Genomic DNA, 71,460 nt, shown 5'->3' on the forward strand with positions numbered 1-71,460 from the left:
TTACACTTTCTCCTTCTTGTTGTTGAGTACAGGTGGTGATGAAAAATGCCACAAGATTGTGTTCAACCAAGCCCATTGTCACTGTAAATGGGAAGTTCCCAGGCCCCACCATCTATGCTAGGGAAGATGACACTGTTCTGATTAAGGTGGTTAACCATGTCAAATACAATGTCAGCATCCACTGGTGTGTGTTAGCTTCAGTCATTCAAATCTCAAATTTTTCTGCCATTTTCTTTTTCTTTTGTAAAACTGATTAAATGAATTTTGTATGAACAGGCATGGGGTCAGACAACTAAGAACTGGTTGGGCTGATGGGCCTGCATTCATAACCCAATGCCCAATTCAACCGGGCCAGGTCTATCTGTACAACTTCACCCTAACAGGCCAAAGAGGCACACTTTGGTGGCATGCACATATCTTGTGGCTTAGGGCCACTGTTCATGGGGCCATAGTCATCTTGCCCAAGCTTGGAGTTCCTTACCCTTTTCCCAAACCCCATATGGAGCAAGTTATCTTATTGAGTAAGTTCTCCTACCCTTTTCTTTACCTGCTAAACATTTATCTTTTATGAATTTTTAAGCTATGTTTGGATTCCTGTTAGCACCGATGCAAATGGACAATAGCACTCGCTTCAAGATTAAAAGTGAACGAGTTTTTCTTATGGATTGGGTTTAATGTCATAAAATTGCACTCAACTAATATCCAAACACACAAATAACCATGAATTAGGGGAAAGAACATTAATGTCTCCCTTGATTAGTCCAATAAAATAGAAAGCATAATTCATATAATTATATTTCATAATTCTCACTGTATTTTACTATGGTTCAGGTGAATGGTGGAAATCAGATACTGAGGCTGTGATAAATGAAGCTTTGAAATCTGGTTTGGCCCCAAATGTCTCTGATGCCCACACAATCAATGGCCATCCAGGGTCTGTCCAAGGCTGTACTTCACAAGGTGAAGTTCAAGAACAAAGCTCTATAGCTTTTTGCATAATTAGACCAAGCTCCATGTGACTCAAAACCTTAAAATTAACAAGTTTATCTTGGCACTTCAAGGCAAAAGTGGGAAAATGATTAGTTTTCAGTTAATTTCTCAAAATACTGAGATTGAGTAGAGTTTTCAATTTTCTCATCTTTCTTTTGTGTGCAGGAGGGTTTACACTTGATGTTCAGCCTGGAAACACCTACTTGCTAAGAATCATCAATGCTGCACTCAATGAAGAGCTCTTCTTCAAGATTGCCGGCCATCAACTAACTGTTGTAGAGGTTGATGCCGCCTACACAAAACCCTTCAAAACTGATACCGTTGTTATAGCACCAGGCCAGACCACAAATGTGCTTCTAACTGCCACACATGCAACTGGCAAATACTTGGTTGCAGCATCTCCTTTCATGGATGCTCCTATTACAGTTGACAACAGAACAGCCACTGCCGCATTACACTATTCGGGCACCCTTGGTTCCACCATCACCACCCTCACTACCTTGCCTCCTACAAATGCCACTCCAGTTGCTACTACCTTCACAGACTCTCTCAGAAGCTTAAACTCGAAAAGTTTCCCTGCAAGAGTCCCATTGAAGATTGACCATAACTTGCTCTTCACCGTTGGCCTTGGAATCAAACCGTGTGCTATTTGCGTGAATAATAGCCGCGTGGTCGCGGATATCAACAATGTGACCTTTGTGATGCCTAAGATTGCTCTTCTTCAAGCACATTTCTTCAAGATTAAGGGTGTTTTCACTGATGATTTTCCTGCAAACCCTCCTGTGGTGTATAACTTCACAGGGACACAACCAACAAATTTCAACACTATGAATGGGACAAGGCTTTATAGACTTGCTTACAACTCTACAGTTCAGTTGGTCTTGCAAGATACAGGAATGTTAACACCTGAGAACCATCCTATTCATCTCCATGGCTTCAATTTCTTTGTAGTTGGCAGGGGACAAGGGAATTTCAACCGCAAAAAGGATACCAAAAAATTCAATCTTGTAGATCCTGTGGAAAGAAACACAGTTGGTGTACCAGCTGGGGGGTGGACCGCTATCAGATTCAGAGCAGATAATCCAGGTAGAGTTATCAATTCATAGTCTGTTCGAATCAACTTTTCTTTCATGAGAAATCATTTATGAATCCCAGAAGCTACTCAGAAAAGCTTTTTGTGTACAATTTATTCTGGCTTCAGAATTGCAGAAGAGTTTTCAATTTCCAAACACGCACTAAATTGTATCTGCATTTTGAAAGTTTGATGCTAACATATATGTAGGAAGATAAAATGATTTTAAAGTCACACTTTTTTAGTATATATGTAATTAATTTATGGTGTTCTGTTTTGTTAGGGGTGTGGTTTATGCACTGCCATTTGGAGATTCATACAACATGGGGACTGAAGATGGCATTTGTGGTGGACAATGGTAAAGGACCAAATGAATCTATATTACCACCTCCAAGGGACCTTCCCAAGTGCTGAGGAAAGTGCTAATTAACATTCTATGCTCAATGAGGAAAGGCAAACATACAAAATTTAAGGAACTGTATATGTCAAAAGGAGGATCAATCAGTAGACTAATAACAAGATTTTCTTGGAGAAAGGAAAGGAAGAAAAATATGCTGAGAGGGGATAGAATCAATTGACAAGTCTTCATCTATTTTCTCCTTTTTCCATCTTTTTTATTTCATAGAATCATAGTTTGTGCTCATATTTGTCTTGTTGGAATGATATTTTTTGCTTTAATTATGAATACAAATGCTAATGAACTTTTAAGACCCCTTGCCTTATGTTACATCACAAGTTTGCTATTGGTTCCAGAACTGATTATGCAAATAGAATTAAAGCGCATGACTGTTATTGATTAAAACAATGCCATTAGATTTTATAGGAGCTTTGAAGTTGTTGGTAGAGTTACAAAGGAATTTTGCATGATAGAATAAGGAATGAAATGGTCTAATGTGCAAACAAAATTATATGTGGAATCTAAGTCAATGATCCGGGTAAATGAAGAAGAAGAGCTATAGTTCTGAAATAAAAAGATGGACAAAAGGTGGTGTCGTCTATTGCAAAGGAAGATCAAAGAATGGTGGAAATGAAGGATATGCTTAAAATTGCATCATATAGACTACATAGTAATTTTTTTTTTGAGGGAATAGTTGAGTAGACATTATTTCAATACTACTATTTAGCATTAGCTAAATAATTTTAGAAATAAATGAGTATCTGACAGCTCATTGTTAAACTCAATAAAATTGTCCTCGAATGATAGCTCAAGTGGTAAAAGTTAGGGGACATGTGCGTTGGATGAAGAAGGTCCATGGATCAATCATTTAGATGGTGCAATTTATCTTTCCAATCCACCAAAAATAAAACTCAACAAAATTATTTTCAGATGTACCTAAAAAAAATCAACAAAGTTAAATAATAAAAATAAAAAAACTAGCAAGTATTTTAAATCCTAGAAAATAATGATAAAAATATTAAAGAAAGAAAGTTATCTTTAAACTTACAAAATATGTATAAATTATTTATGGACATAAAAAAAATTGACATCTCCAGCTCCTACCATAAATCATAAATTTTTTGTGCTTCCTGATACGGTTCATGAGAGACAATTAATTCAAATTGAGAACATATATTCATATCATGATGAAACTAATTCTTTTAAAAAAAAAATTATTCACAAAACTCAAATCAAAACTACTTACAGTTAGGCTTGTATTATTTTGTGCTGATTCACTTCCACGTTATAACCCGCCATTGCTTTGGTAGCGTGGTGTTTATAAAATCACATTACTGGCGTGGTTGAGTGTCCTACAATATACAACAAGTAGAATAATAAGATCCTTGTTTGGCTGGATATCCACGCGCGTCACATGAGTAGAATCACGCACACAGTGTCTGACTTTTATGGAAAGCACAATGAGAGAGGGAATCTTTCCATTTATGGAAACAATTTGATGGCATATGATGCCCTCTGCCGAAACCCCATCTATTATTTTATTCATTCATCAATTCAAATTTTTTTTTCAAATGTCTTTCACTTTTCTCTTCAAGCATTGAATTTGTTTCATGCATATGGAATCACTTTTCATTGCAAACAATTGTGGTCCTTACATGGCTATCAAGGGACAGAGAAAACACACCCTTAGAGCATCTCCAATGCTCCCACCAATATCTATTATTATTGGAACATATTTTTAATTCCAACATGGCTAATGAGGATATATATGTGAGAGTAGATACTTAATTTAGTCCTGAAAAATGTGTTTATATTTATTATTGGTTAATATAAAATGTTTAAATAAAACTTGCAATTAATAAAATAATTTTTTTAAACCTTTTAAGAGTTGTTGAGTTGGAGTAAAAATTAATAAAATGATGTAGATGATGTGCATTATTGGGAGTTGTAAAAAATAAAATGTAAATACTTTAGTAAATATCATGGTTAAAGATGCTCTTAGATGACAAAACAAATCAATGCTACTTAACATCATACCATTAATTACTATGTGTTAATGGGCCCATTTCTCTATGATTATATTTTCAAGTATTAATCACTAAATAATTAATATAATCACTATGTGTGTTTGTGTTTCCTTTTGAAAAAATTAACTGATTATTCGATTAAAATAAATATAAATTTTTATTCAATTTTAAAATTGTTTTTTAAGTGGAAACAAACGGCCCAATATGTACTTTCAAATAAAACCATAATTTTATATTTTTATACAATGTTTTTTAAGTGGCATTTAATATAAGCTTAATTAAGTTTGTTACATGTACTTTCAAAAATATCTGATTTTGATCCATATAATTTCACAAGTTATCTCACTCATACTCGTATATATAGTTTTCAATTTATATAACAAGATTTTATTGGTGAAACTGAAAATTGCGACATCATTTAAAGAGATAAAACATTGATCTGAAAAATGCGAGGAACTGATCACACAGAAATGATGAATGACTATTTAAATTAAAGAAAAGTAGATGATGCTACGCAAGTACGCATGGTATTTTGCGTTTGTGATCAGAAGAATACCAGTTTTGTTGCAAATTGAGAACAAGTTGGGAAAGCATTTAACAACTTCTAAGCGACAATATATTTTGGTTTCTTTTGTTCCCCCAAGAAGTGAGTACATGCACTCTACAAAACCATGTGAACTATATTATATTACAGAGAACATGAATGTGACAAAAGCCACAGTTGTGTCTCTGATGCTGAAAAAAAAAATATAAACTATTCCCCATGAACAATTATAACAAGAATACATGTTTTATTAAATATAATTAATTAGAAACTTAAAATAACATAAAAACGATATTAATATCAATCTGGAAATTTTTATTATTTTATTATATACGGACACGCATCTATCACACGTGAGAATAATTACTTACACTTCATAAAAAACGAGTATTTTAGTCCATGCTTTTTTTTGGTAAGTCAGAAAATTAACGGCAAAATTAAACGACAACCCAGTCCGCCAACAAGAGAGGCAGGACCGCTTGAGGAGGGGACTCCAACAAAGTTACATCACACTGTAATCTAGCTCCAATACCCACAAGACCTAAGACCCGGATAAATTAAGCGTTTAATTAAATATTTATTTAACGGCTTAAGAGCGATAAGCGCTATTAAGCTTAAGTTGATGTGTTCTTTGTACATTGTATGTTTATATAAATAAATTATTATTATTCTCTTCATAAAAAAAATTTAAAAAAGAAGGAAAGAAAGGTTTTAGTTCGAAGACAAAAAAAAACATAAGTCAGAGTAACTTAAATTGAAGAAAGTGAAAGAAACTTTTGTATATTATATAACTATATGTATGTGAGAAAATTTTATTAACACTACTACACTTGATCACTTAAATTTGCTCAAACTGATCTTAAATTATATCAGAGTCCCTAATAATTTTTAGGATATTGATTCATCTTCCTAATATTTTTCTATAACTCTATGAGTTAAATCCAATACAACTAGAATTAAAACTAACACTCTAAGTGTGCGTTTGGTTGCAGATCCAAAACGTGAATCTGAGTCCCAAAATTGGATCAAAGCCTTAAACGTGGATCTCCATGTCTCAAAACATGTTTGGGAAAGCTCAATTAGATCCACTTTGAGAGTAAAACTGGATCCTGGTGATGCTAGGAAAGGTAGCTTCTCCATCAACCAAACGTGGATCCAAGAAACCAAATCGAAACAAACACAATTTTACCCCTTTTCCCTTCTTCATTTGCATGATATATTTTTTTATAGGCAAATGTTAGTTGTTAGTAATGTTAGTAAATTAGTCATCCTCGGAGTTCGAACAGTGGACCATTCACCCTTCATCCCACCCAATTCTTATGTCTCAAACTCTTACCACTTGAATATATATATATATATATATATATATATATATATATATATTGTTTCATCATGAACATTGAGATGAGGTATAGTACCTAAGGTGTGAGGAACGTGATGTGAGATTCCTAGAGAGAATGGGAGCGTAACCACTTAGAGAGGGAGTGTAACTGAATTTCAAGTTTGTTATTTCTCAAATGAGCTAAGAGTCCGTTACATTTGGTATCCATCCCCTATTTATAGTTGGGGGAGTTGGGCTTAGTGCCTCTAAATCATTCTAATGGGCCAGTTGGGCCTCCGGGATGACGGCCCAAGTCCCTGGTCCGCTCCTCGCCTTAGGCCAGCGCTCCTAGGCGAGGGACCCCGGGGTCTCGCCTAGTCCACAAGACCACGAGCTCGAAGCATGAGAGCTAAGTGTGTCTTTAAACAAAAAGAAACAAGGCGATGGCCATAAGAAGATAACTAGTCCTAAAAAACAAGGTCTGAAAACAAAGAACAATTGCCAACATGACTTCGTGATTTAAAGCTTAAAAATCTACGAACAATTGTCAACATGGCTTGGTGATTTAAAGTTCATCTAAGAATTATTACCTTCATTTCAAACTTGTGCTACTACTTCTTCCTAAACATTACGTGGAGAATTACCGTGAAGAAAGGCCACGTGCCTGCTTTTTATTCAAGGAAAGAATGACTAAACAAGCCTATTACCTACCAACTTTTGACACCTTCACTCTATGCTCTGATGCACACAGCTTAATCATTCTGAATTTTTCCTCATGTATATCCTTTACTTCTGATTTCTCCTCCATAGATTCATTATATTCTAAGCATTTTTGAAGCCTATATATAAGGCATCGAGTGCATCGAGTTTTTTGGCTTACAGAAGGGTAACTATCTCTTCTTCATCTCCTTCCATTTCCATTACTCACTATATACAAAGCAATCCTTCTTTTCTTTCACGGCAACAGTAGTAACCATACTGCTACTCACATCTCACCATGTCATTGCCTTCTGTCTCTGTCCAAAAAAATTAATTAAGGATGTAAACACCACACCATGTCATGTGCTTGGATGATTTAAAGAACGAGAGCGAGAGCAAGCTACACTGTGTGAAACTGGACAGAATACAGGTGAGGGAACTTCGTTTCGGCTATTAATATTATTGAATATATGCTATACGCTTGTTGTGAGGGCTATTCTCTTAGGCTATATATATCATTGAATATATGCTATATGATTGTTGTGAGAGCACTTTGATGCTTGCTATTTGATATAATGGTTTGTTGTGATGATGTTTGTACTTTCATTGTGATATTTGATTATCTAGTGACGGCCTATCGCTTGTGTAACCGGAGGATTTTTTCGAGTGTCGGTTAGAGGAGACTCTAACTATGCTTTAGATCTACTGTGAATTTGGATCAAGAAGTTTTTCTCAAAAAGAGTTATATAGGGCTGGACTTTTATTTAACTTTCCAACGTTTTCGAAAAAGAACAAACTTAGCCATGATTTACTTATAAACTTCATCTAAAATAAATAATCAAAGTGTACACATATTTTGTAAATTAAAAGTGAGTTTATTTTCATTGCAAAACTCTTAAAGAATGAGAATGATATTTTCAAAGGGGACTTCAATCCTTTTTAGAAAAGAGAATTTCAAAGGGGGACTTTATTTGATGACTTAGAGGAAAGAAAAACGAGACTCGACGACACGGTTACTTGGAGTGGAGTGACCTGTCGTAGAGTAAACTTCGGTCACTTGGAGCGGAGTGCAACCGTTGGTTATGGACCCAGATTGGTATCCTAGTTTGACTATTTTCTTAGCAGTAAACACGAACACTGGAGAAGGCGTTCCTGTTTGTTTGGCTAACCATGATTCATATCATGCATGCATACATTTTGTCAGGATGGTGGAGTGGACATGTCTGTCTTCTGAGGACGATGGAGTGGTCGTACCTTCAGATGTTGATAATGCAGAGGTTATCAACTATGTTGATAATGGAGTGGTTATCAACTAAGTGGCATTCACTAGTAAGAGGTCGATACTGGAGTGGGTATCGGACCGACAAAGTGTTGTCTCGCCTACCTCATATGGAAATGGCGTTTATATCCTGATCATTTGATGTGCCTGTGTGGCATTGCATTTGCACGAGCATATAGACCAACCTTAGGGTTGTCGATTGAGCTTGGTGATGAGGTGATATGTGCTATGAGTTTTGATATGCTTGAGATAAGCTAAATGTGATTTAATTGTTATGTGTGTGGGAGAGGTTTGTCATGGACAACCCTCATATTTTACGTAAGCCACGTGATCGATAGATCTGCGTGAGTGAGCGTGAAACGTACAAGTATGTGATTATGTGTATACTGTGTGACATATATATATATATATACACACACACACATATATTTAGAAGTTGACCCTCGCACGCCATTGTATGTATTGGTTGTGTTTGGGCGGTCGGCGACTACCAGCCGATGGGCGACGACATGATCAAGTACCATGCTTTGGGGAAGTCGCAGTGATGCTGCTGATTTGGAGGATCCATGATGATCTGATGAAGTACCATGGCTTTGTATCAGAGTTCGGTGTGCACCGTGAGTCGTTCGTGGATTTGACTACATGTCTGCTGATACTAGAACCCTATTGCAGATCTTATCCGAGATCGATTGTTCGACCGTTGAGGAGAATCCCGCGGAGAGGAATATAGTCTTGTGTAAGGCTTGAGCCTTTTGGGTAGAAAGCTTACCGTTGTTGGTTGAAGCTTGTAGGATGATCATATGAGTTTGTATTCTTTCGGTTTTAGAGGAAGGGTAGGTTCCGATGTTTTGCTATTTTGTAGTCTACACAAGGAGCTTGTCGTGCATAAGAAGTCTTTTGATATTTCTTTTGAGGCTTATTAGCACTTTTGGTCCCCCAGGTTTTACAATTGTGCAAATAAGATCCCTAAACTTTAAAAATAGCATTTTGCATCCCCGACGTTAGTCTCCGTTAACAATTTTAGTCCCCCACCATAATTCCGTCCAAAAACTAACGTTTTTTGCTGATGTGGATTTTTTAAATGAGTTGGCCACAAATTAGGAGAGAGAATGGTAATTATGAGAGATAATCTAATTATTAAATTTATTCAATCTAATTTCTGATTTTCCAGAATCACGTGACTGAATCCATCCTTATTTCTCCTTTCTCCTTCAGCGTTCTTCTCCATCACCATCTCTTCTCCCCCAAATTCTCCCAAACCGGCAATTTAACCAGATTGATATGATCAAACTTTGGTCTTCTAAATGCCTAATGGACCTTATCTTATGAAACAACAAAATAGAAAATTTGTTTCTCCAACAATGCAGAGTGAGATTAAGGACAGATTGATATAGTGGCCAGCAATGTTCTTCCCTTTAATCATGATTGTAATATACGTTGCTCATCAATGATACAAGAAGAGAAGCATCTAAATCTTAGATTGATTCTAACAGCAAAAAGGATTCATATCTTCCACTTCATCTTCATCTTCAAAAGATCCCCATCTCCAATCTTCTTGAACCCAGAAAACCTTTCCCCCTAATCTAGTGAGAAACCTTGAAATCGAACCCCAAACCCAGAAACCCAAACCAAAAAATCAACCTAGAAACTGTTGAACCCCAAAACCCCAAATCCAGAGAAAGCCAAAACTCCAACCTAAAAACCCCCAATCCAGAGCAGTACTGAAGAAGGGTCTAAAGGGTCATTGATTTGGGGATTTTCCAAGAGAGAAGATGGATCGAGCATGGTAGAGGTGGTGGTTGGAGCAGGATTGAGCTCGGTGAGCATAGTTTGAACCCAGGAATGCAGATTGGCTGGGTGGTAGTGAACGGAGTCATAAGCTCCGCTGGAAACGCCATCGGCACCCATGGAGCTCCGTCGCCGCACCCCTCCACCGCATCCCTTCTTCTTCTTGCACTGTTCCGTTTTCCTGCAACTCTTCTTCATCTGTTGCATGAATTAGGGATTTAAGAGTTAATTGGGATTTAAGATTTTTTTAATGTTTATTTTTAATTAAATGATGTTATTTCATTTTAATTTTTTAATAATTAGACTCACTCTCCTAAATTACCTTTTTCTCTCCAAATTGGTGGCCAACTCATTTAAAAAAAAATCCACATCAGCCAAAAACGTTAGTTTTTGGACGGAATTATGGTGGGGGACCAAAAGTGTTAACAGAGACAAACGTCGGGATGCAAAATGCTATTTTTAAAGTTTAGGGACTCCATTTACACATATTTGAAACCTGGGGGACCAAAAGTGCTAATAAGCCTTCTTTTGAAAACTTATTTGTACGCATATTTATGGATATAAAGTTATCTATTATTGGGTAATTACTAAGCATTTGATAGAGCATGTTTTGGAAAAAAAAATATACTCGCATTTTTGGACTTCAAAAGTTTAGTCAGCATGTTTAATTTGGGTAAAGGTTACTAAGGTGACCCTCGAGAAATCGGGGCGTTACACATGACAAAAAGATATATCCCAGTTTCGCGAGAGAAGGAGGTGAATATCCATCAAAACACTTCCATACTGATGAAAATCAAATATATTCTTTCTGAGAGCATTCACCAACTCCAAGCAATCAACTCCACAAACCGCCTTCCTCCAATTCTTCCGCCAATGAAAACGTAAACCCAACAACAACGCCTGGATTTCAGCATACAATGGGTCACCACCCTGAGCACCAGCATAAAAGCCACCCAACCAAGTTCCTTCTGAATCGCGTACGAGACCTCCCATGCCCATGCGTTGCTGACCCTCATGATATGCACCATCAACCATCAGAGAAACACACCCAGGTTGAGGTGGTTGCCACCGCAAGCGATCGCGCGGCCTTGGGTCTTCCACCGTCCCCATCCCTAGCCAGCGATCATACTCAGCCAAATCGCGCCTAATCTCATTACACACATATTGGACAGACCACCGATTATCCCCCAACACCTGCTCATTGCGCCAACGCCAAAGACGCCACACCACCGCCACAAACAAAGAAACATGGGGCCCTTGCAGCTGAACTTGAACCCACGGCTGCACAATATTCGCGAAGAAACCCGGCCAAGCTAAAGCATTAAAGTATTTTAGTCCATGTAATAGAAGGGAAAATATTATTGAAATATTCGCATTTGAAATATAAATTTATAATAAAATATTTTTTTTAATATAATCTATATAGTAAAATTCAAATAAATAAATAAAAGGCTTAATTATACTTTGAGCCCCTGATGTTTCATAAATGTGCGATCTGCACCCCCGTGTATAAAACGTGCGGTCAAGGTCCCTGATGTTTCTAAAACGTGCGATTAACGCCCTTCCGTCCAAATCCGTTTGGTTCCTCGGTTGACCAAACGGAAAATGCTGACATGGCATTATTTAATTAATTAAAAATTCATTTTTCAAATAAAATTATTTCAACATTATTTCAAAACATAAAAATAAAAATTATTTCAAAGCAAAAATTTATCCAGAAGCTTCTCTTCATCTTAAACATCTAATTCATCTTCTTCAACTTCCCTAATCAAAACAAAAAACTCAAACCCAGATAAAATCGCAATCAACACCCAACCAACCTGCAACCTCCTCCCTCTCCCACCCACCTGCAATCACCACCCTAACCTCACCCCAATCAATTTGCAACCTCAACAAACCCGCCCCAACGCACCTGCAACCGCCACCCTTAACCCATACCTCACCTCAATCAACACCCAACCAACCTGCAACCTCAACAAACCCACCCCCACCCACCTGCAACCGCCACCCAACCAACCAGAGGAGAGACCTCTTTGATTTATCTCCGTCTTTCCATCAACAATCAATCTCTCTGGCCCTCCTCACAGGTCTGAATCTGTACTAATTCTATAACTTAAGAATCAACAGACAGATGAAAGAAATTAAATCTCTTCAAACGCCTTCCGTGATCATACTCTTACAATTCTCATACATCTCATCCACCTTGTTTTTTTATAAGGAATGATTCCATAACCCAATTACAAAAGAGTAACAAAGAAACTAAACCAATTACAAAAGAGTAACAAAGAAATTAAAATTACAGCAAACTTAGGCAAAAGATAAGGGAAGAAAAGAAAACAAATCAGAGCAGAACAGAGAAAAAACTTCACGAGTTTAAGCACAATTTGAAACATAGCCCTTCCTAATTAATTTGCACACATCAGCCTACTGCAATATTCCCACATTCATCCATTCCAAATCTAGTCCATACAAGACCAAAAAAAACGCAAGAAAAAGCTAGCAAAAATCCTTCTCTTTTGTAGAGAACCGGCTCAAGGATTTACACTGATCAAATTCCTTATGATGAGTCCAAGCCCTTCAGGATTCTTGTGCGACGAAGATGACGGCGGAGAGCTTCCACGGACGGATTCTTGTGCTCGAGCTCGAAGTCCTTCAGGAGGTTCTCCATGTCGGAATCGGAAGGCCAGATCTTGTGAATCAAACCCAGATCTGAAAATCTTCTTCCTCTGGACGAACCATCACCACTTTGGCTCTTCTTTCTCCTTCCACGCGAGCCCCCACCACTCACTACACCACCACAGTGCCTCCTCCTTCCTCTTGAACAACCACCACCGTCCCTCTTTCTCTCTCGGCCACAACCCGAGAGCCACCACCACGAACCCACAACAACCACACGAGCTCCTCTCCCATGGCTGCACCACCGCGAGTCAAGTTTTAATATTTTATTTTTTTTATTAGAAATTAAATAAATGCCACATCAGCATTCCGTTTGGTCAACAGACGGAACCTAACGGAAGGGCGTTAATCGCACGTTTTAAAAACGTCAGGGACCTTGACCGCACGTTTTATACATAGGGGGTGCAGATCGCACATTTATGAAACATCAGGGGCACAAAGTGGAATTAAACCTAAATAAAACTTGATATGTAGAAATTAAGAAACATATTATTAGTTTGAATTAAGAAACATATTATTAGTTCGAAACTCAATATTTAAAAGTATTTGAATTTAGTTTTCCGAAGGAGAAAAAAATATTTGAATTTTAGTTTTTTTTTTTTATTAATTTAAGAGATTCTGACTCAATCACCACAAACAAACTCCCCATTATCGAAGGGGAAACAACTGCTAGTAATGAAAAATTTATGATGAACTTTAGATGGTTAATTACATCACTCTTGGTATATCCTTTGCGGTAACTAGCTTTTACCACAAATTTCTTAAGAGTCCCGGATAAGTTGGCGGTATTTGTCGTCGATAACTTACTAACCGCCGATACGTTACCATGACAAAGATCTTCAATGATTTACTGACAAACTAGTAATAGTAGAGATTATCGACGATATTAATCGTCACAGTGACAACAAGAAGTTACTTACGGTCAATGTTGTAGGTACCTTTGCATTTCTATATATAATTATATATTTTTTCATTGTAAAAAAAATAAAATGGAAAAAGTATAAAGAATTATAATTAATAATAAGGGTTTAAATATGTCTTTAGTTCCAGAAAAATAAAGGTGAATTGGATTTGGTTCATCCAAAAAACGTTTCATAGCTTTTAATCTCCAACATTAATGAAATATGTGAAATTTAGTTTTTGTTGTTTATTGTGTGGTGGTTTTTGTGCATTTGTGACAGAAAACTGTCACAAATATACATTAGATTTAAACTGCCACAAAATGCACCACATGGACTGTTGAAAGATTTTTTACAACTTTACGTTTGAATCTCTCAAGACTCAATTGTAGTATAGTAAAGGGTTTTTTGTATCCACAGGGAGGTGTAATACTTATGTCGTTCAATAGCTAACACACTTAAATGAAGGTTTACAAAGAGATTGATTGTTTGCTTAAGAACATATAAACATAAATCAAGAAGATAAAAGAGTTGGATTCACCAAGGTAGATAGTTTTGCAGGGATTAGAGTTTCGTTGTCTAACATCTATGTAACATTGATTCACATGCAAATATTGTTTTATGAAATTGATTCCTCCCACCATTTCTTATCTTACTACCCAGTCCCCTGACGTAGAAGATTATCAACTCAGCTATGTTAACCCTCAATCCCTTGATCGATTAACAGTAGTGAGTAGCATTAAGCATAGATGTTTGAATAGACTAATGACCTAACCCTATCCCTATACCTTAGAATCATTAGATGATTATACATAGTTCAGATTTAAATAGTTAGATCCCACCATCCTATTAAATCTAAATTCATGTTCTAGATGATCAATCCAAAGCAAGCATGAAGCACACGGTAAAAATCATTGAATCATGGAAAAGAAACATATGATTAACTCTAGTTCAGAATCCAGAACGTGTGAGTTCCCCTACACAAGTTTGAATCAATCAAAATACCCAAGGGGATCAACCTAAGATATAGCATGAAGCAAAAGAGAAAACCATTGATTCTTTAGCATAGAAACATGAAATTTGCATGAAAGGAGATTAAATAGATTACATGAGCATCAAGACAACTAGTTCTAATCCCAACAATTGAGAAATTAGCTATCCATTTCCATGGATAGTTTTACAATTATAAAAGAGAAGAAGAACGATAAAAAACCAACTCCGTGACGGTTCCCCGGCGGTGAAATCAACTCCAAAGCCTTCTCTCTAGTATCCTAGGTCTCCCTTGATGATCTCCTTCGTTTTCTCTCTTTCCTTAAGTGGTGGGTTTCAGTTCTGGTCAAAGTAGTGGTTCAAAACATGATGGAACGCACTTTATATCAAAACAGGGCAGCAAGTTGGTGCTAAGCGCCACAATCTGGTGCTAAGCACCATGGAAAGTAGGCTGAAACCGCCTTAATGGCGCTAAGCGCCACTTTCTGGTGCTAAGCGCCAAGCTTTCTTCAGCTTTGGATTTCCTCTATGCCAAATGGTGCTAAGCACCCAGAAATGGTGCTAAGCGCCCAACACATCTAGAAACTTCATTTTTCAATCCAAAGCTTTGATTTCCTTGATCTTCTTCAAACTTTAAACCTACATCAAAATTAGGGGATTAAACATGATTTCTACACAGTATATATACTAAAACTAAGTGTTTAACAAATTAGTCATTTGAGGGATAAAATGATCAATAACTCAAGCATACACGTTAAATAAGTGCCGAACATTATATCCGAATATACGTAAAATTAGCACTTATCATGGACTAACTTTATCTAGCCATAAAATGCACCACAGTCCACACGAATTAACTTTACATGTTTCATTAATGTTGGGAACTAGAAAACTATGAAATTTTTTGGAGGGATCAAATCCAATTCAACCTTATTTTATCGTGACTAAAAACATATCTAACCCTAATAATAATATAGAGCAATGAATACCAAAATGTATAAATGAAAAAAATACATAATTAACCATGTCACTTGTTCAATGTCACTTTAGTTCCCTTTCAACCTCTCTCTAACCATTTCTCTCTCTACCTTCTTCCGGCCAGATCTAGGGTTTGACTGGAGCGGCCTCCGCGCCGCCTCCTTGCGCGGTGGCTACCCCCTCCCTTTTCTCTTTTTCTTTTCCCTTTATCCTTTATGTTCTCCTCCTGCGTTTGGCCTTCTGCGTTTCTCCCGTTTCGACGATGCTTTCCTCGTGGCGTTGGGGCTCTAGCCCTTTCCCCTGACTCGGTTGAGCATTCGGTGGTAGCGATTGCAGAGGATTAGAGGTCGTTTCTCTCCGGTTCGGCGTCGTCCCACCTTGCTCCTCCACTCAACGATCTCTGGTTCTCCAGCGCCCCATTTGCTCTTCTCCTCGGCCGCGTTCTGTTCAGGTTTTTCTGCCCAAATCTCCAGATTTGTGGTGGTTGGTGGGTTTTTTTGGTGGGTTCTTAGGTTTTTCTTCCTTGGAGGGAGTTGGGGTGGCTGTGGTGTGAGGTTCGTAGCTTGGTTGTGGGTGGGGTGCGTGTGGCTTCTGCGCTGGTGTTAGAGGCTTACTTCCTTGCGTTTTGTCGGTGTCTGCGGTCGTGTTTGGTGGTCTGTTTCCTCCTTCTCTGGGCGTTTCTTGGCTGGGTGATGTTGGGTGTGGATAGGTCTCTTTCCACCTCAATTTTGAAGTGGCCGAAGCCTTCGTGAGACAAGGTTCGTGGTTGGATGGGTCAGTGTTGCTGGGTTCGGTGGTGTTGCGGTTAGCGTCGCTCCTTTCTGCTCCTTTTGCCTCTATTCAGGTGAGGCAGGGTAGTTTCGAGTCGGCGTTGAGTCTGTTGGTGATAGGCGAGGCTAACGATTATGATCCGTCATTGTCACGTGTTTCATCCATTGAAAAGTTGGATGTGGATCCGTTTTGATCGATCGGGTCGCCAATTCTCCTTCCTCGTCAGAGGCCGCGGTTGGACTGGTTTTGTTTTTTTCTTTGGTCACTTTGTTATTATTTTAGGGTTTGCTCACAACTTTTGGGAGGGGTTTGTATGTGGTTTGGGTTCTGCAGGTGTTTGGGTGGGTTTTGGTAGGGTGTTTACTGGTTTTTAGAGGTTCTTGGGAAGGATTTTGCTGTGATAGTTGGTTTTTTTCAGCCTTTTGGTTGAACAGATTATTGTACCCATGTTGTTGAGAGGGGTTGTTTCTCAACATTCTCTATTATTATTTAAACTATTTCTCTTTTCGAAAAAAAAACTATGTCATTTGTTCACATCACACCCTCGTCCTCATCATCCCCCATATAGTCCTCCTGATCATAACCTTAACGAGAAAAAAAACTCCAAATGGAGCAGCTACCACTACCAGAAATTCGCTCTTTAGCGACAGATTTAATGACCGACATATTTTAGTCACATATAGAAACCTATGCGCGTGCCCGTCAACATTGCAAGCTATCATGAGAAGCTTGTGAACTTTGAAGACATCTCCTCGATCTGCACATCCTGCCAGGCCTTTAGTTATCAGACCACCTCATTCTCCGAATGTATCCTTTATAACATGTCCTTTTTACCTCAGCACTCCAATATTGTGGACCCTAAGTCGACGACCACGAGTCTCTCAACTCCTATGTCAAGTAATGGACATTACGTCTGTATCGCGCAGATATGTTCCTGACGCCAAAAAATTGAACTTCTGAATTCCTCCCGTTATGTCAATCCACAATTTAACATGGCTACATGAGTCTTACTAAAGCCGAGTATGAACAAATAAAATCCAATTTTAAAACCATATATAACATATTATAAGGTAATTAACGAATGATTATACTTAGATATGTCTTCTCAACCCTCTTGTCGAGTCAAACATTGTCTTTGTCCTTCTTCTAGGTGTGTGCATGTCGTAAGAGTTCGTCCTTATTGACCTCTCTTCCCCACTTTCTCGCATAGAATAATAATACAGATAATGTTATTATGTACAAATAATTAAGTTGGACCAATCGACGAACATGCTCAGCTATTGAAAATGATAGCATCAAGTGGCCAATATTGACAATATGTTACGCATATGAAATTAAAGGTTCCTAATTATGGTATATGTACTATTACCGGATATTTGTTATATATCAACGTATCTTCATCACATGAAATTTAAGCTTATGCTAAGTGAATAAAATCTTATTCACGATTAGGGCTGATGTATTGTGAAGGGAAACCTGAACAAGAGTTTACTAAATGAAATAAATTTATGAAGGAGAAAGTTCAGGAAAAAGTCCAAGGATTTCATCATGATCGATAAAAGTTATAGCACGATCGTTATACGCTTAAACCTAGGTCAGAAAACCCTAGTAAATAGCTACTTTTCACTTAAAGTCGCGATGGAAGTTAATTCCAAAAATCTTCAGAGAAATGTTAGAACTTCTCTTATTCCATATATAACAATCGTTTCGAGGCGAAACTCTAGGATCTACGAACGTCCGATTCCAATCATCGGAAGTTTGCCGAAACCAAAACCCTGGTAGTTCGAAAACCCTAGAATCAACCGACAATGAAGACTTTCTCTATTCAGAGCTTCAAATGAAGATTCTACACGCGTACACCCATTTCTCTTGATGTTCTCAATCTTTCTTCAGAAGGAAATTTTCTATTCCGACATCCGATGCAAAAAGCAACTTATCGGGTAAAATAGTTTTACACCGACTTTGCATTAGTTACCAAAAATACAAAGAGACCTCATTTTAGTTTTGGAATTCTTTCGCCAAAACCTACCTTAGAATTCACGGAGAATGAAGCCGGAAAAATCAGAATCGCGAAACTTTCATTTTACCGCGTTTTGTCAACCTCTATATATAGCAAGAAAAGGAGAAAAAATGGCAAAACTTCACCATTTTCTCTCCCAAATCCGCGAGCTCCATTGAAGAGGAAGGAAGAAGAGCTTTTGTTCATTTCTTGCTTGATCGTCGATTAAACAGTTGCTACTTCAAGGTGCCGAGGTATAGTCGCTAATCCTTACCTCTGATCGCTTTTTCTATAGCTTTTCTCTATGTCTTTCTGTGCTCATAGTTTTGAGGTTTTTGCAAAACTATCCTGAATACTTCATTTTTTATTCTAAACATCTTCCCTACATTCTTCTGAGTATGTTTAGCTAATAATACTCCGCCGATTCTCGAAAAACTACCGTCGAGTTTCAATTCTGGTGAAAATACCCATTTTGGGGCAAAGCTTCGTCCTTTGGGCTGAAAACTATCGCCTTAGCTTAGTGCTAGTAGGATTAGTTGTCATAAACATCGTTGGTGACGTCCCCATCCAATTTGTTTTTCGAAATTTCAGTTTTGAATTTCTGAGCTAAAAATCATGACCAAAATACCCCTGCGACAGTTTTTGATCCGATAATTTTTCCGAGTTTAGAATACCCTTAGTTACGGCTAATGGAAGCATAGGAGCCAAGTTTGATCGAAGAAAAATCGAACCCTACAATTACCAATAGTGGCCGAGCACTCTAAGGGGGGAGGAGGAAAATTCCTTTTTCGAAAACTTGTCCTTTCGCGATAGATTATCGTACCTCGGAGTATGTACTACTTCGTGTAACCTTAGTGAGTATTGATAGCTTAGTTTCCGATAGATTTTGATAGAATTCTGTGGTTTTACTTGAAAGGTTCATTTGAAGAGTTTCCCGAGGAACAAGGCTTTGCTTGTGAAGAAGAGTTAGAGGACAACCCTGGAGAATCTTCAGGTGAGGGCTTCTCACTGAATCCTTAGTTAATGCTTAGGCGTCGATATTTCGACTTGATTTACTGTTTCCGCACTTGTTTGTGTTTGATTGGAAGAATTTTTTCTGAGGCTTCGGCTGACAATGTAGATGATTCATCTACTGACTGTTTTTGAGATTGACTTACATACTATGTGCTATGTGGGTAATCTAGGATGTGTGGTGCATGCTTTATATGCTATGTGCTACGTGGTTATTGCGTAATATGTTGATATATGACATGTTGGTTGATTGTGCTGCGTTAATTATGCCTTGCAATGAAATCTGTGATTCTGAGTAGTGAGAATAGCGGGCAGGTCATGCCGATTTTATTTTGAGAGTTTTGAGAAAGTTTGATAGGACGAATGAGATTCGGGCCTTGTTATGGTGTTTCATGGATCGAGACATTCTCTGGTGTCATTTGGGGATTTGGAGATCCCGAGAACTTATAAGATTTGCGATAAGACTAAAAGGATATTATTTTGCTAAGAAATCTCATAAGACATTAAACAACCTCTAAATCTTCAAATAATGATAATACACTCGAAAGGAAGCTTAGGAGGCAAATCTTAGTTTTGGAAAGCGAGAAGTGTCGTCGGATCCCAAGTGTTGAGAATGTTAAGAAGTTTTGAGTATGTTGATTACTCTTGTGCTCTGGGAGCAGTTTGTTTAGCCATCCAAGGGATGAGCCGAGAAGCTTCACTAAGGCGTGAGACCTTGTGAATGCGTGATACTCCACTGAGGCGTGAGACCTTGTGGAAAGCATGGATCTTCACTGAGGCGTGAGACCTTGTGAATGCGGGATACTCCATTGAGGCGTGAGACCTTGTGGAAAGCATGGATCTTCACTGAGGCGTGAGACCTCGTGAATAGCATGGAACTTCACTGAAGCGTGAGACTTCGTGCAAGTGTGTAAATTCACTGGGGCGTGAGACGCCGTGAAAGCATAAAACTTCACTGAAGCGTGAGACTTTGTGAATGTGTGAGACTCCACTGAAGCGTGAGACTTCGTGAGAGCATTGATGACTCGAAGAGTTATCGTGAGTGGTTGCACTCATTTTACGATTAATTGTATTTTGTCGCAGAATCGACTTTTACCTTAGGGTAAGCTTTTAGAGACATTAATTTAGCTAGAACACGTGGCGACGTGTCGAGTGAGGTCGGAGACGTTGTTTGGCTAATCACATTGCATTCATGCATACATAGGAGGTTAATACACGGCGTGATACCGGACCTCGGTGAATTCCAAAATGTCGTCGGATTCCAAAATGGTCATAAGACCCGGATTTCCGTGTAAGAGCGTTTGTAGACGACTCTTGTAGCAGACTGAAATGGCAGACCTACGGGTTAAGGCTGATCTGACTACCGTTGTTGTTGGAGTAAGAGGCACGCGGGCGGAAATGGTCCCACCGTTGCTGGTGCTAGGATTGATCCGTTGATGTCCATCCCTTTCCGGAATGCATTTGGTTAACTGGGTTAACCGTCATTTCATTTCATGCAACATGCATACTGACTTAGTTGCTGAGTGTGATTGATAATTGTTAATCATATTTGATGCATGCTAATTCTTATTATCGTGTTTTATATTCATTGTGAAATATGCAACCCTAGGATGTTATCCCTAGCTATAAGCCTAAGTGGCTATTCTATTATCTGTATCTATCGGTGCTATTAATTACATAATTCTTTGGAGTTGACCCTCGCGTCTTCTGTGTGTGCTTTGGCGGACTACGCCCTTTGTCAGATGTCTTTGGCGGGCTGGTTCACGACGGTTCACCCTTCGGGGGGGACTAGGGTTGAGATGCTGGAACAGGAGCGCATCGCGGTAGCGAGAGGAGGACGGATGGTGTACATAGACTAGGTCGTTCTGGAATTCGAATTCGGACGACGATCATGCTAGCATGTAGGTTTTAGTGCTGGTGTGAGCTCCTCGAGATAGGATTAGTGTAGGAGTAGAGTCTTAGCTCTGACTGTCATTTGTTTCCTTTGGGACAGGGTAGTTTCCCACCTATAGCTTTTGTGTGGTTTCTTTACGGGAATCACAGAGAGTTGGTTGGACTTAGGAGGTCTTATTTTCAGGCCATTGGGTCAGCTTATTCTCAGTTTTGAAGGATGGTGTTGCGGACACTTCACCTTTATATTTGGTTTGTACATATTGCCTTCGGGCGTTACATCTTTCTCTTTTCCGTCACTGGAGGTTACTCGTGACGAGGTTGCTACTTACAGCGGGGGCTGTAATATATATTGTGTATTAGTTCTGTTGTCTTCGCATTTGCGTTTTATTTATTTCAGTCTTGTTTATATTATCAAAAAAAAATATATATTCACGTTTTTCCGCGTTAAGTTTCTTTTTGGTTACTAAAGTGACGCCATCGAAATCGGGGTGTTACAAGAAGCTTAGGAAAAGACTAAGTTCCACCCTTGGAACACTATAGGAATAATTCCAAAAATCTTCAAGAGGAACATAAGACTTTCTCTTATTCCTTTTTATAACAATCGTTTCAAGGCGAAACTCTAGGATGTACGAACGTCCGATTCCAATCATCGGAGGTTTGCCGAAACTAAAACCCTGATAGTTCAAAACCCTAAAATCAACCGACAATGAAGACTTTTTCTATTCGGAACTTCAGATGAAGATTCCACACGCGTACACCCATTTCTCTTGATGATCTCAATCTTTCTTCAGAATGAAGTTTTCTCTTCCGACATTCGATGCAAAAAGTAACTTATCGGGTAAAATAGTTTTACACCGACTTTGCATTAGTCGCCTAAAATACAAGGAAACCTCTTTTTAGTTTTGGATTTATGTCGCCAAAACCTATCTCAGAATTCACGGAGAATGAAGCCGGAAAAATCGGAATCGCGAAACTTTCATTTTCCCGCGTTTTTCCATCCTCTATATATAGCAAGAAAGGTGAGAAAAATCACAAAAACTCCACCATTTTCTCTCCAAGGCCGCGAGCTTCATTGAAGGAAGAGGAAGAAGAGATTTTCTTCATTTCTTGCTTGATCGTTGATTCGACAGTTGCTGCTTGAAGGTATCGAGGTATAGTCGCTAATCCTTACCTCTGATCGTCTTTTCCATAGCTTTTCTCTATGTCTTTCTGTGCTCATAGTTTTGAGGTTTTTGCAAAACTATCCTGAATACTTCATTTTTCTATCTAAACATCTTCCCTACGTGCCCAAGAGCATGTTTAGCTAATAATACTGCGCCGATTCTCGAAAAACTACCGTCGAGTTTCAATTCTGCTTAAAAAACCCATTTTGGGGCAAAGCTTCGTCCTTTTGGCTGAAAACTACCGCCTTAGCTTAGTGCTAGTAGGATTAGTTGTCATAAACGTCGTTGGTAACGTCCCCATCCAATTTGCTTTTCGAAATTTCAGTTTTGAAATTCTGAGCTAAAAATATTGACCAAAATACCCCTGCGACAGTTTTCGATCCGATAATTTTTCCGAGTTTAGAATACCCTTAGTTACGACTAATAATAACCTATGAACCAAGTTTGATCGAAGAAAAATCGACCCACCTAATTACCAATAGTGGCCGAGCACCCTAAGGGGGGAGGAAGAAAATTTCTTTTTTCAAAAACTTGTCCTTTCGCGCTAGATTATCGTACCTCGGAGTATATACTACTTCGTGTAACCTTAGTGGGTATTGATTACTGAGTTTCTGATAGTTTTTGATGGAATTCCGTGGTTTTACTCTAAAGGTGCTTTTGAGGATTTTCCTGAAGAGCAAGGCATTGATTGTGAAGGAACGCTAGACGGGAACCCTGGAGAATCTACAGGTGAGGGCTACTCACTGAATCCTTAGTTAATGCTTAGGGTCGATGCTTTCGACATTGGTTTACTGTTTATGCACTTGTTTGTGTTTGATTGGAAAAATGTTTTCTGAGGCTTCGGCTGACAATGTAGATGATTCTTCTACTGACTGATTTTGAGATTGAAATTACATGGTACGTGCTAAGTGGGTAATCTAGGATGTGTGATGCATGCTTTATATGCTAAGTGCTACGTGATTATTCTAGGATGTGTTGATATATGACATGTTTGTTGACTGTGCTGATTTGATTATGTCTTTTCACTGATATCTGTGATTCTGAGTAGTGAGAATAGCGGGCAGGTCATGCCGATTTTATTTTGAGATTTTGGGGAAAGTTTGATAGGACGAATGAGATTCGGCCCTTGTTATGGTTATAATGGATCGAGACATTCTCGGGGAGTTAATTGGGATTATGGGATGTTGAAAACTCATAAGATTTGCGATAAGACTAAAAGGATATTATTTTGTAAAGAAAACTCATAAGACATTAAACAACCTCTAAATCTTCAAATAATGATAATAAACTCGAAAGGAAGCTTAGGATGCAAATCTTAGTTTTGGAAAGCGAGAAGTGTCGTCGGATCCAAGTGTTGAGAATGTTAAGAAGTTTCGAGTATGTTGATACTCTTGTGCTCTGGGAGCAGTTGTGTTGTTGGGCTATCCGAGGGATAAGCCAGGAAACGGGTAGTTTCCGAGTATGTTGATACTCTTTGCTCGTTGAGCAGTTTTGACCATCGGATTGAGATGAGTCGGATGATTTGGAGATCATCATGAGTTACTATGTTGTTGTAAAGAAGTGTCTTTTGTCGCAGAATCGACTTTACCTTAGGGTCAGCTTTTAGAGACATTAATTTAGCTAGAACACGTGGCGACGTGTCGAGTGAGGTCGGAGACGTTGTTTGGCTAATCACTGCATTGCATGCACTCATTAAGTGGTTTAAACACGGTGAGATGCCGGACCACGGTGGATTCCAAAATGGTCATAAGACCCGGATTTCCGCGTAAGAGCGCTGTTAGGTGACTCTTAGTAGCAGACCGAAATGGCAGGCCTTCGGGTTTTATGCTGATCTGACTACCGTTGTTGTTGGTATAAGAGGCACGCGGGCTGAAATGGTCCCACCGTGGCTGGTGCTAGGGCTGATCCGTTGATGTCCATCCGTTCCGGAATGCATATTGGTTAACTGGGTTAACCGGCATCTGCATTTCATGCAACATGCATACTAACTTAGTTGCTGAGTGTGATTGATAATTGTTAATCCTATTTGATGCATGCTAATTGTTATTACTATCGTTTATATTCATTGTGGAATATGCAACCCTAGGATGCTATCCCTAGCTATAAGCCTAAGTGGCTAATCTCTTATCTGTATCTATTGGTGGTATTATTTACATAATTCTTTGGAGTTGACCCTCGTGTCTTCTGTGTGTGTTTTGGCGGATTACGCCCATTATAAGATGTCTTTAGCGGACTGGTTCACGATGGTCCACCCTTCGGGGGGGATTAGATACGAGATGATAGACCAGGATGACCCCGGTTCGTGGGTGGTCGACCCCTCTAACCATCGCGCGACGTACTCGGGAAGGATCATGGAGGATCGGGTAGACAGAGTAGGACACTTGATGGAAGGAGTGCTGAGGAGGTGCACTGTCAGTTTCAACTTGCCGCCTGGAGTACACTGCGGACCAGGATTAGGAGCACCGCCACCACCGTCATCTTCTGATGATGAGGACCCTTCAGAGGAGGAGCCTGTGGGAGTGCATTCTTCAGAGTCCAGCACACCCACCGTTGCTATCATTGATGATCATGGCTCGGGCCCTAAGCTCGTGAGTCCAGCATTGGAGCGCATCGCGGTTGCGAGAGGAGGACGGGTAGTGTACATAGACTTGGTCGTTCTGGATTCTGATTCAGACGATGATCATGCTAGCATGTAGGTTTTAGTGCTGGTGTGAGCTCCTCGAGATAGGATTAGTGTAGGAGTAGAGTCTTAGCTCTGACTGTCATTTGTTTCTTTGGGGACAGGGTAGTTTCCCACCTATAGCTTTTTGTGTGGTTTCTTTACGGGAATCACAGAGAGTTGGTTAGACTTAGGAGGTCTTGTTTTCAGGCCGATTGGGCTAACTTATTCTCGTTTTTGAGGTTTGTGTTGCGGACACTTCACCTTTACTTTGGTCTGTACATATTGCCTACGGGCGTTACACTTTTCTTCTTTCCGTCACTGGAGGTTACTCGTGACGAGGTTGCTACTTACAGCGGGGGCTGTAATATATATTGTATATTAGTTCTGTTGTCTTTCGCATTTGTGTTTTATTTATTTCAGTCTTGTTTATATTATCGACAAAAAAAAATATATTCACGTTTTTCCGCATTAAGTTTCTTTTTGGTTACTAAAGTGACGCCACCGAAATCGGGGTGTTACACTTTGGCCTTTAATAGGTGGAGAGCAACCATAACTAGCTGCGCATGTCTCCCACGCTCCGCTCATGTGGCATTTCAGAGGGGGCTCATGATGACCGGGATTTAGTCTTGTTTTTAGGGTCTTTTCGTTATTAATTTTGAGTCTTTTTGTTGAGTCTCATGTAGAGTTTCATGCATTCTCATGCGTTTTTATCTTTATTTGTGTTTTTGCTTCATTTAGGTAATTTCATAGTTTTATGAGGACTTTAGTTGCATTTTAGGTTAGTTTAAGAGGTTATTGAAAGTTCCACTTGTTTTGAGGGCCTTTGTGCAAAACTGGCCTTTAAGTTTCTAGATATTTTCCAAGCTTGTTCATCAAGGTTTCAGGTTGAATCAGCTAAAGAGGGAAGGTCTAGAGGCTTGGAGAATTGAAGGGAGGCTTGAAGAGGAGTAAAGAAGAAGATTAAAAGGTTTTCCAGCGTGCATAGAGCGCTTAGGCATGCTCCCTGGGCGCCAATTGTTCTGTTCCAGAGAATTAGAATTGGCGCCCAGGCATGCTTAATTGGCGCCTAGGCACCAATCACCTTCCAGAAGCCACTTTTTCACTTTGAATTGGCGCTCAGGCATGCTTTATTGCGCCTGAGCGCCCAGACTCGTGTTTTTTGCCTATAAATAAGGCTTTGGTCATTTTCTTTGTGACACTTAGTCATCCATTCCAGTTTTACATAAGTTTAGAAGGAGAGGAACACCTAGGAGAGTGAGAGAAGGCTTCCAAGCTTGTAATTCAGGTTCTTAGCTAATCTCTCTTCTTATGCTTTGGTTTTCATGTAAGACTTTTCATCTTAAGTTCTTTCCCACATGATCTTCTTCTTTCCTTGAATCCCATTTTCTGTATATCAATCTAAGCTTGTATGCATGCTTGATTTATGCTTTTCTATAATCAGAACGGGAGTTTGTTATGGATTAGGGAACCGATTTGGGATTACCCCTTCTATCTTGGCTATTAGGAATAGAGGAAGGGTTGGGGTTTGTTGGCCTGAACTTTATAATCTTTATGCTTCAAACAAATGTTTAAGTACACAAGGAATTGGACTTATCTTTTGGTTTGAAAGAATTATCTATGCGAGACATTGATAGGTAGTTGCTTACGCTAGAGCATCAAGGAGAGATTCATGAGAACATGTGTAAGATCAAGTTTTGATCGAGTAGTACAACTCTATGTTTTGATGATTACAAGTTAACATTTTAGTATGAACAATTATGGTACTCTAACGTGTTTTTCTGAGTGTGCTATTTACAGGCTCTGACCTCAATTCAATCTCACACAAATCAGAAGCATTGTGCATAAAGAGTGACCCAAGCAACGCTTTCGCAACATCTATGTTCACTCTGAACAGTAGAAAAGCTTCAGAAGATATGAAGTCAAACAAGCTCTGATATGGACTCAGTCACTTGAAGTTCTGAAGATCCAGACGTTCTGACAACCAAGAAACTCTGAAGGTTCAGAGGTTCTGATGGTGTAGAAGACTCTGAAGATCCAGAAGCTGAAAAGTGGAAACTCTGATGTCCAGAAGCAAGATGACTCTGAAGACCATGTACTTCCCTCTGAGTTCAGAATCAGAAGATACAACGGTCAGAGGATCTGTGCTTTCCCTCTGACTCTGATCAACTGGCTTCACAAGTTCCAACATGAAGCATTCCCCTGATCAGAAGTCTCCTAGGTTTAAAGGTCAAGTCACTATCCAAGTACAAAAGCAAATGTACTATCCTGACGACCTACCTAACATTCTAAGCCACAGCAGAAGCTGGAATTTCCAGAACTGCCCTCCAACGGTAGCATTTCCATGCAGCGTTCAAACCCTAATCCTTGGAGTATAAATAGAGGCTGAAGATTGAAAGATGCGGTTAGAAAGAATCACACACGCGCAAGCTATATTCAAAAACCTTCTAAGCATTCTTTCATCTGAAATTCATTGTGTTTACTATTAGCTTTTCAGAAGCAAATCCCTTGTAAACATTCTTTCTTAAACAGTTGCTTAATTACCTTTAAGAGATCAAGGTTGATCGGATCCTAGAGAAGACTAAGAGAGTGAATCTTAGTGTGAGCTAAGTCAGTGTATTGTTAGTCACTTGTAGGTTTCAAGTGCAGTTGTAACATATACCTGATTAGTGGATTGCCTTCAATCTAAGAAGGAAGAAATCACCTTAACGGGTGGACTGGATTAGCTTGAGGGATTTATCAAGTGAACCAGGATAAAATCCTTGTGTGCTTTTCTATCTCTTATCTTAAGCACTTTATTTGTCTCGAAAGATTTACCAAAATCTTTAAGGTGGAAGTTTTATCTTGAAAACGTTATTCAAACCCCCCCTTTCTACCGTTTTTCATACCTTCAACATGTGCATAGAATGATGTGCTTGAATTGACTAGTTGAGCAAGAGCCCAAAGCATTTTCTTTTCTGAATTTTTTTTTTATTTTCCTTTTTCCTTAATACTGCTTTGACATATGTTTATTTCAATAAAACAAACCTTCAAACTCAAGGCTTAAACCGAATTTAGTCACTCACAATCCCTGTGGTTCGATAATTAAAACCGGGTAAATTCGTACACTTGCGAATTTACCAACAGCTCACTCTTCTCACGCGCTTCTTCAAGAGCTCTCATGTGCCATGTTTTGTTCCACTTAAGAAATTCACACTCTTAATTTGCTTCTATCCAATTTCCACTCAAAACATTTTATTTAAATTTGTTGCAAAATGAGTTCAAGACTTTAAATATTTTATTTTTAATATCCATAAAATTAAAAGTATTACTTAGATTAATTTTTGTTCAGAATTAAAGGTCAGACTTCAAAAAAAATTACTACTCCTTCTGTTCTTAATTATAAGACCTAATACAAAAAATTACGCTTATTAAGGAAGCATTAAATGTGTCTAACTAGTGTATTGGTTTTAAAAAATGCATACATTCTTCGATATTTACCCTTTGTTATTTTCTCTCACTAATAATCATTGCATTAATGATAAGGGTAATTAAAATTTTGGGTAAATAGCCAAGTTGGTCCTTGAATGTGTCAGCCGCCTTCAAGTTGGTCCCTAAACTTTAAAAATCCATCACGCGATCCTTGAATGTGGCAAATGTCATTCAAATTAGTCCCTGAGGTTAAAACCATTGACGGACGTTAACGTAAACGCTGAGATGAATTTTTTTTCCATGTTGGAGTGTCCACGTGTAAAATGAAAGCTGGGTAAAAAAATTAACCTCCATTTAGTCCCTCATTAAATTAACATAATGCATCATCTTTCTTTCAACCAAACCCATCAAATCAAAACCCAATCCTGAGAAAATCAAACCCATCCCACAAAATCAAACCTTTCAAAACTCTACCGTGAGAAGCAGAGAAGCAGATTCAGATCAAAGAGGATGGAGGAGCAGGCATCTCATATTCAAATCTACGTACACATGACAGAGAGAAGAGAAGATGAAGCGGAAATGAGAAACGAACTGAGATGAAACGACGAACTGAGATGAAACGGCGGTAGTCTGGGTCGGAGGTTTGAATCAGGAAGGAGGTTGGTTGGTTCAGTTACGAAAAGTGGGTGTCGGTTACGAAAAGTGGGTGTGGCTACGGATGTTGGGTTTTCAGTGTTTGGTGAGAAAAGCTTCAGATCGGTGAGATTGATTTGGCTTGGAGATGAGGAAATGAGGAAAAGTTGTAAGCTTTACGGTTGTTTGTGGCTTGGATGGAAATCGTTTGGTTCCATTGCAGATCTGTGTATCTGGGCTACCCATGGAAGTGGTATATTATGGACAAGAAGATTCTCTTTGTGCCTGAATTGGGTCATGATGAAATTGAACATAAAGGACTTTTAGATTGGATCGGTGTGTGCGGTTTGTGTATTTGATTATGCAATTGGAAAAGGTAGATTGGATCAGCTGATATTCCTTGGCCTATAAAAAAAAGGTAAATTTCTGGGTTGAGAGGGAAGAATTTCTGGGTTTTTTTTTGTTTAGAGGGAAGAATTTTTTGGTTGAAACTGAATGAGGAGAAGGAGAAAGAGAATGAAGTTTTTAAATTTCTGGGTTTAAAAATGGTGAATTTTACATTGGGACTAATTTGCCACATTCAGGGACCAATTAGAGTCCAAATGTTTTACCAACACTTCAGTTCCACGTATGTAGTCCAACTAGGAATAAAAATTAAAAAACAAAGATTTTGTTAACGTCCCGTTACATTTTTTAACGTCAGGGATTAATTTGAATGACGTTTGCCACATTCAGGGACCGCGGGATGGATTTTTAAAGTTTAGGGACTTACTTGACAGCGCCTGACACTTTCAAGGACCAACTTGGCTATTTACCCTTAAAATTTTTGGAATTGAAAACACACAATTAATGTAAGGGGTATATATGAAAAATACAATATTTTTTACAGGATTATTGTAAAAGGTCCTATATCTAGGAATATGAAAAATCTAAAACTAGGTCTTATAATTAAGAACGGAGGGAGTACTAATTTATGTCACACTTTCGATACGATTTGATTATAAAATAAAAGTGGGAGAAAAGAAAGTGCACTATAAGACATTGGTGTAAGCTTTCTTGGAAGGAAAAAAGAAGTTACCTACGACTATTAAATTGGTGAGAAATTTTGGCGTGCAACTTAATGACAGCTTGTGTTGTTCATAAATGTTAAGTGTTATTTTTACGTATTTTTAAATATCTTTTTAGACACTTATCTGACGTATGTATACTTGCATTATCGATCATTTTAACCCCAAATAAATAAATAAGTACTTAAGAAGGTTTCAAGTCAAGAAAAAGTTGTTCTTAAGCAATTCACTTCTAAACAATTTTTTTGCAAGGAAGATGCATTTTTATAGAACACACTCAATACGCTGAGGGAATTGATGTGGTGGAAGAAAGTCTTTTGTGAAGTAATTTTTTTCTAAGCGCAAATAATTTTAGCTGAGCTAAATTGGGGTGACTAGAAAACGGAATTTTCCAGGATCCTTTCCATTTTTCCTCCCAAATCAAAGGCAATGGAGGTTGTACTTCATTCAAGGAGGGATCCCTGGGCTGAGCTACATTGGATTGGAGCTTCGAGACAGTACTGGTAGCCATGGGAGACAGTGACAACCTCCTGAAAGCCATGAAAATCTTGGAAGAGCTTCCATGACCGTGGTTACGTCTTCTCCTCTTGGGTTTCGTTTCATTCTCTCATATCCCTTGTATATGTTTCTTTTCTATTTTTGTATTAACGATTCATTCTCTCTTATGCATTAATAATTCATTCTCTCTTCTACTTTAAGTGAAAATAAGAAAATATAAATATATGACTTGCTTCTGAAAGAAAATAAGAAGCCACATTGTATTAAAATCTACATGAATTGCTTTTAAATTGCTTTAATTTAGTGTGACATATTTTTTTCTGGATAAATATTATTTTTTTATAGGCAAATGTTAGTTGTTAGTAATGTTAGTAAATCAGTCCTCCTTAGGGTTCGAACTCTGGACCCTTCACTCTTCATCTCACTCAACCCTTATATCTCTAGCTCTTACTACTTGAGTTATCATTCGAGAACTCTGGATAAATATTGTTAAGCAACCGAAATAAAGAAGCACTGTACCCCAATTTTCTAGGGACACATTACCTTACGTGGATCCGGCTCATTGGTTGTTTGTATGGAGTTGTCTCTATATAAAATACTCTCTCCGTTCCTATATAATTGACACTTTAAGGTTGTTGCACAAGTATTAACAAATAGCAATTAATGTTCTTGTTTTATTAAAATTACAATCTAACTTCCTACTATACCCTTTATCTCTTTTATTAATTCTAACTTTTCAATTTTCCTATCACCAATAAATGAATGGTACAATTGGTAAAGTATAATTAATGCTCTATTGAACTTTGTAAAGTGACAGATAATTAATTAGGAACAAAATTCAGCTAGAAATAGTGTCAGTTATTCTGAAACGGAGGGAGTAATTTCGAATGGTTCTAGTTTTAGAATAATTTTGTACTAAAAATTGAATATTTATTAATTCCAAGTTCCAACAAAGATTTAACATGTAGATTAACGGTTTAACCATTTTTTTATCTGATTTTAAAAATACTCAGAACAATAATAATATGAGATTGATTTAGAATTTACTTCCTCCGTTCCAAAACTATTGTAGTTTAAGGGTTATGCACAAAGTTTAAGAGTTCATTAATTGATGTTATAATTTGACTGAAAGACCCTTATTTAATATGAGTTATATGAAAGAGAGAGAATGAAAATCATTGGTCAACTAATTGGTGAGAATTGTGATTGGTGAAAATAAGAGGTGGTACTTGGAAGATACAATATTAAATGAGGGCATGAGTGGAAGAGAATGTGATAAAGTGCTTTGGATATGTAAAACAACAATGGTTTTGGAACAAAAGAAAAAATTACTAAAACTACAATAGTTTTGGAATGGAGTGGGTAAGAAGTGAGTGCTAGTCAGGCAGTATTATCCAATAAAAGAAGTACACGCGTTGAAGAAAAGGACCCATCCCCTCCTAGAGATCCTAAACTGACAATTATTTTGGGAGGGTGTGAGATAAGAAAAGGGTTTTTCCTGGGTCAAATAAGAAAGAATTGGGACCACTGCATCCACTTGCGGGGTGACATTTTTCCCATACATCTCCACCGTTGCTTTCTTTTGATTTAATTTAATTAATGTACTAAAATAATATTAGCACCCAAGTTATCTCAACTTTTTGTAATTAATAATTGTAACTTTAAATTTTGCTACTTTAGTTCAATCCTAGGTTATGTTATGTTGAATTCTATTCATGGAGTACATTGTTTCAATTTATTTTGAAAGTGGTCTTTTATTAAATTAAAAGCTAGAAGACATATGTCAATACTTTAGCGTCCATAAAGAGAATTGTCGCAAATTGAATTTCTTCTACCAAAGCTGAATTAGCGTGAGTGGAAGCAGTTTTAGTAAGAAAATTTGCAACGGAACTACCAAAGCGTTTAACAAAGGAAAGACAAACAAAATAAAAAACAGTAACTACGAATTGACAATATCTAATTATTTGAAGCTAAATATATGATTGACCTTCGACATTCTTCTTCGATCACTAGAACAACTAGAATAAATTTATCTCAAAGCACACTCTCTGAAAGCCAAGGTCAACTGCTAACACTGTAGCCCACCGGAAACAAGAAGCTTCTGCAAGTAACGGTGAAAGGATGGAGAAAGGGTGGGGGTGTAGAAGCTACCATAACCTCCCTTTCCTTGTTACTCGCCACCATATCCAAACCACCAATATTACTATCCCGCCCCGGAATGACGCGTCAAAGCTAATATTTATAACACCAACTCCTGGTTTTCTCCACGTCAAGCTCAACCCCGGTGAAGGCTGGGAAACAGGCGTTGCCACCGTTGGAATCGAACACAAACCCAAGGTTTGCAGAAGAACTGCGTTGTACGCGAAGCTACGTTGCTAAAAAACCATGTGATTTCTTGCTTCTCAAAACACATAAACCAAAGTTTTGCATCGATGCAATGATCTCCGAGTTCCCCCCTAGTAAAAATGCATTCCACAAATCCAAGGAGGGAAAGGTTTCCACACGCATCTTATGTTGTTTGTTTGGGATATAGACAAGCCTTCCGATCCTCTTCTCTTAATATTCTCATATCTACTGATTTTACCCTTTTGATACTGCTAAGCTAAAGCTTCCTTGAAAGTCACACAATTTGCAGCACTGACAGAATCAAATGAGTAGCGTTTATGAGAGCGCTGTGTAAAAAGAATGATAAAAGTTCTTTTCCCTTAGAAGTCAGATTTGTTTCTATGTTAATTTTGAAGGTTTTTTTCAATGTGTTTTATACGAACTTGAGAGTTCATGCTTTAGTAAGCATGCTTATTCTCTTTTTACTTATGTATTTGCATTGCAGTATCGGTCTTTGATTCATTCTCATATATTATCAGTGTTGTACTGAAATCCTTTGATAATTTATTCCAAACATTTTTAAAAGTCATTATTGATTCGAACATAATTCGAAATGATAACAAATCATTAAAATCTCAATTGAAATTATTTTTTTTACATGTGTCTTGTTCCTCTGTGCTGAGACTAATCTCATTTGGCAAACTATACAATTTTTTCTCACAACTGACTTTCTCAACTTTCAAACTTGAGTTCTGTCTCTCAGATTGGCCTACTAGTAGTACTAAACTAACAACTTAAGTGACTGATAGATATGTTTGTTGTCAACAAGCATAAATGCTTTAAGACAAGTCGGTGTAGTTTTACAAAGAGAATATTATTGGCCTCTAATAATAAATTACAGTACGATGTTTATGAAATTAACTTATTTAATACTTGCAGTCAATTTGATCTTACTAAAAAGCTTGTTATTGATGTTTACGGATCTCTTGAATAGTTTTCTTAATCTCTTTACTTGTACAAGGATCTGATAAAGTAATTATTGAAGTCAACTTTTTGGATAAATTTTATTGCATATTTAATAGTTTCCTTAAGGGCTCGTTTGGCACACCGTATTAGGCATGATAGTATAAGCTTATACAATACATTATGAGTTTATTCATTGTTTGGTGATGACATTGTATTGTATAAGCTTATCCATCAAAGTCCCCTTATACGTTAAAATGACATATTATTTAATCCATCATGTGAGTGATGGATAAGACATGATAAGGTTGTGACGTATAAGTCACCATCACCACCACCCTCTATTGCTGCCAACTTACACCACCATTGAAACCACCACCGCCACCACCCGATCACCGTCGCCGGCGCCACCGCCGCCGCCGCCCTACCGCCACCACCACCATAATCACCGCCACCACAACCATAATCGCCGCCACCACTCTATTGCCACTACCGACACCACAACCACCACTCTATCGCCACCACCACCACCATTGCCTCCACCCTCCACTGTCGCCGCCACCCTACTAAGCCGCCACCGCCTTACCACCACCACCACACCCTATCGTCGCCAACACCACAACCACCATCGCTGCCACCACCGCCACCACCGGTGTTGCCGCCACCGCCACCACCGACACCACAACCACCACCCTATTGCCACCACCACCATAATCGTCGTCACCACTCTATTGCTACCACCGACACCACAACCACCACCCTATCGCCACCACCACCACCATTGCCTCCACCACCGCCTTACCACCACCACCACCCTATCATCGCCACCACCACAACCACCATCGCTGCCACCACCACCACCAACCTATCTCCACTGTCACCACCACCGCCACCAACACCAACCTACCACCATTGCCACCACAAACACCAACCTACCACTACTTCCATCACCACCACCACCACCGTTATATTCACCTCCATATTTGATTTTTATTATATACCATTATTCAATACTTCATTAAACATAAAATTGCATTAATTTAAACGATATGGTAAATTATACAGAGTATGTCCAAACGCTGGATAGTATAAGAAAGTTATCAGGGCTTATACTATCAGGCCTAATACTATTAGGCCTTATAATATCAGGCCTTATACTATACGTCGCACCAAACGGGCCCATACGTTTTTTATGTGTTGTTAATTACGTCAATATTGATGACTTATGCAAAGATTATGTAATTATGCAAGGTTATGTATTGTGTAAACAAAAATAGAACTTAATGATTTTGTAGGGGTTGCTTCGATACCCTCTGAGAATGAGAGGACTTAGTACTCTATGATTCATTTTAATATTTTATAGACAATTAAGGATTAATTTATAAATTTTAAAAAATTATTACAAATAAATTAAATCACAGCAAAGTAAAGTCAAAGGTATGGTATCCTTTTATTTTAAATGTTTAATCATTTTTTTTTCAAATTAATTTAATTCATATGAGACAAGAAGATAAAATATGATTTCTTCGATGCTTATAGAAAGATTTCCTCAACGAGAGATAATTATGTTTAAGTTGTAAATATTCACATTATGATGGAGCTAATTCTCTTAACGAGAAATTTTGCCATCCACAAAACACAAACTGAAAACTTTATCTAAGAAAAATCAAGTATGTATGACTTGAACCAGCAACAAGTTAAAATGTTATTGAATGTTATATAAAAAATTATGTAAATAAGTTTTACATTAGCATTTAATTATAATTTATTATTTAACCCACATAATAATTAAATTAAAATAGAAAATAAATACTAAGATAGAATTGATTGTTAATTTAAAATTATTTATATTTTTAGTGTATGTTAATTCTTTTTTATTATTAAACCTATAAATATATCATTTTAAAATATCTTAATCTACTGATCATGAATGATTACACAATTATACTAAATATGCACTTGGGTAAATAACTTAAATAAGTGCTTATGGTAATTTTAAAATTTTATTGAAATAATTGAAAATAGATTACACGTAAAGCATAAGCTTATTCATAAGGTAATTTTAAATATTTATTAAAATAAATTGATAATAGACTACATGTAAGCGTAAGTTCTTATCTATAAGTTAATTTGAGTAGTTTCTGAAAATAAGCTCAAAACAGTTAAATTGTTTATGTTATAAGCTGCATTTCAAAGAAAATGTTATAAGCTGAGCTCAAAATAAACTTTTTTAAATGAAGCCTAATACTATATCAAATGACAAATAGTAGTTGGTTCATGCGGTATGCGGTATATATTTTTTAAAATAAAAACATCAGGTTTGAGTATTTTGGATAGAAATTCTTTGCCTATAAAATTAGTCCCATCATATGATAGATGTTCCCTTCGAATATAAATGAAATACAATGTCAAAAAACAGTTATGCACTAGATACCATGTAGTTGCGCTTCTTTCTTTCTTTTATTTTTCTGTGGGAAATTACATCATACAGCTGAGTTTCATTGACCAGCGCAACAAAGCTGAGACTGACTGAGAGCTTCCATCATTCATGATGTGCTGCCAATCCCCCTTTCTTTTAGCACTCCCAATCAAAAGAAGAAAAACTGAAGAAATGAATAAAGAAATTAGTATTTGCAAGTGTATGATGTAATTGTAGACTATTTAAAAATGATTAATTTCTTCATTGTTATTATTTTTATGAAAAGTGCACAGAAGCAGGGGGTGTCTACTCAATTATAATAAGAGGGAACTTTTTATATAGTTGCAGGATGCCAGGATCCACAAACACATAGCACCCAATCACAGCTCACCAGCTTCATGCACTGCTTTTCTGTTTTCTCCCTTGTTGGTTTCCTCTTTGAGAAGATAACACCAAAGTTTGTTTCAAGATTCATTCAGCTTGGTCACTTTGCTTTTTCAGCTTCCATTTATTTCCCTCTTTCTCATTAGGGGGTCTCCTATTCCTTTTTTTGTGCTTAGTTTGTGTACCATTAAATTTCTTTCCCTTTTCTTTGTTTCTCTGCTTCAAGGAAAAGGGAATAACAAATTTTTCTTTTCTTTTTTCTCCTTTGATACCACATAAATTCTGAGTCTTTCTGCTGTTTCCTAATTGGGTTTGCACATTCATTGTCTTAGGCTCCTTCCCTTTTGCTCTGCCTTAGCTTCTAATTACTTTCCCAATTAGGTTAGGCTTAAGTTCAAGCTGCATAAAGAGTTGTCAGTTTTTTTCCTCTCAAAGTTGTCATTTCCCAGTTGTTATTCTTCTGTGTGTGGGGTATTTATTTTTCCTGGGTTTTTCTCTATCTCAGTTCTAGTATAGTATCAGAGAGGGAAGTTCACTGGGTTTAGTTACAACTTACAAGTGGTTCTAGGGTTATCTTTTTGGACCAAATTAGACAATAGTCTTGAACCTCAATTTGGAGCATTTTCTTTTGTAGATTCCTGAGGGGCATGCCACAAAAAAGGGTATTCTGATTCCTTTCCAAATGCTTGCTGATTTATCCTTGATGATGTTGTGGTAAAATCTCCACCTCTGCTTCTCATTTATCTCTGCCTCCCCTCTCTCCTCCCCTGAATCAACTCTGTTTTCCCATAAAGATTTAATCTTTCTAGTGAAATCTTCTCCTACATGCTCCTATAGTTTGTGTTCCTATCTTGGGTGTGTGTGTATGTGATGAAGTGGGAAATGGAAATCCTTCCTCCAGCACCATATATTCACAACCCCAACAATAGCACCAATTGGCTTCTAGAAGATAATAGGAACACCAAATGGACCCCTGCAGAGAACAAGCTGTTTGAAAATGCTCTTGCAGTGTATGATAAGGACACCCCGGATCGGTGGTACAGGGTGGCTGAGATGATACCAGGAAAAACAGTTGTGGATGTGATAAAGCAGTACAAGGAATTGGAAGTGGATGTTTGTAACATAGAAGCTGGGTTGGTCCCAATTCCTGGCTACAGCAGCACTACCTCACCCTTCACCTTAGACTGGGTGAACACCCCTCCTGGGTATGATGGGTTTAAAGGACTCACTGCAAAGAGATCCTCTTCAGGCAGATTACCTGATCAGGAAAGGAAGAAAGGTGTGCCATGGACTGAAGAGGAACACAAGTAAGCTTGTTTCTGATATCTTTTGCTTTTATTTCCAGATGTGTGAGTGAGTAAACAGTTTTGAAGATTTTACTACTTGGTGCATGTTTGGACATTCATTTGAAAATCAAAGTGGACAGCATGGACAGAAGCAAAAGCTAAGGGTTGTGGCTTCTGTCTGGTTTGACTGTTTTTTGAACGAGTTTCCAAACATGCATTTAGTCATTTAAAATGCAAATCAGTTAGGAAAACTGGTGTAAGTGAGTAAAAAGTATATGAAGATTTTACTACTTGGTGCATTGGAAACTCGAAAATCAGAGTGAATTCATAATTAAGGTGGACAGAAGCAAAAGCTAAAGGAAACTGCTTCTGTCCAGCATAATTTGGGGTTCACTGTGTTTTTTAGCAAGTCATTTAAAATGCAAATCAGTTTTGAAAACTGGTGTAATAAGGAAAGCAACAATTAGTTGATGGTGTTGAAAGCTTATATACTTTATTTATGAACCTAGGAGTAATAAGAAAGGCTTTCATGTGGTAGCTATGGGTAGTTAGTCAAGTGAAATTGACATATATGATATTTATTTATGTGATTGGGTCTAAACCTGTTTGTGAAAATGTCACACAGGTTGTTTCTGCTGGGTCTGAAAAAGTATGGCAAAGGAGATTGGAGGAACATTTCAAGGAATTTTGTGATTACTAGAACACCAACTCAGGTGGCTAGCCATGCTCAGAAGTACTTCATCAGGCAACTTTCAGGGGGAAAAGACAAGAGGAGAGCTAGCATCCATGACATAACAACAGTTAATCTCACAGAAACCACCAGAACAACTCCTAATTCAGAAGACAGCAAGAGATCCACTTCACCACAGAATTCTGCGATGCTCTCCGGCCTCCGCGGCCCGGATTCGGCATCTGCTGGACTGCATTTTCAGTGGAACAATACTCAGCCAAATGCAGTACCAACTATAGCACCCAATCCTGTACATGAACAACAATTCATGTCTCCTTATGGACTTAACTCCTATGGTTTTAAAATGCCAGGCCAGAATTATTACTTAGGACCTCAGACCCAGAACATGGTTTTCCAAATGCAATCCTCTTCTCAGCACTATTAACATGCATGATGGGGTGGTTGGTTGTATTGAATTATTATTTATGGCTAGAACCCAGTGTCTTTTGGTTCAGTTCACAAGTAGTACAGTGTTTGTGCTTTTTTACCAAGTTCTATGTGAATATATCCTTGCATTAGAATATTAGTTAGTTATATATGATCTTGTTGAAGGAAGGTATAGAAAATTTGTTTCTTTAACAACCTTAAACTCACCAAAAGGTAAAAGCTGCGAAGCCAAACCCGTTCCGTACTTGAGATTTTCAAGAAAAGTTTGAAATAAAAATGTTAAACTTTAGGAAAAGGGGGCACTTGTACACAGGGCATGTTACTGGAATTTAAAGGGAAATAGTGCAGTAAGATTTGAGAGATCCATAGCAAATGTTCTTGGAAGATAAGATTAAGATGCACTAATATATGGTACAAAGTAAGATTCATGTAGACTAATTAATTACTTAATTAATTATAATTAATAGTACAATTAAACATATGGTACAAAGTGTGATTGATTCTTGTTGGATTAGACGGGTAATATATTCTCAACCAATACTTTGGTTATGCACGAGGACAATACTATTTGTGCAGTTTACACTTGATAAGTCTAAAGAAAACATCATGGTCTTTGTGATTCTATATAAGTACGGATCCTACCTATTAAACATAATTGAAATACTTAACTGTTCTCTAATTCTTGGCTCAAATGGTTGGTACTGTTTGTGCAGACATCCTATGCCTTTTATAATACCAAAAAGAAGTCTTAATTAAGAATTGCTAACTCCAATTTGATAAGGGATGTGCATTAGTAAATTGAGAGTGCTATTTTATTACGATGGAGTACTATGTTAGTAAGATGTATAAAGTGAGAGTCTTGTTTTATTAATGTTCCAGCAGACTACGAAGCCGTCGGGCCTAAAAGCGTCTCAGCTAATTAAAAGACATTCTCTAAGCACTCTTCATATGGATAGATTGAATGAGTCAGAAAGGACGACCCGTCCTGCCTCATAACCAATCGGCCACAAGGAGGTCGCGACACAACAAACTAAGATAGGATAGCCTGAGGATGCCCTGCAGAGATAATCTCCAAAGACACCGAGCGTGTAAATATAAGTCTTATCGTTCATTTAGAAAACATGTTTTCATTCAAGCATTGATACGCGAGTTCAGTTAGAGATTCTCACCAGACACCGATATTGATTTGAGTGTTGAAAATACATGTGCCACTCGCTGAGGACCAACACCATCACTATCATTCTCAGGACACTCACCACTACAAGCCACATTAAGCTCTGAGAGAAGATCTCGTTGGATTATCATACCAACAATAACTATTGATATTACTATTAAAAATAAGTCGATGCCCTAGATATATAAATTAATGTGTTCATAATTTTTATCTTAGAATTATGTGATTCTCTTTCTTGAGTAAGTAAATTCGTTGACCACATATAGCTTTTTTTTCTATGAACCCGATGATGAAGAATCTTGCCATACCTCTCCCTCCCTCACTCCAGGAAAGAGTGCGTTTTGGACCCAATAATAAATAAATGTCCTATGACACAAAAGTAAGCATTGTGGTCGACCATGAAATAACTATTTTTTTTTATAGACAAATGTCAGTGGTTAGGGTTCGAACCCTAGACCTCCATCTCCAACACCTATTTCTACCCTTAGCTTAACCAAGTGAGCTACTCCTCCCACCCATGAAACAACTAATTACTTATGAGTTGTTAATTGGTTTAATTGGTACCTATTTAATTTTTATAATCTCTCGGGTTTAAATTAGGAGAAAGTTCCGCTGAACTAGTCTCACCCAAATATGATTATTTCCCATTCGAACATAATTAATAGAGTGGTAACAAAATAAACTAATTAACTTAATGCTCTAGTCTAGATTAATATATACTGTTGTGACGGTCAATAACCACTTATTCTGTTGTATGATTAAACTTGTAAAGTGCAAAAGATTCTAAAATATGTGATCTCTCTCACACACGCATAGACATTCATCTGCACACAGACACGCTTAAAAGCTTACTTTGGAAGGAGAATCTACAAATTAATTAATTGCATAAATTGATTCACAGGCAAGTAAATACAAAGCAACAATAATTGAACAAAGAAGTTGTCATGTGCATTTGATCAGAGATGTAAATCATAACTCTAATCTTTTCTACTTTGTAATAAAGATATTTTTTGACCACCCCTTTCTTCAAGCCTGATAATAGGAATAGGATATGCTGAAACAGATTCCTTATGCACAAGCACAATTCCACTGTTTCTTTGTTTTGGACTAGTATCAATTTTTTTTTCCAAGTGGGTAATTATGCATATATGCTTCCATTTGTGCATTGTGAAATCTGTGGACAAGTTTGTTGAGTCTTAGAGACATGTACCTAAACAAAATCACAAAAGTACTAACTATTTTGTTTTTGGTTTGTCAATGGCAAATTGTGAACATTATAGGTTTTGCCGGTGGATGTTCTCCAGTGACATGATCAGTTGAAATAAATGTTAGCAATCATTATTTTTCTTCTGATATAATTTAAATAGATGATATATCTCTCAAGCAGTCATGTCACATAAATTTCATTTCATATAATTAAACATTGGACATTTTAGTAAGGTTTTCCTGGGTGCAAATATTGTTATGAATGAGTCTGGAAGATTTTTAAAATCAGATGAATTACCTTATTTTTCAATTCAGGTGAATTTTACCATACCCTCATTGTATGGTACATGACTGATGCGATTTGACGTATACCAATAGGAAACCGACATCTGGCAATGTATTTGAATTTTTTATTCATTTTAAAACATATATAGTAAAAAGAAGAAACACTCACTTAAATGTGATTGATCCACGTCACGTCTTGTATCATACTCCAACTAAGTGTTGAGGTATCCTAGCGCACCTTCTGTATAACCAGTTAACTTTATTCATCGATTCTTCAAGCACTTTTTTATTCCTAAGGTACAATTCTCTATTTGGATTCGCTGCATATAGAAAAATTCTAAATTCACACGATTAAGGAATTTAAGCAATTCAATCAAAATTGAACTAATCAAATTTTGAGTTTATTTGAGTTGTCTGATGTTGATAAAACCTATGTCATCTAATTGAAATGAATTTTGTGAGGTTAGGATTAAGAACCCAAATCGGTAATTATGCCATTATCCCATTTTTTGAGGTTATTTAGGATATGCCGGGGGGAAATATACATTAACTAAAGAGTTTTTTATTCATTCACACCCATATTTCTTTTATCTTTTCATATCTTTCTTATTTTTTTATCATATCACCTATCATATCTCTTATTCTATCTTTTTTCTTTTTTTCTTTTACTCGGTGTAAGCGTAGTAAAAATGTGAATATAATTTATTGTTAGCTAAAAACATTCTTTCTTCTAAAGAAAAATGCGACCCTTCATAAAAGTGGTACTTCACTTTTGCCAACATTGTTGTCAATTATTCACAAAAATTCCAAAATTATTGAAGTATTTTAAAACCACCCTTGTCTTCATGTGCAACTTGACTAAAAATGAAAATCTGCACAAGCCTAAGAAAACAAGCACCATGCAGGGCGGTAGGAGCCAAATGGTCCAGCAACTCGGCTTGGCTACAGTATGTGACAAGACTAACCACCATCTTTACAAAAGGAAAAGCTTCCTTTTGCAAGTGGAATTTAAAAGCACTTTGGCCACTTTATTCTTATTTCCATTTACATTTGCCTAGCTTATAACAAGATCAATATAGTAATGGTGTAAGTGAAAGTGTTAAGGGTCAACTAAGAGTCCAAAAGGCCAATGAGGCAATGAGGCGGAGGGGAATTTGAGAAAAAAGGATCAAGATAAAAGAAGAGGGGCCAAGAATAAAGAACACATCGTACTTTCAATAATTTCTACAGCTCACATACATACGTATAAGTATAACAAATAAAATTAAAACCTCATTATATCTCCCACCGTCTACAATTACAAGAAATGGATTTTGATTCACTCAATGAAATATCCCGCATTCACGAAGTCATTCAATCAGAGTCCTCCGGTCAATATCAATCAATTCATATATTACATAAAATTCTGCTAGTAAATATAAATTCAACATTTGAGCTGATCGATCTTTGATCGAATGACTCAGATTGTGTGACGATCGACGTGAATATAAGAATTTCCTAAGTGCAAGAAATCAATTTTCCTCAAGTAGCATGTCATAAATCATAAATTTAAAACAAATGTGACACCATATTTTCACCTTAAATCATAAAAAGCGTAGATAATCAAATAGTGACATAAACTTATTGTTTAGGATAAATTCTAATACTATTTTAAAATCAACGGATGAATTGTCGTTAGGGTTGAAATGGCACTTGAACCGAGAGCTAGTTGGTTCTCCCTACATGTTCATTTGGGAGTAGCTCTCTGCCTTACACTATTTTAGTTAAATCTTCAGTTAGCAACTTAACATGCATTGAGACGTTTAAGGGAATACTAAATCAAAATTAGTCATTTTCTTTATCAGTTAACAAGAGTCTCACATTTTTTTCACACATTCAATTTTAAAATAGAGATTATGGTGGACTCTGTTTACCCAATAATTACTCTCATGATGGTCCCTTTGAATTGATTTTGACGAATCAAAGTTCAAACAAAGCTCAATTCTTTGCAAGTTGCATTTTTTAATCTACATTCCTGTCTAAGAGGCTATGAGAAAGTGGGTAGGATTCTCTCTATGCTTTCATTGGCCCAGAATCTGAGAATGGTGTAGTAGTTTAGTGGGGCTTAAGTTACCCACATTGAAAAAGATCAGAGAAGGAGCATCAAATCTCAATATTATTAGGTAGTGCAATTGTATCTGAAAGATGGATTTCATATTCTTTGTAGGAATAACCAGAATATATAAAAGATTTGGGGTTTTAACAAATAGAAACCATAAAGGACATGTCTTCCGAGATCTTGAGTCCGCTCGGATACAAACTAAAGTGCAGTTATTAAAGTTTCTCTACTAAAAAAGATATTAGCTAAGCTTTAATAAGTGTTATTTGGTCGGGATCTAAACAAGTTCCTACTGGTTTAAGAGTAAAAAACTGAAATTGTGGAGCTGAAAAATCCAATAAAAGCCAATTCTAGTATTGCTTTCACTATTTCCTGTAATTATGACCATCCTCAGAACTCAACTCTGGTGCATGTACACCAATTTTTGATCTTGTTCAATAGAACAAAGTTCATCAAGTGTTAATGTAGTTGGCATACAAATTGTAAAAAACAATCAATTATTTCACAAATGCATGGTAGGGTCATAATAGACTAATTAGCTCTAAGACTCGGGTCATAAAGATTTAGAAGAGAGTAGAGATCACCAAGAACTAACTACAACAAAAAAATTAATCATGGCATAATAGAAAGACATAAGTTTGGTATCACTGTTATAGAATTTCCACAGATGGTTTGACATAGCGTGGTGGAAATCTACTTCAAGAAAAGGTTATCCCTTTAAGAACGGCGAACAACTACTTTAGCCTTCATAGTTATTCCATCACTAAGCTCTATCATTAGCATTTACTATATAAATAATCAAAACCATCTAATATCATGTCACACCATAGAAAGGGGAAAATATAAATATTTATGTTGGAATAGTGTTCTTGACATCAATTTGCACGATTGACATCAACCAAGTGTAAGTCACTAAAATATTTTTCTCCACATGAACATAGTAACTTAACAGGATTTTAGTTAAGTCAGCCTTGGGGTTTGAGAAGGGGCATGGTGGAATATGAATATTTAGACCCATTCGAGCTAGTCCAAACAAGAAACTTTTCTTATTTCTGTTTTTGATATAAAAAAATTGTTCACTAGTTTTTATGGTCCATTTGATATTAAAAAATGTTTTCAGCTTTCATTTTTAGTACAAAAAACTAAGACTTGTTTGATTTCAAAAAAAAAGTTTTAAACTAACGCAAATAAATGCATCAGATTATCAGCTATATATATATATATATATATATATATATATATATATAGAGAGAGAGAGAGAGAGAGAGAGAGTCATTGAGAGCCCTTAAGTTTTTCTAAATATAAGGTTCACATAAATTTATACCTCAATTGAACCCAGGTGATTATCTGATATGGAGGGCAAATATTATTCACAAACTGCTTATTATGTCCTTGGGCTATCTTTGGAATCTGAATAATGATCCTCTCCTGCAAAATCTCAACCCTCCATTTATCTTTAATGGCTAAGATTATTTCATGATTAATAAATGTATTTCGACATATACTTAAAAACATAGTATTGCTGCTGCAGAGGGACGCAGAGAACCTTTAGCTGCAGAGGATCCAAATTCTCAGAATCTTTATCACTCATTCATGTACTTTAGCCCAAAACCAAGAGGAAATAAGGGTTCACATGAGTTAACTCCATTTGGTTGATCAACCTGTTCAACTGTTCTGAACCAAGTCACAGGGAGTTGACCTTGGAAGTCATGACTGCCAAAGATAACATCTGTGATTCCCTCTCCTTCAGTACCTGGCAACCAAGCAGCAACAAGAGCATCTGTCTTTTCCAGAAGCCATGGCTCTAAGACTAAAGGCCTTCCAGATATCAGTATAACCAGAGTTGGGACTTTGTCAGAAACTAAGCTTATAATATCAGCTCCATTGAAGGGGATTGTGAGCTCTGAACAGTCACCCAGTGTCTCCGCATACGGAACTTCACCAACAACTACAATTGCAAACGAGAATTCCTCGCGTTCTAAGCTGTATTTTGATGGATGTTTCTGGTAAATAACTTCTGTTTCAACCCCCACAGTTGCCTTCACAGCATCCAAGATTGTTGTCCCTAACATGGTAGGTGTAAGTTAAATGTAACAACCATGTTTAACTGAGAAGAAAAAATAAAGAATAGTGTAAAGTAGGAAAGATGTAGCATTAACCTTAAGCCATAAACATAAATCAATCTTCACTTTCTCCATAAGTATGCATTTAAGACAAGGACTCACAAAAAATTAAACTTCTTAGGAGGGAATGACAGAACAAATGAATTTCTAGACTTATTAGCTAATCAGAAACAAATACCAAATACTCTTTCTAAGCAACCAAAAAATATAATCTAAGATTTCACTAACATTGTTGAGAAGCAACCAAGTTTCTCAGAATTTGGGAGTCAACAAACAACTTTGGAAAGAAATATAATGGCCTACCAACTGTAATCCGCCCACTGCCTCCAAACCAAGTTTTAGTCCAACCTCCGCATTGATATCCGAGATCATCAGCGTGAGTTCCAGCAACAAGGATTCTCTTAGCATTTCTGTTCAATGGAAGAAAAGGTTTGCTAGTAACTTTTCCATTTTTCAACAGAACTAAGGACTTTCGAACAGCCTCGCGTGCTAGATCTCTATGTTGCTGCAGAAGTAGTATACTCTTAAAAGTTAAACTATGGATAAAATATTATGGTTTATGATCTGACATTCTTGATCAGAAATAAAAATAGTTTTAGTCCCCAAATGAAAACTTAGTCTAAACAATGATAAGAAGAGGTTGAGCATGTGCTAGTTTTGGCTTACCTTGCAACCGACGGTATCTAACAAAGATCTGTCACTTAAAGGAAATTCAAAAAGACCAGCAGCGAACTTTACTCTCAAAACTCGTTCAACAGCATCATCAATTCTGCTCATAGGTACTTCCCCTGATTCAACTAGAGAGGTCAAGTCCTCAAAGAATAGTTCATGTCTTAAAGGCACCATCACCTACGTATATCATTGAATAGGTAAAAACAGATATTAAAAAAATCACTGATAAAAAATTCTTGGAACTGAAGATCTATACCATGTCAATTCCAGCATTGACAGAAACAGAGATGCAGTACCGATAATTTGACCCGCGAGGTTCTGAAAGTCGGTCAAGTCCCTCCCAGTCAGAAATCACAAAACCCTATAGCAGCGATATCTAAATTAGAAAAATGTCATAACCAAAACTACAAACAATACAAAATGAAATACAACTCCTGTTATTGTTATCATATCTTATCACAACTTTCTAGATAAATTGTCAAGGACCAACTATACTAAAAGCTTAAGTTGCTAGGTGGAGGATGCTCACGTGTGATTTTTACCATGCTCCTTCAAACAAGATCCTTATGTAGACAATGCACAGGTCTAATATACTTTATGCTGAAACTTTTTATAAGAAAATGGAGGGGCAAGGAGCTCTCATACCATATCAAGGGACAACTATCTTCAAAGCTTAAGCTCTTAAGTGGAGGCTAGTGAATGATTTTTATATTGAAGGAAAACCAATTTGAAAATTTAGCCAGTGAGAATGAGATACAATCAGGTTATTTTACCTTAAAACCTAGCTTTTCTTTCAAGATTTCAGTTAAAAGAAAATGGTCAGCATGGAGTCTGCGTCCGTTCCAGCTAGAATAAGATGCCATAATGGTTGAAACACCCTGGGAAATGCAGTCTAAGTAAGGCGCCATGTGTATTCTCTCCAACTCTTCATAAGATAATATAGTATTTCCTTCATTCACACCCTTATGAGTACCTCCATCTCCAACGAAATGCTTGGCACATGCAATAACATTATTCCTGAAGGATAACTTTAAGGTATAAATATTGGTAAACAAAGAAATATGACAACTAATTTGGTTTACATTTTTCAAAAGAATGGTAAGTATAAGCCAGGAGCAGAGTAAAGAAATTGGAAAATACATAACAAAACATTGATAACATGAAAACTTGAGGGGAATCAAATTTTACAATTGAACAAAAGAAGAAAAGTCTGATGGGAAAAAATGCTTTCCTAAATTGTTCATCACGGAAAGATGAAGCATAAAGTTAATATTTGGGAACAAGATCAGAAGAAAAAGATGTATTCATTCGGTTGTCAAGTGTCGGTATAAATTGTTATCAGGACAGTAATTGTTATATGAATACTTTCGCCTACCTGCCAGCCACAAAAGGGTATCCATGTTTATGTCCCTGTGGTGGCTGTCCTTGCAAACCTGAAATGATGGAAGTCATCTTTCTGACTATTTCAGTATCTTCACTGTAACATTCATAGCATCGCCCCCATCTAGGATCTTTGCAGATCTGTATATTTAATCAAATAAGTCGCATTTCTTTATTTGTCAGATAGAGATTTAAATGGGAGAAATGAAAGAAGAAAATGCAAAATATTGATATAGTATAATCATCCTTCTTGTTTTAACTCCTGTTCTGGGCGGATATAAAGTTTAAAATATGTAAATCTTTTCTGAAATATACAATGATTTATATACATAAGCAGTTTTTAACCAGTTCTTTTTTTATCTCATATTCACTGAACTTCTAGAACTAGTACAGTTTATGAGAATTGACTGCAAAGTGTTGCCACTATCATGCTACCAGTCAGATCACTAAAGTAGATAATGCGCGCACTGATGAAACAATTTTGGACTAGTGAGTGCAACCAGGGCTCAGAACTACGTTTGCTTGCAAAATTTTCAAAATTTAAAATGCTTGCACAAAATGGAACGTCCAAGCAATGCCAATGCAGTTCCCTTCAGGCATCAAATGACTAGTTGCTTGTGATGCCTTACCGCCACACAAGGAGCAAAATTATAGTGAATTCCACTCGCTTTAACTTCAAGTGCCGTAGCAGCTCCAATTCTTCGAACTAAATCAGCATCTCTACAAGCATGCCACCCATGAAATTAAGAACTGAATTCAATGGGGGAAAGATGACTCCTAAATCAACTCAAATGCCAATGAAATTTAGTGTATCCAGAAAACTATTGCAGCATCATTTTTTATTAAGTTGCACTCCCCTCTCTTCAGTACAAGAGAACCACATTTGAACTTCAGTCTTATTACTATAATAATGTTAAATTCTGCTAATTGAGTTTAAAAGAACAGGGAAAAAGTGGATACTGACCTAGTAGCTCCAAGGGCAACATTGTGAGGAAATATGGTAGCACCGTAGACGCTATTATTACCATGAACTGCATCAATCCCATAGATGAGAGGTATCCCCAATCGCGATTCTAGAGCTGATTTTTGAAATCCATCCACCATATCAGCCCAATCTGACGACAATGCATTTTCAAAAGGTGCACTACCTCCAGCACTGAGTATGCTCCCTATAAAATGCAAATACAATCAAACGCCACAAAAAAAAATTCCAATCCAAATCAACACAAAGACACACAGACAAACATCAAATCAAAGTTTCCATTTTTAAGACACACTCAATTGGGATCCCTCAAATCAAAATCACCTTCCAACAAGATCAAAGCTTGACCACAATGTAGGCAAAAATTATACAAATAGAGATAAAACTAAAAGTGAGCACTTTTGAGACACATTTTCATTTGGGGTCCCTCAAATTCATTTAAACTTCCAAGTTCCAACAAGTTATATGCTTGCACAAAATAGAGATAGAATCATATAGAGACGTCAAAGTTCCCATTTTTTGGGACAAAATTCCAACTGGGGTTCCTCAAATTCATTTCAAACTACAAAAAATTCTAAGCTTGCACAAAATAGAGATAAAATCATATAGAGACGTGAAGGTTCCAATTTTTAGGACAAAGTCTCAAGAGGGGTCCCTCCCTGAAATTGAATTACCAATGGAGAGATCTCTAAGGATAGAAGGGGTAGCAACTGTGCGCTCAATTTGGGTCATCTGACCAATCTTCTCCTGGAGAGTCATGCGAGAAAGAAGGTCCTTGACACGAGCTTCAATGGGTTGGTTAGGATTCTTGTACAAACAATCCATGATGATGTCTTGTTGACTCAAGGAAAGAAGGTTGGGAGTTTGGAGTTTTTTGGTGTTTGTAGACAACGCTGGATGATTGGAGGTTACTCAGTGACAGTGGTTGTGGGTGTTATACAACAACAACACAGGTTCAGGTTGGTGGTAGTTACGATATGAGGTAGCATTTCGGAGTGACGGATAAGTCAACGGGGTCCAACAACGTTCTTTCTCTATGTCTGTATCTTAACAGGTAAGCCAGGAAGTTCTAAGCATAATAATAATATTATGTGTTTATTTAGAGGGATGGACGGATGGTAATTTAGTAGCGGATTGGCTCACGAAGAAGGGTGCTCGTAGCCCTCTGGTGGGAATTAAGATTGTTGATAGATTCTCTTGCTAGGCCTTAATGTTTCGCTTTTGTTAGTTTTTCAAAGCACCATAAAAATAATATTCATGTTTTTCTAATCTATACTAGATACAATAGACAAGCCTTTAAGAAGGACAAAATTAACACGTGCCGTTGTCCAAGGCCTGTTACAGGTGTCTCTACTATAAGCAATATATTTGGCCTTATTGCCACTAAAGTCTTTCTTATCAGACCACGTTTGTGATAACTTTGCAGGTGGAAGACCCACATATATGTCCATTCCAGTATTCGCTGGTAGCTTATGGCGGGATGAATCTGTCAATGGATCAAAACCCTTGGAGGGGGGATATTTTCCCAAAGTCGGTCTATAAATAGACAATCCTGACATGCTTCTCATCCACATCTTTCCTCCATCACCCAATTATTCCCAAATTACAGTTTGTCGAGGTGAATGTTGTGTTTAACGATGTTGCTGAGCTTCGTTCTGGAAAGGAAAATCAGAGGATAATGGTGAAGGTCATTCGCAAGTGGTACCAACAAAGTTTCTCCAATGCCAAGTTGCCTCTTTCTCTTGAGCTGGTTCTGATGGATGTTAGGGTAAGATATAATTTGAAGTATTTAATCTCAACTGATGGTGAACGTTATGTTAACTTGTGTGTTACTTTTGTAGGGTAAACAAATCCATGCAACAATCAAGAAGACTTTGATGTACAAGTTTGAGAAGTCCTTGGTTGAGGGTAACGTTTATAACATTAGTGGCTTCGTCTTGGTTGAAAATTTTGGAGATTACAAAACCACTAGGCATCGGTATAAGATTTGCTTTATGTTCAAGATTGAGGTTTGCGTTGTGAACTAGAATTTTGTGGATGTGTTTCCTTACACATTTGTTTCCTTGTCTGACATTTTGTCTCATGTTAATGACTCAAACAATTTAGTTCGTATGCTCTATACATGTTGTTCTTATATTTGTTATGGGTGGTATTAAGATTTCGTTGTAGGAAAGGGTGTTTGTAATATTTTGCAGATGTCATTAGCATTCTTACTGGTGTTGGTGTTAAGAGGGAGATTGTAAATTGAAAGAGATCGAAAATGATTGTTGTTGAGATTGAATCTGCAGGGTGGGTACATTTAATTGGGCGAACATTTCATGTTTCCATTTTTCGATATTTATGTTGTTTACCAATTGTACATATTGAGTATCGAATGTGCTTTGTTTGGAGCGTATGTTGATTAGCTGGCAAACTTCCTTGCAGGCGGTGATGTGAACAACCATGTTATTATAGTGAAGTTTGCAAAGGTGAAAACATTTCAGGGGAATATTAGTTTGCAAAATGGTTATGGGGCTACTAAGATTATGTTTGACCCCGATGTTCCAATGGAAAATGTGTTGAAGACAAGGTAAAGTTGTTTGTGTATTATTTACTAGTACTTTGACCCGTGCGATGCACGAGGTTATTCATTTTGATTTTTTGTATGCTTCTATAAATATATTTTATGGTTTAAGAGAACTAAATTTATTTTAGTTATACGAAATCATAAATTTGTATGTTTTTTTTTTACTTAATGCTTCCTTTTATTTTTTTAGTTATTATTTTACTTTTATCTTTTGTACTTGTTTTCCAAAATGCTTGATTGATAGTTTTTTATATTTATTGAATAGTTTAGTTTAAGGGGTTGAAGTAACATGTATGTACTAAAAATAGCCACGAAATGTTTTTCTTACAATTGAAATAATTACATTGAGAATAAAATTGTGAGTGTATGGTTGCACATTTCTTGTGAAAATATCTTCATATGACATTGCGAAAGACTTCTTTATAAACTATATTTGAAGTACATGTAATTAGGATTTTTACATGTGGCTTAAGCTTTGAAGAAGATTGGAGGTCTAAAAAACTGATGAAGATTGAGGGTCTAAAAAACTGAAGAATATTGAAGGTCTCTTCAAAGGTTCTTAGGATCCCCTATGAATGAGAACATTGACTTTTACAAAAAGGCAAAAGTATGGAGCACTGATTTTTAGTGAATGCGGGAATGCAAAAAGGCAAGGAGAGTGTTATAAAGTGGACGACTGTGATTGAATCAGGGAGAATAATTTGCATTTTTACCAAAATGATCATAGTCAAAATTTAAATATAGTGTAATGAACTGTTGAATCACTAGCCTACCCTCAAGATGTCATATGTAACTTCATACGCTTTTCTTATGCTTGGAAATGAATGAAGCCCCTTGGTGAAATTTAGCAATAATTTTAGATAATATTCACTTTTTTATACTCTATAATTCCTCAAAATCTATGTTATTTTGTTGCATCTATCAAAAAACAGTTTATGAATTAAAAGAATAAAATTCATCATAGATATAAGATATCATAAATTTGTTTTTTTATCGTGAAATAACGCAAAAAATCCTATTTGCAAACCATGAAAAATTAGGAACATTTAGTTATACATGAAAGCCACCTTGGAATCAAAGAGGAAATCATTAGGATATCAAAGAGAAAGTTATAGCAAATTTAGATATTTTTAAGGTAGTACTTCACTATCAAACTCCTGCGTATATATGCCAAATGAGGAACATTTAGTTATACATGAAAGCCACCTTGGAATCAAAGAGGAAATCATTAGGATATCAAAGAGAAAGTTATAGCAAATTTGGATATTTTAAGGTAGTACTTCACTATCAAACTCCTGCGTATATATGCCAAATGAGGAACATTTAGTTATACATGAAAGCCACCTTGGAATCAAAGAGGAAATCATTAGGATATCAAAGAGAAAGTTATAGCAAATTTGGATATTTTAAGGTAGTACTTCACTATCAAACTCCTGCGTATATATGCCAAATGACTAAAAGTTTGTGCCTTAATCTAATGCATATACCTTATCATGGACTATGAGAAATGTATGTGTTACTAAATCATATAATTGTAGGAAAAATTGTTAGTGAAAATTTTATTTTTTTGGAGTGATATTGTATTTAGCATTAAAACCACCATCTCTAACTTTTATGAATTAATATTAATATCAATTATTAACTAATTAATAATTCTCTAGATAAAAAATAATTAATTGTGTCATATGGAATTCCATAACTCATATTAACTAAATTGGGATGAGCCGAATAATAATAAACGGATAGTGGGAATGTTATTTTTTATATTTGACATTTTAAAGAAAGATATGTATAATTTAATTGTTACAATAATACTTAATATTTATATAGTTGCGAGGAAAATGGATAGTGGAAAAGTTTTTTTTTATATTTAATATTATTTTCACCGCCACCTTTAACTTTTATGGACTAATATTAGTGTTAATATTATATTATTTAATTAATAATTCTATAAATTCAAAGTTGTTATACGTGTCCTATGTATTATGTAACCGACGTTGACCTCATTATTTGGTGGGTAACTAATATTAAATATGGTTTTAAAAACAAAATTTTGTGAAGGTGAAAGGGGCTAGTCCAATATTTATTTTGTTATTCTCATATCAAATTTAACACTCTTTTGAAATCTAATTTAATGATAAAATTCCTACCTTTAATTGTTACATATTAATACTAATATCAATTGAAATATTCTATAAATAAAAAATAACATACATGTCCTATTGAGTTCTATAACTAATATTAACTTAATACACAATAAACCAAATATGTTATCCGGACTATGAAATTTTGTCATAGGTATTCACTTTATAGAGATTAATATTAATATTAATTGTATATTCTCTAAAATTTAGAAAGTCTAAAATATCCTATGGAATACCATAACTAATATTTTTATTTTAGTGAGTAATATTTGCATCCATATAAGATTTAATGTCAAAACATCAACCTGCATTTTCTTTTATATGAAAGGCAGAGAGTTGTAGGGAAAAGTGTTAATGGAATGTTTTTTTCCGCATTGATATGAAATTTAATGTAACAACATCGAATAACGAAATTTATTATATGATGGATCCTTTAAAAAAAATCAGCATCTTAGAGAAGACAAAGAGTTGTATACAAATATTTTAACAGATGCAACATATTGTGGAGTGCAAATGCTTCATTGGAATTTACTATATTAATTTATCTTTAAGACATACAAAAAGTGCAAGAAACTTATATGTTTTCAAAATAATACATTAGTAGAAGGAAACAATAGCGGCAAAGTCTGAAAGAAAAAATATTGAAACGAAATCAGTTAAATGTAAAAGGAGAACGGAGGCTTCATTGTATTAGTTTAGAAGAAAAGAAAATTATTTAGTTGATTTAGTTGATAATAAAACAATGAAAAAAAGCAAGAAACTTACATTAATTGGACATTAAACTATCAAACAAAGGGAAGCAACATCATGAAATTGAGGGTGAAAAACAATGAAACGCGATTAGAGAATGATAAAGGAGATGACTTTAACCGTTTAATGTTACAATTGACAGTGAAGAAAACACATTTTTAATACAAAATATAAGTTAATAAAATATCATAATAATTTTAATAATCCATAAGAACAAAACATGCATCAATGACGAAAGTAAAATAAAATGGATAGCTTTCACTGATTGAATTAGCGGCAACAACATGCAAATTACGAATAAACACTGAATTTTACCCCGATGAAAGATTAGGAATGAGAAGAAAAAAGTTCGGCTGAAAAGAACATAGCCTGAGAATGAAATGTGAAGAAAAAATGATGGTGAAATCAAAAAAAATAAACCAAAAGGGAGAAAAAAATGGCCTCTTACCTGATGGACAAAGTTAGTTGAGAAGAACATCAAAGCCTAAGAATAAAAAGTGATGAAGAAGAAGTGGTTGATGAAGTAGAAAAGACGAAGAAGAAAATTTTCTAACCTGGTGGAAGATCTTCTTGTGGAGGGATCATGCTATTGGGGAATCCATACATAAGAAATTTCTTGCATAGGAATAGAGGTTATGAAGATCAAGATAGAAAAGATGAAAAGAATTTATAAAGAGAATGAAAAGACGTTTCATATATGAGAGAAAAGGAAGGGACTCTTGCACTTATTTTTGTAACCACAATAAAGAGTTACAAAAGTAACAAAGAAAACAACTATGAATGTGAACAGACGGAAGATGAGAGGTTGCAAAGGAATAGACGGCTGTGATTGCATCTTTAGAATATAATTTCACTTTTACTAAAATGTCCATGTTAAAAATTATATTGTTGTGCATTTCATTATTAAATTACAAAGTTGCCCTCCAAGCTTCAAAAACCCTTCTTTTATATATAGTATAGATATAGATAGATAGATAGATAATGGTACATGGGGTATAACTTATTGTGTTGTAACAGGTTTATGGAGACAAGTAAATCTGCATCACGGTCAATGAGTCAATTGACCGACTCCAAAACTGTTTATGGGGAAGATGATTTCTTGGTTCTTAACTCTAGAAAGACAATTTCTGAATTGAAGGACATTAAAAAGGTAAAAGGGTAAGTGGTTACATATGTGTGTTTGAAATTCATAATTTGAAGCAGGTTTGATATGTAATAAATTTGTTGCAGGACTGTGTATGTGTTGTTTATGCAACTCGCTGTCCTCTTGATGAAGGTGTTGAATTTTGGTATACTGCATGTAGATGCGACCGAAAGGTGTATGCTGATGAGAAAATGTATTATGTGAGGGTTGCAATCGTCATGTGTTGGCTGTGTATCCTAGGTGAGTAATCACACATTGGTAAGTTTTGGGTGTTTTCTTTATGTGTTTCATGATGACTATGTATAATGTAAAATTTATATTGATATATTGATGTAGGTATCGCCTTCAAGTTAGAGTGGAAGATGACACTGCAGTGCGACCTTGGTTTTGTTTGATAAGCCAGTATTCTGGTTGGCAAATCTTGCACTGAAATGGTTGATGAACTTGAGAAGGTATTATGAATTCCCAAATTTGTTGGTCGGAGACTGATACAGCACAGTAGATGTTTATTATTATGTGCTTATGTGTAATTTTGTTTACAATGTCAGAATGATGGTGTTGTTGGTTTTCCTCAGGAGTTCACCTCATTCATTGGTACTGCTGCATTGTTCAAGATTGAGGTGAAATATTCGCAAAACCAAATTTTTGAAAGATCTCGTTTTGGTACATCATATCATGTAAAGCGTGTTTGTATCAATGATTGGATCATTGAGCAGTTCAAGACCTTGCAATTAGAGCACACTGTACGTGAAAAATTACCTTATTACTGCTATGCATATTTACCTAATGTTGGACTGATATCAATGATTGTGGGATAAAGGTTGGTGCATCTTCTAGCCGCATGTTTCTTACTCCTCAATCTAACTTCAAACTCGATGGTCTATCCAAGGTTGTAATTTTTTCTCTTTGTAATTTTCTGGTGTGTGTGGTTTTGGTGGATTTACTAAAATTGAAATTGGGGTAGTGTAGGATTTGGTTGAGGAATTTGTGGGGTTGTCTCTGGGGAGAAGTCTTTTGAAACTCCTGTGTGCTTAAGTTCTCCTGCCATTGATCTTGATGGAGACACCCAGGAAATAATCAACATGAAGAGAAGTTCGTCCCCTGAAGTTGATGGTGTTATGTCTGGAAATGGGAGGAAGAAGGTTGCTCCGAAGACGAATAAGGAAAATAATTGATTTAGTATGGTTTATGCATTGTGTTATTTAGTACCCTTTCATATTATAACTTTGTGAAGAAGCAACTTGGAGTTGCATTGTGTCATTGTCTTTTGTGTGTAACATTCTTTATGTTTGATTATGTTTTGTTTTAATCAAAGTGGTTTGCAATCTGCAACCCATTGTAGTATGTACTATGTTGAAGATTTTTACTATGAAAGTTGTGTTTTTCACTCAAAGTATTTGTTTTTGTTATTACAAATATAGAATTGTAAAAGTCATTTTTGCAGGCGAGTTATGCATTTGCAATCTATTGTTAATTGCATGTTCCCTTTCACAGGAGTATGTTGATGATATTAAAATTGTGTTTGTAAAGGTAGTAGATGCTTGAGAAGCACTCATCTGTTGCCTCTATGCTAATATAATGGGAGGTGTAGTTTTTTTTTTGAAACTATTGCTTGTATTTTATTGATACATTGATAGTGGTAGTTTCGAATTAGGTACTAAATTTACTGCTTAACTTTATAGCAACCACAAGGTTCTCAAATATCAATCAGATTTGGACGGTACCCTGGCATCAATGGTTTTTAAAAATTGGGAGGAAATAAATATTTAGCATTAATGATGGTTATGTGAGCTGGTTCATTTTAATTCAAAATTGTTGTTGCATTTTTGAAAACAACTACATATTCTTTCAAGTTCTTTCTCAAAGCTCTTTATGACTTTTAGAATTTTACTTTGCTTGACCAAAGCTTCCCATTTTCCACATCATTTTCAGATGTGCCTTAATGAATCTCGATCTATTTCCTTGAAACCATTGTCCTTCTTCATGTACTCAGATTGAGAAGCTTCATGTTAACTAATACTCCCAAAATGTTGTAAATCAAGTAAAATGACTAGGGTGCATCTCAGCCTACAAACCATTTTAGTGTAGATCTATTTAAGTTTTTTTGGTAAATGTTTTTGGTGTGGATGGTAAGTCTAGAATTGATCAATAAAAAGTATTTTTATGCATCACAAATTTTACATTATACAATTATGAAATTGTTCTTACGTGGCATGAAAATAAGTTATATCAGACCAACCAACTTAATGCCCGTATTGGTGTGTTAGTGAAGCCAAAAAACATATGGCTATTACTCTGGCATCAATGGTGTTTAACAATTATTGGTTAAATAAATAATTTTCATTAATGATTGTTATAGGAACTGGTTCATTTTAATTCAAAATTGTTGTTGCTTTCTGAAAACAATTACAGGTGTTTTCAAGTTCTTCCTCTAAGCTCTGTCATGACTTTGTTAATTTTACTTTCCTTGACCTAAAGCTTCACATTTCCACATCATTTTGAGATGTGCCTTAATTAATCTCGACTTCTATTTCCTTGAAACCATTGTCCTTCTTCATGTACTCAGATTGGAAAGGTTAAAATTAACAAATGCTCCTAAAATGTAGAGAATCAAGTAAAATTACTTAGGTGCATCCCAGTCTACAAACCATCTTAATGATGAAGATCTATTTAAGTTATTTTTGTTAATGTTTGTGGTGTGGATGTCCGGGCTGGAATTTAACTGGACAAAGTATATTTATGCATCTCATAATTTACATTATACTGTCATGAAATTGTTTTTAGGAGACACCGAAATAAGTTATACAGACTAGCCAACTTAAAGCCCATATGTGTGTGTTAGTGGCTTGTTGGAGATCCGTGGACATTACTCTTTGGAGGGTTTAAATTGGTGCCTGCTAAAGTACTAGGATTTCTCAAACTTTGATTTATTCATCTACAATTAAAATATTGAGGAAGTTTGTTATCTCCCTCGGCCTCCACCTCCAATTATAACCCCTCCAAATACCACTGTAACTACTAGTATAGTAAACGAGGGTACCTGGCCAACAAACAACATTTCCAAGGAAGCGAGATGGATATGCTATCCATGTTTTTTTACTTGCAGATTATCATTGAATCAAGCTACTACAAGTCAGCTGGTAAAGTTTATTAAAGTTGATTATATAATAGCTTAGTTGTTAATTTTAGTGAGAATTATTTACGTTGTTTTTTACTTATGCAGAACTTCCCAGCACATGTATATGATTATCTTTGCAACGGTCAAGTCTACAACTGGCTTTTAAGGGGACCAACTGGTCTGCAAGTGGAATGTCGTATTTTTGGTGTTCCCCATCGGAGATATGCTAAGTTTGGGATGGGGTGGAGAGCATTTTGCAAGTCTCATGAATTGAAGGAAGCGGATGTCTTGACATTTTACACCACCAGTGAAAATTTTGGTGTTATTGATGTTTTTATCCATCCTAAAACCCACTAGAATGCTTTGCATTTCCTTTGCTATGATTTGGTTGTATCAATTAACTTTTATCCAATGTCGTGTAAACCTTACTGTTTGTCTTAATATCCAATTATAAGTGCTGCGAACTTTCTCATTCAACCAGTGTAGGGGTGATCTAACATTACTGTGTTTTGCATGTATAAGAATATGTGTATAAAGATCTGTAGGCTACTTGATGCTAAATAACCGTTGTATCAAGACATTAACTGTACATAGCATAGGTATATACACTAGTATATCACATTTGATGAGTGAGAAAATAAACGAGAAATGATAAAATAATTACCGGTCTAAGACATTTCTTGCTAAAAAAAGGCTCAGCTCTCTCCGGAGGAGTATCCAAGATAGTGGCATCAGATTGCAGAATCGCTCCAATATCAGAAAGACAGTCAGCGGTGGCATTAGCTTCTCTAGAAACATGACACAAGTGAATTTCCCAATTACGGGCCAAGATCTGATGAATTTCAAGAACGTCTCTAGCATAAGTATGGAACCTGAATTTATCCTTTGCTAGAGAATCTACAGTCTCCAAGCTATCTATTTGACACACAACATTTTTGAAATTCAAATCCTATAATAAATGAAGACCATACTTTAAAGCGTCAACTAAATCTCAGCTTAGAACTTGCGCTTTTAGGCATCGTTTTTGTCCCGAAGCAAACGTCCCATGCCCATTTTTTGGCTTGTCACATTATAGGCTCCATCAACATTCAAAGTGACACAACCTAAAAAATACGTTAACTACCTCAGGGATGGCGCAGTAGCGGCCGAGGAATGATCAAATCGCTTATGATACATGAACTCCATGTGATTAGCATGCTCATATCTGGTCCATTTTGCAATCATAATCAACAACCCATCTTTTCTACCCTAAAACCATGTTGTTTCTCCAACTCCACAAGCCTCAAACAACAATGAAAAGAGCAGAATGAGTCCTACCCATTTGTCAGCGAATCCAAGCTCAAATGTATATATAGCACATAAATTCGTCCAAGAAAAAGTATTCAAACGTAACCAAACCTCTCTTGAATTTGGGAAATTATGAAAGCAATGAAGAATGTCCTTCTATTATGAGACTATCTCGAGTAACCCGGCGAAGAAGTAAGATTGCACTGAAAGCTCAACTATTAACTTGGAGAGCATTGTGCATGATGAGTCAAAGGAACACACAAATCTTTTCTAGAGCCTTGACTTTCCAAGGTCATAAGTCAACAAACTCATTTACAATGACATCAAACCATATTTAAGTTGACTAAAAAATAGAATTCTTTCAATATTTATATTTTAGGCTTAACTACGTTGGAGATCCCTCTAAAATAGGGGTCTTTTGGTTAAGGCCCCTACAAAATTTTTTGGGTGGAATAAACCCCTAATGTGAAAATAATATATAGTGATAAGCCTCTGCCGTGAGGTTCCGTTTAATTTCTGATGATTCTGCAAACGGTGCTGACATGGATTATATTTTGTGAAAATTATTCAATTAAAGAGGGTGCCACGTAAGTAAATCAGGGTTGAAAAAAATAAAAATAAAAATAAAATAAAAACCCAATGTAAAAAACCCAAGTACGTTTGGGGATTTTACTTGAGTTTTTATTTTTTTTTATTTTTTCAACCCTAATTTACTTACGTGGCACCCTAATAATTTTAGAAAAATATAATCCACGTCAGTACCGTTTGCAGAATCATAAAAAATTAAACGGAACCTCACGGCAGGGACTTATCACTATATATTATATTCACATTAGGGGCTTATTTCACCAAAAAAAAATTGTAGGGGCCTTAACCAAAGGACCCCTATTTTAGAGGGACATCCAACATATTTAAGCCTATATTTTATATTTAAATTATTATTATTATTATCCGGTAAATACTTTTATCAATTAAATTAGCTATAAAAATAATATTTATATATTTTTTTTACTGAAAACTCGTGTATAGATAGATCAAATAATGATATGTAATCCATTCCTTGGCTACCACTTCATTCCAAAATTCATGGTTTCATAAACCAAACATACCCCTGCAAATATTAGATCTGATAATATCTGATTGTGAGGAGAATTAAAGGAAAAAAAAAAAAACAGAGAAATTAACATAGTTGATTTCATCCTATCCGATGATCAAAAAGATACAAGTGAAATATTTGGAGCCTTGAAAAATATGATTATCATTTGAAATTTACAGGTACAACAGCACCAAAAATGAAAATTATGTCAATTCTATATAATGTTCTAAATCTAATTTTCTACATATTTACTATGATAAGGTATGTGCAATGCGACTAATGGAATAATGTTATATGAATGTCTACGGAGAAGTAATCTATGTGCAGCATCCATGCACATAAAACACTTAGTCCTTCTTCTCCTTTTCTGCATCCTAATCAAATTAGTCATTCAATTAGAGTGAAGAACCAAACAGTGGAACTTCACTTCTTTCTGCCAATAACTTTCGATAGTGTACATGTACAATTCCAAGGAATATCAGGCTTTAGCACTTGCCAAGTTTAACTACTTCATGAAGCTTCTGCATGGCCCTCATTTGCTTCTTTAACGGGAACTGGTGGCTCGACGACCCTTGGTTCCGGCAAGTCCTCATGGATGTTACTACTTGCTGGTTTGTCAATCTTATCATCTTGAACAAGCTCTCTTGATGGCAGCTGCTTAAAAAACGGATGAGCAATGCAACTGTATTAGCTAATCTGATAAAATATGTCATAAATCTACATAAACATATTAAATTAAGAAATAGAATATCGAATGCTACTCTGTCATCCACTAAATCTCTAGATTGAGTGTCATCTGTATCCTCCATAGTTGTTATTCTAGTGGATTCTGCAGTATTCTCTTGTCTAATTAGGTGTTTGGAATTGTCTTCACTGATTTCATCATTCTTTGACTTGTCTTGCTCCTCCTTAAGGCTTACTTCTTCTTCATCATTCATGTTGCCAAGGATATTTGATCCTTCAGTGGAATTCTCTAGGGGGTTAGTTTGCTCCTGGTCAAATGTCACACATGGTGTTCAAATTAAGGCTTGAAGCTTCAACTTAACTATGCGGATACCCAATAGCCACCACAAAAAACTACATTCCAGAAACTAGTTTTCAAAAAGTAATTTGCTACATAATAAATCTAGAAACTAACTTCCGGAATTTATTTTAAGAAATTACATTTTTTTTTCGAAACCTACTAGAACTTGCGTGTAAAATTTTATATTTCAAAAACTAGTTTTCGAGAATGTAACTTTTTTGGTGTCTTCTGTGTGTCCGCCCCGTGGGAGTGTCCACCAATCATTACTCTTGATATAATATAGATAAAAGAGATGTGGACTATTTCTATTAGAATTTATACCTGAGAATAATTAAAGTTAAGATTATGTGATTCATCAGTTGTATCAACCATTAAAGGCTGAAAATTTTGAGGTATGGTGTTAGGTGGGCGTTCACCATTTAAAGTTTCTTGGGCCATAAACTCCATTTCAGAATGCTGAGAACCTGTATGCAACTGTTGTGTAGAGGCTGATGATGAAACTTCATCTACTATGGTCTTCTCTGGTAATACGGATCTTGGTGATGATGCGATTGAGGAGTTAGAACCTTCGTCAACTGATTCTTGCCGCAAAACTGACGTGCTGGGACTTGGATCTTCATTACTTATTGTGTTCTCATTGTTATTTTGCTCTATTACTGCTGAGATACTCACATCATTGATAACCAGTGACTCAGTTATCAAATTCTCTGACTGGTTGTATTCCTATTAAGCATAAAAAAATTCTGAAATTAAGATATTCTCATGAACCCCTTATTAACTACTTCTATGGAAGTAAGAAAGCAAGCAAACTAAGATGATACTAGCAAAAATAGTGACATGAGTTCTCATTTATGAATTCACAAGATAGTCTCATTCCTTTACAAATAAATGGTTTCACAATTGTATTCTTATCCTCCCCTCATCACTGTCAACGGAAGGAAGCAAGCAAAATAAATTGATTGATACTGACAAACATAGAGTGGCATATTTCGTACATGGAAAAAACTCATAAGGAGAAAGCACAATGTCACTGCTAGGACCAGTTAAGGATTAAGTTGTCTGACAGCTAAGCCAACTGACGATCTTATCTCATGGGATAATTATTTTATTAATAGTACTAAAAGCAATTTCTAACTTTTACACAAGTTGCTCTGATACAATCTTCGAGTTCAGGCTAAGCCTTACTCTACCTAAAATCTACCTCAGAGGTGAATATTGCTAGTTTCTACCCATTATAAAGATTTATTTTACTATATCTGTAGTCAATGTGAGACTTCTGAACAGTTCTATTAGATAATAGCACCAAAATGACTAACCTTTGGTTTTACTGAGTGTGATTCCTCAGGTAACTGTTCCACGGAGCTACCAATCAACGACGTCTGATGTGATGACACAGAAGAAGAAATGGAAGATTGGGGTGATTCATTTTCCCTTTCAGAATATTTCATATAACCAAAGATGTTATGATGATCACTACTTCTTGCACAAGTTGGAGTATCTTCAGGCAAATCCGATCTTGAGGACATGGAGCTCACATCAGCTACATTTTCTTCATCTATTTGTCTTAGAGAAATTGGTGAAATAATGTCCTTTGAGTTGTTTACTTCTTCATTATTCTCCTCACTTCTAACTCCACGTGTTCCATGGAAAGAGGCTCCCCACAAATCTTCACTGCCAGAACTAACATCTCTATCAATGTCCCCATCATACAAAATAGAGGAGTCTCTATCAGAAGTTGAATTGCTATTAGCATTTTCTTCAATTGTTGATGTTGGTGAACCAACTTCAGAAACCTCCACTTGCAAGTCAGAAGCAATGGAATATGTTGGGGTGTGACAAACACGCCTATCGGTTAAGAACATCATTTCTTGTCTCTTATCAACAGGAGATGGAACACTGTCATGCATAGATGATTCATTTATAGTGACACTTCTTGCTGTTTTAGTAGATTCTGGTAAATTGAGTAGCCTCTTATGAGGCTCACAAAACCTTGACTTTTCTGAAATATGAGTTGTTTCAACATTTGAGATGTTTGGAACTAGGCCTGTACTCTTGCTTGTCTGATTTGACATAGATTTTGCTTCATGGGCATTCTCCACTTCCTCTACTTTCATGTCAGCTACACTAGTCTCACATTTCCCATTCTCTTCATGTGTTGTTTCATGTCCTTTACTCACTGGATTAGGTGTTTCTGATCCATTTTCACCTCCTTCATTGTAGAGCAACTGGTCAATTAGCCAGTCATGATTTCCCTTATCTGCATGAGTAAAATACATCCAGTTAATTCATAATCAAGTTTTACCACAAATTCTTTTTTTTTTTTTGTTATTTAGACTATTTTAGAAGAGCTTATTTGAGCTTATTTTATATCGTAAGTGCTTATACAATTGTTTGAGAGAGCATATGTAAATAGCTTATGACCTACAAGATGGTTTGAGCTTATTTTCATAGGTTGCTCAGAATCAAATTAACTTATGAATAAACGTTTATACCTATTTATAACAAATTTTGAGCTTATTTCAATAAAAAAAAAATTGGCTTATGAATAAGAACATATGTGATAAACTCTTATTGCTATAAGCCCTTATGTATTAAACACTTATTGCCATAAGCGCTTAATTAAGTTATTTATCCAAACACACTCTTATTCAGAAAGGAATAGATTCCCTGCAGTCAGGGAATCCCTATATTCATGTTGTCACGCAATCAGAGTCATTTGATCAAGATCATTGGTCTCAGATTCTAAATTTATATTTACCGGCAGATCTCGATGAAATATATGAACTGATTGATCTTGATCGGACGACTCAAATTGCGTGTCTGCATGAATGTAGGATATTTCCGAGTGTTGGGAGCCTGAATCCCCAGAGAGAGAGAGAGAGAGAGGATGATGGGAAATTTATTCATTACCTGGATGACTTCTGAATCTTGAGTACGGAAGCCTGTCTGAATACTTCCTCCTTTGATTAAATGAGTAGTACCCTCTAGCTCCTTGGTCCTGATTCGTTTCTGATGGGTTAAAGGGGCCTAAACTGAAGCTTCCATGCCTGCAGAATGTAATGTTGTCCTTCTGATTACTTGTGTACTCTTGAAGTAAACTATCTTCTGTGAGGTTAGGCCTCTCCTCACAAGGATCATAAGGAATGTCATATGGGCTTCTTGGCATGTAAGATGGAGCAGAACCAGGCATTTCTAAGTCATCAATCCCTTCAAAGTCCTTTGGATTTCCTCTTTTAATTAGTAGTGGTGCAATTGGATTTGATGATGTGATTGGTCTTTTATCAATTAGACCACTCTCAAGTTGCATCTTCATTAGTTTCTTTTCTCTTCTTCTGGCTATGAGACTCTCCAATCTTCTGTTCCTCTCCATCTCTGAATTCCCAAGATCCATGAGATTATTCTGATCATCCTCTGTCCATTCTATGGGTTTGTTCCTTTCCTCCTCCATTGCATCCTCCTCATCCTCATCATACTCCATCTTTTCTATCTCAGCATCACCACACTCCACTAGGTCAACCATTGAAGGTTCAGATCTCAAGGTTTGCCTCTTAGGAGCCTGAGTTTTTTTCCCAGACAATCCATAGTCTAAAGAACTCTCACCTTTTGTGAACTCATTATGAAAAGCTGCTGATAAATCCTTGGCTTTTTCCTCTAAACCACCATACACATCCCATTTCTTGTACCTGAGATTTCTCCTCCTACTTGTGGCACTTTGTGATGGATACTTATGGAGCATTTCGCGCCTCGCATTGTTAGGAATCTTTGGATATTTTGGTTCTACCCTTCTTTTCTCTCCCTTCTCCTTGAAATCTTTGATATATCTGAGCTGAGTTTGCTCAGAACTCCAAAAGATTCTTACAAAAATAGCAGCACATACAAGAAAAGGGGACAAATAGGCCAAGAATCTATAGATATAAGAAAGAAGTATATACAGGATGAAGCACACCGACAAGGCACCAGAAACAATTGGATGCTTTCGTAGAAAGGTGTAACTAGATTGATATGAAACTTGAACCACTTTGCACAAACGAAGTTGAACCTCCTTTACATTCAAACCCATATTTGTTTCTCTGAATGCTTTCAAGCACAACCTAACAGTGGAAAACTCAAATTGTGGGCATTTTATTCATTACTAGATTCAAACAAGTAACCATATATAATCATCACAGTGATAGGTGACATGTTTGTTACAAACCCCATCGAAGAAATATTTAAAAAAAGTAAAGATGAACGAACACTTTGAATTGGCTTCGGATTAGAAGCTATTTTGTAATTGGCTTCTAGCCTAAGAACAAACTAGGAGAACAAACAAAATGCAGCATTGATGTGATTTGGTATTGGCATCATAGAAACCATCCAGAAAATTGTAAAACTAAAGGAGTTACAGAGAATAACAAGGTCAAACTAGCCCCCCAAAATGGTGGTCAACACAATAAACAAATGTTTGATCATCCCCAACAAATGGTGAGCCGTTGTGAACCATGACAAATTAGTTTGTCTTTTTTAAGGAAACTTTTTGTTTGGCTGAAAATTTCATCGATCCTCTTATTTAGGAGTTTTACATTGCACAAACGAAAAAGAAGAAGGGACGGGGGAGGAGTAAAAATATCAGTTTCATTTTCATATATAAGCTATAGAGTGGCATGATTGATAACAAAAATAATGATGGATTTACTTGAATTTTAGAAAATAAAATAATTTTTTTTTGTGTAAGATTTTAATTATAATCGTTTCAAACATAAAATAAATAAATTAAAATATAGACATGATTGTATTAAAAAATAAGATTTAAAAAATGTAAATTTATCTACTCTGATATCCGCACTTCAGAAATAAACTTTTAATCTAATTATAATAAAAGTAATATAACAACTTTTGTATATATAACATTAAATAATTGAATATCCGTGTAAAAAGCTCTTAAGTTCATCAAAACCAATCTATAAAAAATTGTGCACTAATTAGTTTCAATTGACTTATACAGTACCGTGTTAGTTGGGGTGGAGGACCAAAGGACAAAGCGAGCGCTCGTCGAAAGACAAATTGACCAAACAAATTGCTAAGTTACTTAAGGTAAGTAACGAGACAGCCTAGAAAGGGTTGAGTACTTTCACCACTACACAACTCAGTCATTATAAATACACGTTTGATCACTCGGTAAGAAAAGAATTATTCATAATGTTTCTGCTCTTAGAGAATCCATTCTCTATAACATCACTAACTTAGACGTTAATCTATCATTTGGATACCTCCGCCTTTGTGAATATTCTCCGCCCTAACATGCATGCTCCAGCTCTCTCACCATTGTGCACAGCGGAGGTACTTTCCTCCATCTTTCTGAAATAGCAACTACGATATTTTGTGATAAGGCATTATAAGTATGTTTGGTAAGACTCTTTAGATTGTTTTAATTTTTTTTTTCTTTCTAGTTTATAAGCTCTTTAGATGTGTTTGGTGAATGAGCTTACATTATTATTGTATAATATTTTTTGAAACACAACTTCAGTTGTTATACCTTAAAACTTATTGAATTTATTTCCATTTTTATCGTTATCATTATCATCAAATTCCTTCATTAATATTACCCTCTTATATTATACTCCGTACAATATGGAGTATAATCTAATCATATTGTATTGGGATGATTATTATTTAAAAATTCATAGGGAATTTAAAAATTAATATTTTTTAACTTTGTAAAATATAGTTTATTCAATTAAGTAAATGTAATATTCAGATATATATGCATCTCATGTTATGTAATTAATTGAGTATTTAATTAGTAATACTTAGCTAGTTTAACCACTAATTTTACCAATCATTTTTTTTATAATAGTCGGGGCTAAAAGTGAAAAATGAGGGAAACTAACCCCTCATTTACAAGGTACTACATAAATCAAACATAAAAAGAACAATATTAAAATCACGTAGGAAATCATAAATCTTCATCATCATAGGCAAGGACAACCAATTCTTTGCAAAAGTATCCGCAACCGAGTTAATCTCCTTGAGGGGCTGTTCTCAACCATTGAGTTAATTTCCCTCAGCAAAGGTGCACTTGGATTAGAAGGATGACAACCTTTATCCAAAAATATGATAGCTAGCTCTAAATCAGATTCAATCAAAAGTATAGAAAAACCCTTGCTCCAGCCAATTTAAGGTCATGAATAATGCCACGTAACTCAGCATGTAACACATACCATTTATCAAGTCCATAAGGGTTAGCTCAAGTGGTAAGAGTTAGGAGACATAAGGGTTGGGGAGAATAAAAAAGGTGAAGGTGCTAGGGTTCAAACCCTGATGAAAGAACTCATTTACTAAAATTAATAACAACTAACGTTTGTCTATAAAAAAGATCTATCAAGATTTCAATAAAAAAACCCAATATAAATACACCATTGTGGTCTCTAATCACTCCACGACAAGTAGCCATATTATCCTTAGAAGTGAATGATTCATTAGTATTCAATTTAATCCATGGTTTCCATAGGAGGGAACCATTTTAACAAGACAGAATTATCTACTCTACTTACCTTGGTATGAGAAATCACATCAGAAAAAGCTTGACTGAAGTCTTTCAAAACTAGAGAAATTTTTCTCTGAATAACAATGGAGAGTTGTCAATGCTATTAATCACTAACTCATTCCTTGATCTCCAAATCATTTCCATTGTTATACCAAAGACCAAACACCAAGGGGAGTTAAGGTGCTAATCCTTGATATCAGTCAGGTTATTCACAAGACATGGTAAAAAAGCCTAAGAGGAAATATGAGTCATATAAAAAGATTGTTTCTCGAGGGCAATTAGAAATATGAGTCATATATGACTTGAGGCTCTAACATCATTTGCGAGGAGAATATCATTTACAACCTTCCATTTAAAGAGCTTTACATTTGCAACCATTTTTTATTTAATAAGCTAACTTTTGCAATCAACATTTATATTCTCCAAACAAACATGAAATATTTTATTAAAAAATTGTGTTTTGGTCAATATCATATTTTTTATTTTATTTTATTATCAATGGTCACTGATTGCTCAATTACTTGGCTGTCCAAAGAGAAGATATAGCATGCCTTGGTAACTGATATCGTCGGTTTTTGACCAAAATAAAGAAAACCAGAAATCATCGGTTGAGATCTTCCCAATCTCCCTTAATCCAACGGCTCTTATTCACTGTCGTGTCGTGTCGTGTCTTCTTCTCTTTCTCTCTCAACTTCATCCACCATTGTTGTAACTCGTAACCTGCATCCTAATCAAGCTTAAGCAAAAATCACCATAACCCACTTCTCAAGTTCCAATTTTTTTTCTGGGTCTCACTCACTCTTCTCGAATGTTACCTTTGGATTATCACTTCCATTACCTATCTCCCTTAACCTACAACAACTCCAAAACCCACTACCTCAATTCCCACGCAAATTCTAGGGTTAACCTCATCGACCCATGTCGTTTTGTCCCTGATTCGTGTCGTTCTCGATGTCCGGTTTCACAAACGTTTTGTTTGTGGGGCGGAAACGGAGTCAGAAGATGGGTATGTCGTTCCACCAGCGAGACTGATTCCGCCGCCGGTTCGCCGAGCTCCGGTTCCGGCGAGGAGAAAACTGGCGAGGGTAAGGTGGTTGATGACGCCGGTTCGCCGAGCTCCGGTTCGGACCGGAGGAGGGAGAAGCAGGGGAAGGGTGGGTGGTGGTGGCGGTGGCAGTGGCAACCCATAATTCAAGCGCAGGAAATTGGGGCTCTGCTTTTGCAATTGGGGATTGTGATTTTCGTTATGCGGGTTATCCGGCCCGGGATTCCGTTACCGGGGTCGGAGCCTCGGGCTCCGACGACGGTTGTGAGTGTGCCTTACAGTGAGTTTTTGAGTAGGGTCAACAGTGACCAGGTGCGGAAGGTGGAGGTTGATGGGGTTCACATCTTGTTCAAGCTGAAGCCTGTTGTGGGAACTGGTCAGGGTGGTGAAGTTTCATGGACTAGTAGTAGGTTGGTGGAATCAGAGTCTTTGGTGAAGAGTGTTGCTGCAACCAAGAGGATAGTTTACACCACCACAAGGCCTAGTGATTTCAGAACTCCATATGAAAAGATGCTGGAGAATGGGGTTGAGTTTGGGTCCCCGGATAAGCGTTCTGGTGGATTCTTTAACACTACATTGGTAAGCGAGTTCTGCACTTGTGTTGTTTTAGATATATTTGAAGTTGAGAAATGAACTAGCATTATTTTTTCTGTGGTGCTGAAAACTTTAGATAATCTACTTGAGTATGAGGAGTTTGATAGGGAAATTGATATTAAGAGTCTTACTAGTTACTATACTTGTAGATGTTTTGTTGTTTACCTAATTATTGGAGAAGGCTGGTGATCTGAAGCTTAATGTTCTTTCTCATTGCATTGTGTTCATTTATTTGAATAGACATTTTTTAGGCATGAAGGAGGAATGAGAAATATGATTGGTTCTAAAGCTGTGATGAAGGGGAAGGACAAAAGGTTATGTAATTAAGTATTTCTACTTCTGGAATCACCATTAGGAACATATATGCAGTTGCTCCTGTGCTTCTTAATGCTATTTAAGAAGGATGATTTTCTGAAAGGCATGATACCCCATTTGAGTTTTAATTTCTAGAAGAATTGAGCACTTTGACTGTTTTTTTTTTGAAACAGCACTTTGACTGTTTAAAAGAAGCTAAATTTTATATTGGCTTAATAGAGGTGTATCTGCACACACCCCCCACTGTATAACCAAGAAACTTTTAGAAATGTGTTAGACATGCTATGTTGTGATCAGATTTCACTTTCACTTGTGTTGTATTATTGATGAAAACTAAAAATCAAGCCTTCATTTGCACTTTTGACTTTATGCATTACTGGTTCATGATATTTACCTTATTCCAACTTGTTATAATTTTCTACGGTTGTTGGGTGGATACCATTTATATAACTTCATGACATGCTGATGCCATTCTCATATTCACAGATAGCCTTGTTTTATGCTGTTTTAATTGCGGGGCTGCTGCATCGATTCCCTCTGAGCTTTTCTCAGGTGTGCATCTGCATTCTTACCCCATCTTAATTTATTGGGCCTCCTGACACAGCTTATGTTCCCTAAAGTGTTAATACAATACATTTTTCTAAATGAGTATATGCTGTGTGCAGCATACTG

At 36.4% G+C, this 71,460-nt stretch overlaps 6 protein-coding genes across 9 annotated transcripts in view; 4 read left to right on the forward strand and 2 right to left on the reverse strand.

Moving 5' to 3' along the window:
• Positions 1–2,772, forward strand: part of LOC130724296 (laccase-4-like) — a 3,775-nt gene extending 1,003 nt beyond the window's left edge. The window contains exons 2-6 of the mRNA XM_057575493.1: positions 33–184; positions 277–521; positions 832–960; positions 1,156–2,076; positions 2,346–2,772. Of these exons, the coding sequence (XP_057431476.1) occupies positions 33–184; positions 277–521; positions 832–960; positions 1,156–2,076; positions 2,346–2,476 (1,578 nt within the window). The 3' untranslated portion in view covers positions 2,477–2,772. The remainder of the gene's footprint in view (positions 1–32; positions 185–276; positions 522–831; positions 961–1,155; positions 2,077–2,345) is intronic.
• Positions 2,773–36,753: 33,981 nt separating this feature from the next.
• LOC130722241 (transcription factor DIVARICATA-like) lies at positions 36,754–39,395 on the forward strand. The gene is made up of 2 exons (XM_057572916.1): positions 36,754–38,163; positions 38,768–39,395. Exons 1-2 carry the CDS (start codon positions 37,727–37,729, stop codon positions 39,255–39,257), a joined length of 927 nt encoding a protein of 308 aa, XP_057428899.1. The 5' UTR covers positions 36,754–37,726; the 3' UTR covers positions 39,258–39,395.
• Positions 39,396–45,297: 5,902 nt separating this feature from the next.
• LOC130722240 (uncharacterized) lies at positions 45,298–50,383 on the reverse strand. 2 transcript variants are annotated; one of them, XM_057572914.1, is made up of 9 exons: positions 49,854–50,383; positions 49,162–49,366; positions 48,827–48,917; positions 48,193–48,338; positions 47,591–47,834; positions 47,074–47,178; positions 46,812–46,994; positions 46,449–46,650; positions 45,298–46,087 (listed from the first exon to the last, which is right to left on the reverse strand). In XM_057572914.1, the coding sequence occupies exons 1-9, from the start codon at positions 50,002–50,004 to the stop codon at positions 45,606–45,608; spliced, it is 1,809 nt and encodes a 602-aa protein (XP_057428897.1). In that variant the 5' UTR covers positions 50,005–50,383; the 3' UTR covers positions 45,298–45,605. The 2 variants fall into 2 exon arrangements, with proteins under 2 accessions (XP_057428897.1, XP_057428898.1); XM_057572915.1 differs by lacking the exons at positions 48,827–48,917; positions 49,854–50,383 and having other exon boundaries at positions 49,162–49,300.
• A 209-nt stretch (positions 50,384–50,592) lies between these two features.
• Positions 50,593–52,524, forward strand: LOC130724297 (uncharacterized). The gene is made up of 4 exons (XM_057575494.1): positions 50,593–50,947; positions 51,021–51,087; positions 51,604–51,748; positions 52,227–52,524. Exons 1-4 carry the CDS (start codon positions 50,858–50,860, stop codon positions 52,240–52,242), a joined length of 318 nt encoding a protein of 105 aa, XP_057431477.1. The 5' UTR covers positions 50,593–50,857; the 3' UTR covers positions 52,243–52,524.
• Positions 52,525–61,408: 8,884 nt separating this feature from the next.
• LOC130722148 (uncharacterized) lies at positions 61,409–66,746 on the reverse strand. 3 transcript variants are annotated; one of them, XM_057572791.1, is made up of 5 exons: positions 65,219–66,746; positions 63,625–64,565; positions 62,630–63,031; positions 62,046–62,276; positions 61,409–61,938 (listed from the first exon to the last, which is right to left on the reverse strand). In XM_057572791.1, exons 1-5 carry the CDS (start codon positions 66,366–66,368, stop codon positions 61,795–61,797), a joined length of 2,868 nt encoding a protein of 955 aa, XP_057428774.1. In that variant the 5' UTR covers positions 66,369–66,746; the 3' UTR covers positions 61,409–61,794. The 3 variants fall into 3 exon arrangements, with proteins under 3 accessions (XP_057428774.1, XP_057428773.1, XP_057428775.1); XM_057572790.1 differs by having other exon boundaries at positions 61,409–61,941; XM_057572792.1 differs by lacking the exons at positions 61,409–61,938; positions 62,046–62,276 and having other exon boundaries at positions 62,624–63,031.
• Positions 66,747–69,443: 2,697 nt separating this feature from the next.
• Positions 69,444–71,460, forward strand: part of LOC130722149 (ATP-dependent zinc metalloprotease FTSH 9, chloroplastic-like) — an 8,349-nt gene continuing 6,332 nt past the window's right edge. Inside the window, exons 1-3 of the mRNA XM_057572793.1 lie at positions 69,444–70,458; positions 71,275–71,340; positions 71,454–71,460. The exon at positions 71,454–71,460 is cut by the window's right edge and continues 128 nt beyond it. Coding sequence (XP_057428776.1) covers positions 69,643–70,458; positions 71,275–71,340; positions 71,454–71,460 — 889 coding nt within the window. The 5' untranslated portion in view covers positions 69,444–69,642. The remainder of the gene's footprint in view (positions 70,459–71,274; positions 71,341–71,453) is intronic.

This window comes from Lotus japonicus, chromosome 6, assembly GCF_012489685.1.
Source record: "Lotus japonicus ecotype B-129 chromosome 6, LjGifu_v1.2".
NCBI classification, from domain to species: domain Eukaryota; kingdom Viridiplantae; phylum Streptophyta; class Magnoliopsida; order Fabales; family Fabaceae; genus Lotus; species Lotus japonicus.

Coding starts and splice junctions, on each gene's coding strand:
- LOC130722240 (XM_057572914.1), bottom strand. CDS start 50,004: ATGGATTGTTTGTACAAGAATCCTAACCAACCCATTGAAGCTCGTGTC. Junction 47,835..48,192: donor TACCCTTTTGTGGCTGGCAG/GTAGGCGAAAGT, acceptor GTTATCCTTCAG/GAATAATGTTATTGCATGTG. Junction 47,179..47,590: donor AAGAAAAGCTAGGTTTTAAG/GTAAAATAACCT, acceptor TCGCTGCTATAG/GGTTTTGTGATTTCTGACTG.
- LOC130722241 (XM_057572916.1), top strand. CDS start 37,727: ATGAAGTGGGAAATGGAAATCCTTCCTCCAGCACCATATATTCACAAC. Junction 38,164..38,767: donor TGGACTGAAGAGGAACACAA/GTAAGCTTGTTT, acceptor AATGTCACACAG/GTTGTTTCTGCTGGGTCTGA.
- LOC130724297 (XM_057575494.1), top strand. CDS start 50,858: ATGGTGAAGGTCATTCGCAAGTGGTACCAACAAAGTTTCTCCAATGCC. Junction 50,948..51,020: donor TGGTTCTGATGGATGTTAGG/GTAAGATATAAT, acceptor TTACTTTTGTAG/GGTAAACAAATCCATGCAAC. Junction 51,088..51,603: donor TGAGAAGTCCTTGGTTGAGG/GTAACGTTTATA, acceptor ACTTCCTTGCAG/GCGGTGATGTGAACAACCAT.
- LOC130722148 (XM_057572790.1), bottom strand. CDS start 66,368: ATGGGTTTGAATGTAAAGGAGGTTCAACTTCGTTTGTGCAAAGTGGTT. Junction 62,277..62,629: donor TTAACTTTAATTATTCTCAG/GTATAAATTCTA, acceptor ACATTTGACCAG/GAGCAAACTAACCCCCTAGA. Junction 61,942..62,045: donor GAGATTTAGTGGATGACAGA/GTAGCATTCGAT, acceptor CCGTTTTTTAAG/CAGCTGCCATCAAGAGAGCT.